The sequence below is a fragment of the Mauremys mutica genome, chromosome 8 (genome assembly GCF_020497125.1).
Source record: "Mauremys mutica isolate MM-2020 ecotype Southern chromosome 8, ASM2049712v1, whole genome shotgun sequence".
Taxonomy (NCBI): Eukaryota; Metazoa; Chordata; order Testudines; family Geoemydidae; genus Mauremys; species Mauremys mutica.
Window position 1 is genome coordinate 97,519,018 of NC_059079.1, and position 72,089 is coordinate 97,591,106.

At 43.0% G+C, this 72,089-nt stretch overlaps 1 long non-coding RNA gene across 1 annotated transcript; it reads left to right on the top strand.

Moving 5' to 3' along the window:
- The first annotated feature begins 16,605 nt into the window (after positions 1 to 16,605).
- Positions 16,606 to 40,259, top strand: LOC123375384. The gene is made up of 3 exons (XR_006581426.1): positions 16,606 to 16,826; positions 27,285 to 27,409; positions 40,152 to 40,259. It is a non-coding gene; the product is annotated as an uncharacterized LOC123375384 (long non-coding RNA).
- The last annotated feature ends 31,830 nt before the right edge of the window (positions 40,260 to 72,089 follow it).

Sequence of the window (72,089 nt, forward strand, 5' to 3'; positions counted from 1 at the left end):
GGACAAAATTCAGCTGTTGTCACATGCTAAAGCACTATAGAGATCGGTGTGTGTCTATTTTATCTAGTCTAATCTATGCATCCATGAAAATAATAATCACACGATGATGGCAGAGCCATGATAAATTCATTTATCATGCACCTTTGACCTATCTCACAAGCATTGTGGCCATTGTAGCTTGATGGAGTTCATTGAAGCTTCCCACTCAATTATTAAACTCTGTCTTCTCCTGGCAGACTCCTCAGCCCATCTGGAGCTAGGGGCTATCTCGGTGTATCTGCACTGCAGAGTTTCCTGGGTCTGGGCACCTGGGTAAGTCAAGCCTGCCTGCAAACATCTGCACTCAGGCCTAAGTGGCTGTGTCCACACTGGACATTGCAGTAGCAGTAGCCCGGGTTCAGCACTTGGATTTCTGGAGACAGATCCCAATGTTCTTAGCACCTGACTAAGACTGAGATGCTCTAGGAATTGTTTTGTGGTATATTGCGGGACAACTTCTTTGTCCTCCCCAAGCCCCTGCATGGAAGTGTCCTCAGCTCGCCTACACAGTAGCATAAACCGTTTCTGGCTCAGCATGTGCCTCGCCTCTGTCTACTCCAGCCTTTCTTAAGGCGTGAATCCAGCCCGGGTGAATGAACTGTTCCGGCTTTTGGCTGCGGCGTTGTTGCAACAGGATGCAGACGGAGAGAATGGGACACGGTGGAAGGTATTTCAGCAGTGGCTTGTGACCCTCAGAAGGTGACGGCGGGTCTTGGCAAGGAGATCATGCAACCTGGATGCTGCCGTGGCGGAGTGGAGACGACTGTTGCATGCTACCATTGCTGCAGATTCCCCATGTGCAGACTGGCACTTCTGATGCAGGAAAACTAGCCCAGAGTGGTGGGATTACCTCCTCATGCAGACCTGGGAGGGCTACAGAACTTCCTCATGAGGAAGGCCACCTTCATGGAGCTCGGTGAGGAACTTGGCCCAACCCTTCAGCACCAGGCCATGCAAATGAGGGACGCCATACCAGTGCAGAAACGGGATAGCTATTGCCATCTGGAAGTTGACTACCCCAGACTGCTACAGGTCAGTGGATGACCAGTTTGGTATAGGGCAAACAGGCCAGAGTCCTGTTACCCATATTGGTTTTAGTGCTGTTTCAGGTCAAAGAAGTCTTCAAAGATGTTAATCTGCTGGATATCCCTGATTAAAAGAGGGATCAATTTTTCCATGCCTGTGGTAGAAGACCATTTATATGCAAAGAAAATATTTTATCTCCTGTTGACTGATCAATCAATGGAGACGGCTAGTAAGCTTGGCCATTGGAAGTTTGCCCAGGCTAGGAAATCACTCACCGTGTTGTGTTTCACTTGCATGAAAAATTTTCAAGCATCCCCTGAAAAATTCAGATGGACATTAACAGGAGGTTGAACTAGGATGAAGAAGCTTGATAAGAACAGAATTGCCTTCTCCCCTGACCCTCACCCACCTGGACAGAGCACCAGGAGGTCAAGTACCACTGTCACCAAGGGACTTTTTCACTTAGTACAGCCACTGGGACTTATAATGCAGGCTGTCTGGGACAATGCTGTAATGCTACTATTGTATGACACAATAGTGGTACACAGGTATGATGGACTGACTGCTCTTTTTATAACTCTGTGTGGAAATATGCACTCGTGAGGGCAATCCCAGCTTTGATTCTTTTTTTCTCCAGTATCATAGAATCATAGAATCTCAGGGTTGGAAGGGACCTCAGGAGGTCATCTAGTCCAACCCCCTGCTCAAAGCAGGACCAAACCCAACTAAATCATCCCAGCCAGGGCTTTGTCAAGCCTGACCTTAAAAACCTCTAAGGGAGGAGATTCCACTACATCCCTAGGTAACCCATTCCAGTTCTTCACCACCCTACTAGTGAAAAAGTTTTTCCTAATATCCAACCTAAACCTCCCCCTCTGCAACTTGAGACCATTACTCCTTGTTCTGTCATCTTCTACCACTGAGAACAGTCTAGATCCAGTAATCAGTTCAAATGTAGCTAGAATAAATCAATGGCTGCATGTTTAAATCCCTCCCCACCCACACTTGGAATCATGTTGGGATAAAGGATGGGGCAGGGAAATGGCCAACTGGAAGTAGGAGATTGTTCCACCCTCTCTATCGATCGGCTGAGCTCTGCCAGCCAGTGCATTCAGAGGGGATGGAGCTGCACACCCACTTCTTTATGTTTGCTTTCCCTTTCCCTGCTGCGTTACATAAGGGAATAAGGGCACCTATAGCACTTTACTCCTCTGGGTAGGCATTCAGGGCCTTAAATATGTTTTTACACAACACCTTGGAGTTTACCATAGGAGCACAATGTGTGGCTAGAATACACCTATTGTTAATTGGGCTAAATACAAGAGTAACTGGATGAAATTCAATGGACTGTGTTATGCCAGAGTTCAGACTAGATGATCTCATGGTCCCTTCCCTTAAATGTCTGAATGCTATTGAAACACCCCCTTCCCCACAGCTACTTTTTAGTTCATGACTGTAAAAAATATTAACCTTGTTTTTTTAGGCCTAGATTTTCAAAATAGTTCAGCTCCCAGTAGCTCCCATTGTTTTCATTAAAGGGGCTGTGGTTGTGTGAGAGAGAGATAGAGGGAGGGCGGGAATGGTGGTGGGGGAAGAGATTCTCCACTGTCCTCAGTGAAAGCTGTTTGATGCTGAGATCTTTTGAAAATCTGGCTCTCATTGTGGCTTTTGAAAATCTTACCTTTAATTCTCCGAGCACCAGTAACTAAGTACCTAGGCACTATTCAATAATGATTGCAAAATGTTCTTGCTAAGTTCTTCCTTGAATCTTGGTTGCAGTGCAGCATGTACTCTCGCTGATAGAACCCCACTGACACAAACACGTAACGACAAGGACGTCTCAAAAGCACAAACTGCTCGCTGACAGTATAGGCTCACTTGGTAACCTTTTGCTTGCGGCAATTACCACTAATTATTTCACTGAATTAGAAAAGTAAAAAAAACCTACAGGATAATGGGATTTTACAACATACTTGGACAGAAAATACATGACTTTAGACATATTTTATGTGTGCATATATGTAAAAAAGAAATATCCTCTTTTGATATTTGGGATATTTCATACGAAACCTAAATAATAAACTAAATCTTGTAAAACATAAAGCCATGCCATGGCTGTTATTTATGTATGGAATAAGCATTTCTCAGTAATTTAGAAATAGTATAGAATAGTACAAGTGCCTCTTAACTTTATTTTCCTAGGTACATACATGAGTGTCTGTCTAAGTGAAAATTATGTGCTTCTTTTGTCTATATCATCTGTGGCTGCAGTTCTGTACCACAGAATAAAGGCAGATTGCACTTGGAAAAATCACACCCAATCATAGCACATAATGTCTTGAAAGTCTTTTCTCTCTTAGAAGGGAAGGAAGGAGAAATGCTCTAATCTCCTAGTAGTAGATCATATTTTTTTCTGCTGCACTGTCAGAGCTGGGGATGGTCGTTAAGATTTCTGGATTCTATTCCCAGCTCTACTGTTGCCAAGTAGAATGACCAGACAGCAAACGTGAAAAATCAGAACAGGGGATGGGGGGTAATAGGAGCCTATATAAGAAAAAGACCCCAAAATCGGGACTGTCTCTATAAAATCGGGACATCTGGTCACCCTACTGCCAGGTGACCTTAATCTTGTTTCAGGCCTCTGGCGAATCACTTCACCATTTTGTGCCTCCACTTTTCAGTTTTAGAATGAAACCTACCTGCATCACATAGGTGTTGTGAGGTTTAGTTAATTAAGGGCACTTTGGAATCTGCAACTGAATGATACAATGTTATGGGAATGATACAATGTTCACGGGTTATGGGTTTAAATCAAGTACTTTCATTAAGATGATGGAACTATACTGAAAATATTAGTTGATCATATGAAGCTATAAACTAGTAACAGATAAAAAGTGAGCGAGTTAACTATACACCTCTGCCCCGTTATAAAGCCACCCGTCACTTCTCTTTGTGTATTTTGTCTTATTTGCGCCCTCAAAGATTGATATTTGAATGGAAGTTGCTGAGGAACAGCCTGGCCTCTATACTGCAACTGGGGGAGGTGTGATTCCCAGCATGGGTAGACAGATTGGAGCTCATGCTAAATATAATAGCGTGGATCATGTGACACTGGTGGCAGCTCAGGCTAGAGGCCTGAGCTCTGACCCAGGGGATCGGGGGGGCGGGTGCCTTGGACTTGGGTAGCTCTCCTAACTGCTGCTAATGCAGCAAAATCCACACTGTTATTTTTAGCACACCAGCTTGAGTCTGTCTACCCTAGCTGGGAATCACACCTCCCAGCTGCAGTGCAGACATATCGGAAAGTGTTATGTCACTTTAAGCTTGCTAAGGATCTGGCCCATTGTGTCTTTGTATGTGTGATAGGGCATGAGAATCTAGAAAAGATGTCTCTTGGGCAGGAATCACTAATTAATAGATAATGTATCCCATTGAAAATGAGGATAATGGCTCCCACACGTATGTTACTAAGCATTATAGAGCCTCATACTGATTGGAACCCATGGAAACAAAAACACAGTTCTCCTCAAATCTGTCCTGCTGACATGGGCTCAGATGAAGCCAGTGGATTATAATGTCTGAAATTACATTTTTAATGGGAAGATCATTTTACCAAAATATAGGGGTTATGGCAATCCCTTTGCAGGATGCAGGCCTAATTTTGTTCACTTGAGTGTTGATTTTTATGCCGTTATCTATCACCACCACTGTACAGTCAGTGCTAGAGAGGTTGGTATAATAATGATAATAAACTTACATTTGCTGTATATACAGCCCCTTATTCAAATAGATCCCCCAGTGCGTTGCCTGTTGCACTGGCTCATTGTATGAGCTATTCCGTGATATTCAATATAATTAATTTGATAACAGAACCTCCTTTAACTGCTCTTAAGTCTTAATAACCCCTCTTTAATTATATTTCTGCCTAATGCTTTGAATACCAAAATGCAGAGAGTATCTAAAGCTACACTACATCTTACAATATAGGACAAGATTGGCTAAAACCCCTGTACTGGCCAGAGTGGTATGATCTCACCACTATTGCAATCCCTGAAAGAAGCAGTGAACAAACACCATAGTAGCTTTGTACAAGATAATGGCAAGAAAGACTCGCTTTCTTACTGTGTTGTCCCTACAAACAAACCAACCAACAACTGGAAAGCAGTTGTCTTGAGCAGTGATGACTAGTGACCTGCTGAAAACACCCATCACAGCTGACCTCCACCTCTTTAGAACTCTCTGAACTGACACACCAAATGCATAGCGCTGTGTGTGTGTGCATGTGTGTGTGTTGACCTTGAAAGGTAAACTAGGGGCAGGATTTGTGTAAAACGATTAGTGATTTTGGATGACTAAATTTTTGGATGTCAAACCATGAAGGGGTTTTCATAGGATGGGTGCTCAGAAATTGTCCCCTGAAATACCAGAATCACAAATCACTTTTGGAAATAATTTGTCTTGCCGGACACAAATAAGAATTCAATAGGAAACAATCCTGTATTGGCAGTAGGAGGGATTTGATTGATTTAATAGGTCTTTTCTAGGTCTTCTCTCTATGATTTTGGGTCTGCAACCAATCGCTGCACCAAAGTCCCTGTGAGCTGGAAACATAGTGCGCCATAAAAGCACTTTGAGATTGCATGAAGAGTCGTAACAAATAAGCCAAGAGCCACTCTGCAAAGTAATGATTTAGGCACGAGGTGTGTCGCATTTTCTATGGCCATTAGCTCAGCAATAGTATTGAACTGACCAGGAAGTGCTAGAATGGAGGGAAAAAGTTGATCCTGTCTGATGACAGATTTGATTTCTCAAGTAAAACTCATACTATTAAAGATTTGGCACCTTCAGTTGATCAGATTGGATATACATTTGGTAGCATGGGCAGGGCTGGCTCCAAGTTTTTTGCCGCCTCAAGCAAAAAAATTTTCTCGCTCCCCCCCAGGTCCTGCCCCAACTCTGCCTCTTCCCCGCCCCATTCCAACTCCTTCCCCAAATCCCCGGCCCCGCCTCCTCCCCTGGGCGTGCAGCATTGCCCCTCCTACCCCTCCCAGGATTGCCTGGGAGGGAGGGGGGAGACGCGGAGTGGCGGCGCTCGGGAGAGGAGGTGGAGGTGAGCTGGGGTACTGCCGCAGCTCACCTCCACTCCGCCTGCTTCCCTGAGCGCACTGCTGCCGCTCCGCTCCTCCCCTCTCTCTCCCAGGCTTGCCACGCGAATCAGCTGTTTTGCGGCAAGCCTGGGAGGGAGGGGGGAGAAGCGGAGTAGTGGCTGGCTCGGGGGACCAGGCGGCAGTGGAGCGGAGGTGAGCTGGGGAGGGAACAGTTCCTCTGTCCCCCCACCCCCCGAATTACTTCCTGCGCCCCCCACCACCACAGCTCACCTCCGCTCAGGGCTGGCTCCCGGCTTTTTGCTCCCCAAGCAAAAAAAAAAAAAAAAGCTGGAGTGCCGCCCCTTTGAAAGTGCCTAGAGCCGGCCCTGAGCACAGGCAAATACACTGGACTGCTATTTATCCCATTGACACAGTGCTACTAATTTGCTTCCGGAGTTATGCAAAATAATTACACTATCAAAAAGAAAAACGAAAGGGGGGAAATGAGGTGAGGTTTGAGGAGACTCAAACTCTCTGGGCTTTTGCTGTACTTGGACATTTTATAACATCCTGCGCTACTATCTCTATATTGATTCACATCATTATGCAAATACCATAAATTGCAATAAAATCAATTAATGTGCCATTAACTCTCATAAAAAAGTGTAATCACCAGTTTGCCGCTGAGACGGTATTTCTGGTTTGATTGCTGGCAGTCTAATGGCCCTGCTAGAGGACTGTGAACAGCACAGTTGCTGAATTATCATTGAGAACACTAGTTTCTTTGTTTCTGTACTGCAAAAACGTGGGACAAAAAATTCACCTTCAGTGTCTAAAGCCAGGCACCTAGCTGCGTATTTAAGCGCTACTAAAGAAAGGCTGGGATGAGACTGTGTGTTGAGCTGCTAAGAGCTCCGAGGGAGGGAGGACAATGCTGGCTCCTAGCTGTCTTTGCACTCCCATGATTCTCAATTAAGACAGTCTCCCCAGGTTGCCACAGCACAGCCCCAAATTTCTGCAGAATGACATGCTGTTGCCTCACCCCAACGGGGTCCGCCTGCCCCGGATCTGCCTCAGTCTGCCCCCTATGCTAAAGGCTTGTGAGCAGCCCTCAGAAGTTAGAGGCATGACTGTCTCCACCAGTTCTGACACCGGAAGAAATCCACCTCTGGCTAAATAATGAGACTTTTCGGGTCCCTGTACTGCTTTGTTACCCAATATAACGTGACTGGAGCAGGTGCGAGGCTCTGACCCCACTTTTCAGAAGTGCTGAGTGGCAGATAGCCTGGCTTTTTACAATTATACCATTTTTGTTTAGGCATCTAACTTTAGGTGCCAAATTGGAATATTTTGGCTTGGGTTTTTAAATGTCTGAAGTTTCTGTGTGCTTTCCTGGTTTGTTCTCTTTAGCTGTAGCTATTCACAGGGACAGCTCTTTAATTTGTCTTGCAAAAGAACCTGAAACAGGCCTGTCAGCAAATGACATGTGAAACAAGTGTGACCAGGTCTTCTGAGATCATTAGTGCTGATGTGGAACTTTACATCTTCAAAGCGCCTTATAAATAATATTACATAGTACTTTGTCTAGGATCAGTCATCGAGAGGTAACAACTCTTAGCAAACCCTACTATGTCCAAATATGGGTGCCAGTGGGCTCTGACTGCTGTGAATCCATTGTGAATCCCTGTGCGTGGCAGAATGGGGCAGGATTTAGGCAGTTTGTGTAGCATGGGATTTGCACCCTTTGTGAGCTGCAGAGGAGAGCTGCCTTCTTGCCTCACAGAAGGAGATTTTTGTTTGGAGGGGAAGGTGGGGATTAGTGCTGCTTTGACTGATTAGCTGCTCTACTGGTTTTTCCTACTTGCTTCCATGCACCAAAGCAGTAGGCATCTTCTGCTACTCAGCCTTGCCCTGCTAACAGCAGGAGCCAGAACCTTGCTTGAAGAGGCTGAGTGAAATCTGCTGACTCGCCATGGAACGTCTAGTTTGTTAGAAGGGTAGGTGTGACTTCTGGCCAGAAGTGCAGTGGCAGATAGGTTTCAAAGGGTGACTGGCCCGTTTAAGGGGAGATGCCCCCTCACAGTGATTAATCTGAAGAGCTCCTGATCCTTATAAAGACCAGGAAGAGCTTAAAGGAGCTATAGGACTGCAGGGAGCAGGAAGGCTCCCACCGTAGTAGCCACTGGCTTGGGAGAGGGGAGGAACAAACCTGCTGAGTGATTTCTGGGAAGATCGCTCAGGAAGTGAGACCTACACAGAGTATGAAGGCTCCTGCGGGAGTCCCCGGGTCAGGACATTGGCTGGGAGAGATGAGGGAAAAGCCTTTGGGAACTGTAGCCTGTACGGGGCCAAGGAAGTTCTTAATTTTAGTATTTTGCCTAAGTTTCTGTTTAACCATTAATTTGTTCTCTGGCTCTGAAGTAGGGTTGCCAACTTTCTAATCACACAAAACCAAACACACTCGCTCTGCCCCTTCCCCGAGGCCCTATCCCGCCCCTTCCCCGAGGTCCCGCCCCCCACTCACTACATTCTCCCTCCCTCGTTGGCTCGCTCTCCCCCACCCTCACTCATTATCACTGGGCTGGGGATGAGGGGTTTGGGGTGCAGGATGGGGCTCTGGGTTTGGGGTGGCTTGGGGGTTGAGGTAGAGGAGGGTGGTATGGGCTCTGGGCTGGGGGAGTGGGCTCTGGGCTGGGGATGAGGGGTTTGGGGTGCAGGAGGGGGCTCTGGGTTTGGGGGGGGCTCAGGGCTGGGGCAGCGGGTTGGGGTTTGGGGTTAGGGCATGGCGCGTGGACTTACCTCGGGCAGCTCCTGGTCAGTGGTGATAAGGCAGGCTCCCTGCCTGTCCTGACTCCGTGCTGTGCCCCGGAAGCAGTCAGCTGGTCTGGCTTCTAGGCAGAGAGCAGGATGCGCCGCAGCACACGTTGCTTTCACCTGCAGGCACCGCCGCCCCCCCCCCAGCTCCCATTGGCCGGGTGCAGAGCTGGTGCTTGGGTAGCGCGCGGAGCCCTGTGGCCCACCTGCCTAGGAGCCGGACCAGCTGGCTGCTTCCAGGGAGCGGCACGGTGCCCCAGGACAGGTGGGGACTAGCCTGCCTTAGCCCTGCAGCACTGCTGACTGGGCTTTTAATGGCCCGGTTGGCGGTGCTGACCAGAGCCGCCAAGGCCCTTTTCAACTGGGTGTTCCGGTCAAAAACCGGACACCTGGTCACCCTACTCTGAAGCAGACTTTGGCATAGCCTGGATCCTTGCTGGGCCAGTGAGCTAGCTGAGTGGCTTGCAAAGGTCCTGCAGGAAATCCTAGCACAAGTCATGGTTGAGTAGAAAGTGTAAGCTGAAGATTCCTTTTTTATTATTGAAGTTACCATTAAAGTTGAACCCTAAGAATTGACTTTGCCTATCAGCTTGTTCTGATTAATTCTCTGTAGTGTGATGTAGCATATGATTCTCCTTAGTATCTGAGTGGTTCCCAGTATACTTAATCTTCATGGTAAGATTCCTAATGGACTCCATAGAGTTTTCTGCTCTTCATTCTTGACTAATTAAAGGAGGCTCTTCTTGGGGAATGATTTCTCAAAGAGGAGGCCCTAAAGGTAGTCAGTTTCTGCACTGGCTAACGGAATCCCTTGTTAAGAGAACGTTATCTTCTACTCTCACAGGCTTTGTGAAGCACAGGAGGGTGGTGAAGCACTGGAATGGGTTATTTAGGGAGGTGGTGGAATCTCCTTCCTTAGAGGTTTTTAAGGTCAGGCTTGACAAAGCCCTGGCTGGGATGATTTAGTTGGGAACTGGTCCTGCTTTGAGCAGGGAGTTGGATTAGATGACCTCCTGAGGTCCCTTCCAACCCTGATATTCTATGATTTTGTTCTGGGCTTTGAGAGCTGCTTTATCCCAGAAAAGCACAGGATTTACTCTACAATAAATCCAAAAAAAAATCCAGCATGTAATTATAGCTTTCAGCACTGTGAAGCTGGTTCCACGTTCCCTGGGAATGAAGCCTATGGACAAGCTATGCCTGGCAGGTGCTATTGCTAAGAGAATGGTTCTTGATTCACTGTGATTCTTGTTTGTGGTACTGCTGGTGAACAAATTGGGTGCTATGTCCTTCTCCGGCCTGTCTTCAAAACTACTGACCCTTAGACCTTTGCACTTAAAGGGAGGAAATTCAGCATCCTGCCCTAAAAGGGGGAAGAAAAGGAACTTACATAGTTTTTATGGGAACTTATTTTATGTCTCTAAACTGGGGAACCTAGTCACGTCAGTTTGAAAATGTTACTGTGAAGGATTTTTTACCCGAGTGCAGTTTCATGTAATACCGAAATATCTTCATTATCTTATCGAGCCTCAACTCTCTGTTTTGCCTTAACAAGATCTTAATGTGTGTGTCAAGGCCTGACCTGTCTGAAGGGTAGTTTAGGAGAAAGTGCAATTGGCCTATAAATAATTCACTCCAGTGCCTTGGCTACCATTCACTGTAGCCCTTTAATACCCTATAAACTCAAATGTACCATGCTATTTCTCTGTTTCCAACAGCTCTCTGGGGGACAGAGATAGGAATAGCACCATCAGACCATATGCTGTGGAGAGCAGAGCAAATGAAATTGCAGTGGTACTGACTCTCACATAAGTGCTTGATTTTCTAGGTCATAAAGTTCATGCAGTAAAACATAGCTTATTTCCCTGTCACGGTATTATATATATTATATATATATATACGTTGAGAAAGTTTTAATGCCACGGGTCTTATTCAGAGTGTGATACCTTCTTTAGCGTCAGACTCTGACAGGGTGCTAAGAAAGTTGTGGGGTTAATTTAAGATTGCCAGGTGTTTGGGTGAGCAGGGAGCCCACTGGAGTGTGTCTGTCTGTCTCGGGGAGTTTTCTGATACAGCAGTAATGTCACATAAAAAGGGGTGAAAGAGGAGCAAGCCTTGCTCCAAAGCAAGTAGTTTAATTTGAAATGTTCATGCCTGGTGTCTCTGTAAGGCCCCTGCTTCTCCTGTTGAGAGAACTCTTCGGAACGCCTTTCTGTGCAGCCAGGGCTGCTCCAGGCACCAGCCAAGGAAGCAGATGCCTGGGACGGCCAATGGAAAGGGGCGGCATGTCTGGGTCTTCGACAGCAATTCAGCAGCGGGTCCCTTAGTCCCTCTCGGGGGGAAGGACCTGCTGCCGAATTGCTGCCGAAAAATGAAGCAGCGTGGTAGAGCTGCCGCTGAAGTGCCGCTGATGGCAGCTTTATCTTTGTTTTTTTTTTGTTTTTTTCCCCACTTTGCTGCTTGGGGCAGCAAAAAAGCTGGAGCCAGCCCTGTGTGCAGGCTGGATCTAGGCTAAGTAGCTGTTCAGAGTGTTTCCCCGGTTCCTCACATAGATCCATTCCTAGGTTGTTTGTTCATTTTAAACGCAAGTTGTGGATACGTCAATTAAATCCTGTTGCTTTCTCTGTCATTGGGCTGTCTTGGTTTCATCTTTCCTTTTAAAATGTCATTGACCAGTGAAGGTTGCAGCATTACAGTTTTTCCAAAGCAGCTTTCTGTGCAGCATGTGCAGCTTTGCATGTACACGTAAATGGGCAGTTAGATGAGCAGCTGCCTTTTCTGCTGTGAAGAACTTATCTGCATGCACAAATGCAATTTAGGTGACCACTTTGGAGAACTGGGCCTGGAATGTATTTGTCAAACATGTGAGAGTATAGGCAGGTCTACACTACCACTTAAGTTGATCTAACTTGCATCATTCAGGGGTGTGAAAAAGCCACCCCCCGAGTGACACAAGTTACAGTGATTTAAGTGTTGTCCACACTGGTGCTATGTCGGCAGGAGACAGCTTCCGCACTCTCCTGTTGGCATAGACAGTCTTCACCAGACGTGCTACAGCGGTGCAGCTGCAACAGTGCAGCACGTCTAGTGTAACCTGCCCCTATGTCAATGTCCTATGGGACTGGAAAGTAAAATCAAGAATTGTGTCTGCTCAGGGTCGCCAAAGAATGTCTGAGCAATCTTCTGAGATCCAAATATGGGACTCCATGGAGGGAGAGAGACCCGAAATGAAGCACACATCCAGAAGTAATAGTGATTTTCTCTTTTTAAATGACCTGAGCTATATCATTTCCCACAAGCACCATACTGCTTGCTTCCCTCCAGGACACCAATACCTGTCACTCAGGTAATGGTCTAACACACACGATGTATAATACAGTTCCCCTATTTAACACACACAGAGCTAATATTGGGCCAAGCAGCAAACTCTGCAATGTCCACATCCAGGGATTTTAGGTAGGGCCCACCTCTATATCTACACTCCTGGAAACAGACATGGAGAATCCAAAGCCAGTGCTTAGCCAAGTGTGACTCTTTCTTTTGACCATGCCGTATTTGTTACCCTGGTTACACTGGGCTTAAGAGATCGCACAGGGCATCAAGGTGCAAAGGAAATGCTTTGTCAGCTTGTATCACTGAAGCCTGACTCTCCACTCACTTATACCTGTATTACATCTGTGTAACTCCACAGACTTCTGTGGAGATACCCCCCAACGTACACCAAAGGTACGTCTTCACTACCCGCCGGATTGGCGGGTAGCAATCGATTTCTCGGAGTTCGATATATCGCGTCTCATCTAGACGCGATATATCGAACCCCGAACGTGCTCCTGTCGACTCCGGAACTCCACCAACGCGAATGGCGGTACGGAGTCGACATGGGGAGCCGCGGACGTCGATCCCGCGCCGTGAGGACGGTAAATAATTCGAGCTAAGGTACTTCGACTTCAGCTACATTATTTACGTAGCTGAAGTTGCGTACCTTAGATCGACCACCCCCCTAGTGTAGACCAGACCCAAGAAGAGAATCTCTCCCGAAGAGAATCTGGCCCTTGAGCACCTTGATTTTGTAGATGAGCCATCCCAAACTAGTCCATCTCTTTCCTCGGTTATAAAACATACATTACCTTTAAGACAGCTGTCCCAGCTGGCATGAGATCTGGAATCCCCAGGTCTGTCTTCTACAAGGTCTTCCATTAAGCAGTACAAAATTGGTCCATTTATAATTCATTTTAAAGTCTAAATCTCAGGATGATGTTGAAATGACTATAGCTCCCTGGAAGGCAGCCAGGATTTGTCCTACCCTTCTCTTGTTCTTCAGAAAGAAATTTATTTTCAGCACAAAAACTCAATTAGAACAACAAAAGTGAGATAGGCACCGCAGGGAACGAAAGCTCTCTCCGTGCCGTGACCTCCTTTCAAGAGCTTTTCAGACAAGGGGTGGGCTTGGGCTCAGGCATATTGGAGCTTGCTCATAAATGTATACTGCAAAAGCTCTCCAAAGTCTTGCATGATGGGCATGGCACTACCTAGGCCAATTATACAGTCTACTCCCCTTCTTTAGGCTACATCCATCTTACAAGCTAAGGGTATGATTCCTCTGCTCTCATACACATAAATGTAGCAGCAGTAGAACGGCTAGTGGCACTGGAGGCATGGCTTAGCCGGGTGGAAGGCATGCCCATGGGGTTTGCTGGGATTGTGCTTGGCATTAGGGTGACCAGACAGCAAGTGTGAAAAATCAGGATGGGGTGGGGGGTAATAGGAGCCCATATTAAAAAAAAACCCAAATATCGGGACTGTCCGTATAAAATCAGGCCATCTGGTCACCTACATGCCTCTGCTACTGTGGCTACACTGCTATTTATACTCACACTGGGGAATCATACCCCTAGTTCGTAGGGTAGACATAGCAAATGTTGAATTAGTTCTCCCTTCCCCACCTTGATGAGTCATTTATTATGACTAAAACGGGGGTAAAGCTTCCATGTATTGATTTACTAATTCCCAAGCTGAGCAGAGGAGCCATTTTCATTCCACAAATTTCCAATGTCCAATAAGTCAGTGAATTGATAACATGATTGGAAGTAACTTGAGAGGTTTGAATCCCCCCTACCAGAATATTTTCCTTAGCTAGCCTAACTAGCTTTTCTAACTAGCCTAAGACCTGCAGGTTCTGTTTTCATGGTTCTTAGTAATTTTCACCAAATAGAAATGTCTCCTCTATAACCACCTCCTTCTCCTGTTGCCTGATTCTTTCAATAGTGTCGCAACTTAGGGATTGTGATGTGAAATATGCTGCACTGTGGCATTACTAAATGAATCTGACAGGCAGAATAGGCCGATTAGCCAGGGGAAAGCTTATGTTTACATGCAAATAACCAGCTCATTAGAATGATGGTAATGGAAACAATGTGCACTGGAAGTTAATAGGGTTTGGGGAGAAATTTGGAAAAAATCATTCTCTGTTCTGCCCTAAAGATCTCTACTGAATATTCAGCACTGGTTCCATATGTGGAATTTCAGTTGGTATCAGTAGGATTTCCATGCATGGATTAATATGGACTATAGACACTTACACTCGACAAGGGAATTTTATCCTTAGGTTTTATTTCCTTTGTGTCACTAAATGAGCAGTGAGAGAATACAGCCCCATTTCTACCAATAGAAAATGAGCTAATCCTCCTCTGAATCTCTGCAAAGTGAAGTGCTAAGGTGTCTCTATCAACATCTTCCAGTCTGTCTGTGACACCAAAACAATCTGCACTATACCATTTCAGAAACCCATGTACCAGCAAAGTGAATACCTGCATACTCATTTTGAAGCGGTGGCATCACAGACATAATTCCAGTCCTGATTGCCCTGGATTGGAATCGAGAGAAAACAGACATTTGAGAAGAACTGACCTTTTTAAAAGCAAACCATGTCCTGGGGTGGCCTGCATCAAGGTCCCTCTTTATCAAAATCAACCTAGTTCAGTTGGGTGTGTAGACAGAAGGCTTTGGTTGCAATATACAAACAAAGGTGGTTTTTAATTTTGTAAAACTGACAAAACAATCTTGTCAAGCTTCTCAATAACTGTTTTTCCTTTACTTTTTTCTAGTTTCCTTTGAATGTAGGGTTTGAATGAACCCAATATCTCAAGAGTAAATCTCAGTTGACCCAGCCAAGGTTCACCTATTTTTGCACTTGAAAAAAACCAGGATTGTTGCATCATTTCAATGGAAAACAATCAATCATCTCCAGATTCTGGCTACTGGGATGTTAGGAAGACAAGATTAACTTCCTGTCATTGTTTTCACCGATTATTTTTTTTGTAATTTGAAGGAAGGCAGTGTTTTGATGGTTCGGCCCCAATTCAGCAGTGAGCCTCCCAGGACATGGTCTGATTTTAAAAAGGTCAGTTCTCCCCCAATTAATGAACATTAAGCAGAGAACACACTCCTTTGTTTGAGACAGACCTGTTTGCCAACTTCAGTTTAGAACATGTTAATAACATCACAGCATGGAATCTTATAACTTTACATACAGTGTTGAGACATATTTTATCAGGATGCTAATGACCAGTGAATTATATGTTTTCAAATGATACATTGCAAGGCATACTTTGTATAAAGATGATTACGATAGTGTGTTAGGGTGCAGACACGGGTATATACTGTCTCAGCAACCCCTACATGCCTTTAAAATCCAGGCCTAATTCAGGTTTCCTGGGTCCTGTTCTACTACTGCTTCACTCTGTGACTTCAGGGAAATTTAACCGCTTTTGTGTGCTAGTTTATCCAACTATAAAATTGGGTCTAATGACAGGACATATAGTCACAGTTTGGTGGAGGGTCCTTTAGTTTGTAAAAAGTATCTTGCCCCAAATGGAATACAGAAGTTCAGTATTGCTAAGCAGAGCGAGATAACTACCTTGCTTGTAGAACAGGAGTGGGCAAACTTTTTGGCCCGAAGGCCACATTGGGGTTGCAAAACTGGATGGAGGGCCGGGTAGGGAAGGCTGTGCCTCCCCCAAACAGCCTGGCCCCCGCCCCCTATCTGCCCCTCCCACTTCCCGCCCCTTGACTGCCCCCCTCAGAACCCCCGACCCATCCAACCCCCCCTGCTCCTTGTCCCCTAACTGCCCCCTCCTGGGACCCAACCCCCTATCCAACTCCCCATCTCCCAGTCCCCCGACTGCCTCAACCCCATCCACACCCCCATCCCCTGACAGGCCCCCTGGGACCCCATGCCTATCCAACCCCCCCGTTCCCTATCCCCTGACCGCTCCCCTGAACCTCCACCCCATTCAACCGCCCCCATCCCCTGACTGCCTCCTGGGGTCCCCTGCCCCTTATACAACCCCCCAGCCCACTTACCACTTACCGTGCTGAGCAGAGTATGCAGAGCAGCATGTCTGGCTTCCGCGCTGGCCAGAGCCAGACACGCTGCCACTCTGCTTGGCAGGAGCGCGCAGCTCCGCCACCCAGAGCGCTGCCTGCGTGGTGGCGTGGCTCTGCGGGGGAGGGGAGGCAGCGGGGGAGGGGCCGGGGGCTAGCCTCCCTGGCTGGGAGTTCAAGGGCCAGGCAGGACGGTCCTACGGGCTGGATGTGGCCTGCGGGCCGTAGTTTGCCCAGCTTTGTTGTAGAATGACATTCCAGCCAATGAGCAAAGATGTTAGCAGGAGAGGCCATGTAACAAAAGGACCATTATCTCCAAATGCCTGGAATAAACATTGTGATGTCTCTTTAAATGGCAGTTACTCTATTGGCCAGTCCATTGTGTGGAAACCAGGCGGTCTGTTGTTAGCCATGCACATCTATTCAAGCAAACTGGGCACGGACATCTTGCTGAGCAAAGCGGAACACAGGATATATGTGAGTGATGAAACTTTCTCTTTGTAGGGATACACAAACACCTTCCACCCTAAAAAGTATAGTGCCTCTTGAGACACTTGTTTTAGTTGAGCTGCCCCAGGGCTACTTTGTTTGGTTGAACTGCCAACTGAGTAAAAGCTGTGGGAGGGTTGCGGGTTTTATTTATTTATTTTTTAAAAGAGTGCCAACATTAATCACCTTCACAGGGTGATTTATAATATGAAGCAGTTTTAAAGAGCATGGGGTATTATTTATCTTACCCTAATTTTTTCTATTGTGTGTTTCGTTTGCTGCTTATAAATGCAGGTGGCTGTGCACAGCTGTGAATGGGAGGGAGAGGTTTGGTCAAAGGTTTTTCAGTTGTTATTAATTATTAAACACTTATGTTGCATTTGTGCCTCGAGGCTAATCAGGGTAGGCCCTGTTGTGCTGCGTGCTATACCAAAGAGTGTAGAATCTAAAGACACAACATGGAGAATGAGATGAAAAAGCAGGTTGGAGGAGGCAGGGTAACAACAACCCCCCGCCAAAACCACCAAAAAAACTCTCAGCCAATGAGTACCTGTGATCACAACTTGCCACCTGCTTAGTCATTCTCAGGCTGTAGCTTTCTGTCTGTGTTAGAGCAGAGATGAGTTTTGCGGAGGAACTAGAAGAAGGAAAAGGCAGTGTACGCTTTACGGTCTGGACTGTGAGGAGTGGTGTGATGGGGTGTTCACTCCACACCTAAGTTCCCTCTAAGCTGCGTGGCTGGGCAGCCACCCAGCAGTCTAACAAGTGTCGTGCGCTTCAGGTGTCCCTTCTTTCAGTGCCACGCTGCTCCTGCCCTCTGCCTTGGAGTCCCTGGCAGCTGCTCCCAAGAGCCTCCTGCGTGCTGTGCAGAATGGGGGCGGGGAAGTGGGGATGCTGAGGTTAGGGTGTCCCTGCCCCCGCTCATGTACCTCATCTCCGCAGGGCAGGGGGATGACACAAAAGGACTCAGATTGGGACGTGGAACGAAGCTTGCTGGCGGCTGCTGCTGTGTCTGAACAACTGCGCACACACACACACATATATACACACACACACAGAGTCTCTCTCTCTCACACACACAGTCTCTCTCTCTCTCTCTCTCTCACACACACACACACACACACACACACACACACACACACACACACACACACACACACACACACACACACACACACACACACAGTGTAGAGTGACCAGATGTCCCGATTTTATAGGGCTAGTCCAGTGGCGGCTCCAGACACCAGCGCTCCAAGTGCGTGCCTAGGGTGGCAAGCCGCGAGGGGCGCTCAGCCGGTCCCTCTGAGGGCGGTAGTCAGGCAGCCTTCGGTGGCTTGCCTGCGGGAGGTCCACCGGTCCCATGGAGTCGGTGGCAATTCGGCGGCGGGTACACTGAAGCCGCAGAACCGAAAGCAGCCTGCCTGCCGTGCTTAGGGTGGCAAAAAAGCTAGAGCCGCCCCTGCTTATTACTCCCAGCCCCCATCCCTCTTTTTCACACTTGCTATCTGGTCACCCTAATGGTGTGTGTGTCTCACATACACACACACCTCCCAACACATACTTGTACTGTATTGTTGTTGTTGTTGTTACTTCTTGATACTTCCTGCAATTCACTTATATTCTCTGTAATTTTATTCTTTCAAAGTTTTGCTTTTTGACTAGTCTATGCATTTCATAAATTTATTTCTCTCTTAATGCTTACATTCAATTCTTTGAGTAGTGAGTTCTAAAATGCCTAACCTGTCCTGGCTGGAGTAATTATCCCTGTGGTAACTTTTAAAAAAAAAAAATGTATATCTAGGTTTATGTTTCTACCGGTGGCACACATTACCTTGATATTGGTGCACATAACAAAATTCATTCTGCACATGGATGGAAAACATTAGAGGGAACATTGCCCCATACCACCCTTGAAGGGGTTAAAATGGCTCAAAAGGGGCTATTTGACAGGAGAGGCTGCACCTGTGTGAGTTGTAGGCTGGATATACAGCCCTCATTGAACCTGGAGGGAGTCCAGCTGGGTAGGAAGAGGCTGGGCTTGTACGAATCCAGGGAGAGGAGAGAATAAGGGGGCTGTTGGGGAGGTGGGGAGAGAGTTGGCAGCCACTCTCTGGGTTGAGGAAAAAGGAGTAAGAAGCAGCCTAGGGAAAACTGTAGCAAGGGTGAGGCTGCATGGACCTTAGCTGCTGATTGTAGGGTCCAGGCTGAAACGCAGCGTAGAGTGTGGGGCTGAATTCTGCGGCCAGCCACTGGGGCAGTGGACTTGGCAGAGTGCATGAGGTGATTTGCTTCGAGAGACTTTGATTCCCCCAAAGAGGGAAAACTATAGTGACCTGGCTGGAGGGCCACACCATGAAAAAAGGAACACTGCAGCTTGTGGGGCGTGAGAGAGGCCACAGAATGAGAGACTGGGATGAGGGGCTGAGAAACCATGCGAGCAAGCATCAAACCAGTGGTGAGTTGATCCCCAGATGAGCCACAAGGAGGTGCCACAGTGGTGAGTGGAGCGAACTCTGTGGCAGGTGGAGCAGGAGAAAATTAGACCTGAATCAGACCTGGAGCATGGCCCACAGGCCGTTCTGCAGGCTACAAGTCTGATTTTATCTAGGGAATGTTCACAATAATTATTCTTCAACCTCTGAGTGAATTTAATGCTCTGAAAAGTTAACTAGTGCTACTGGGCCAAATTCTACCTTTATTTACACCTGTGTAAGTCTAGAGTAACTCTGCTGATATAATAGGAGTAGTTCTGGATTTACAATGGTGTCTCTGAGGGCAGCCTATCGCCATATGAGATCAAATCTTTCTTTAGGCCACAAGTGAAAATGAGGTTTGTGGTTTCATCTTATTGTCTCTCCCACCTCTGATTAGCTCATGGGGGCCTGGGGCTCAGGCGGCCGGGTTTGAGGTGCTATATGCAGGAAGCTTACACTGTCTATGACTATTCGCCCTTCATTGTCATTCGTATTAAATTTTGTTAACTTTCAAGTGCGGAGAGAAAGACGACATTCACATTTAAACCCAACTTGCCTTTGTCACGGAGTATGGGGGAGTCAGGGCCCTGCACCCTCTTCCTGGGACTCACAGTGACTCTCAGCCAGCCAGTAAAACAGAAGGTTTATTGGACAATAGGAACTCAGTCTACAGCAGAGCTTGTAGGCACAACCAGGACCCCTCAATCAAGTCCTTCTGGGGGTTTAGGGAGCTTAGATCCCAGCTTGGGATTCCCTGCATTCCACCACCCAGCCCAAAACTGAAACTGACCCCACCCTCTCCAGCAGGCTCTCTTCCTTTGTCCAGCTTCCCGGGCAAAGGTGTTGGCCCCCTCTCCCCCCTGCCTGGCTCAGGTTACAGGCACAGGTACTGTCCATCACCTAAAGTCATCCCCTGCCCTCCCATTCACTGTGCAGACAGTCCCTACTGCATCACAGCCTTTACCAGCCCAAATATTTTTGAATTCTTTGCACATCACTTGGCATTTGGGTCACTTAGATGTGAGTGATAATAGTTTAAATAACGCTTTTTAGTCAGTGATAAGCAGGAGATAAAGCAGGCAGGCTGGAGAAGACTACCCTTTTGCTTTCACTTGTACTAGGAAGCTGCCTCATATTTCATTTCTTGTGTATTATATCCTCCCTGTTTCATACGTGCTGGAACTAGGGGTGCTGCCTTGAAGTGGTTTCCATCATACAGTTTTGTTCAATGGCTCTCAACACCCACACTATACAAATTGTTCCAGCTCCCCTGGCCTGTTTCTACAATTAAATTGCTGCTTCCCCTGTATAACCCTTATTTTCAGGGTTTATTTTTAAAGTAGCCAGAAAAACCCAGAGCGTGACAAGTGAAATACAAAGGAAAGAATTTAACAGTTAAATCAATTAAATCTGACTATGTGTTTAACTTGTAGAGGGCTTAAATCCTGTATCCTCATTCATTATTTACTTAGTCCTCACCCATGGAATCAATAGGAATTTGCCTATATAAGAAAAGGGCATCAACACTTTGGTTCTAAGAATTTAAAAAGAAACAGAGAAGATACTTTAAGATGCTTTCTTCAGATGCTAAGTGTGCACTTTGATGTGCGCCAGTTGCTAACTATCTGGAATTCAGAAAAAAACTTCCCCCTACAAGCATGTTTTCACATAGCTATCGATTTCAGAGACTTTACATCTTCTTTTGAAGGTCACTGGGGGAGTTGGTTTAAAGAGGAATAGCAATTCCTATGTTCCTCCAGATGTAAATGACCTTCATTCTAGCCTCATTATAGCGAGTTAGCCTGGTCGAAAGAAAAGATGGAAAACAGATAACAAAAAGCTGGACTAAGTTAGCAGGGCAAAATAAGGGATTTAAATTTAGCCAGGGCTCAGATTCTAATCTTGACTCAGAGCAGAATGAGTTTAATCAAATAAAGCGCACAGTAAAGAATCAGTCTTTCTTTTCTCAAGCATTCCACTCTGGACATAAAAATTAGTCGTCAAGCCCTCAGAACATGGCTTTGAGAGTTGAGCTAAGCAGCATCTTTAGGTTAAACTGAGCAAGGCTTTTATGTACCATGCCATTAAAAATAGTCTTAATTATTTTATTGTTTCATGAAATTCTCTCAGCATTGGGGTGACTTAAGCTTCTGTCTTCACTAAGCAATTTTGGCAGCTGAGATCGGCATGCAGGGAAATGTTTAAGAGATTAGCAAACAAGGAGTTACAATAATCCAAAACAGGACATGATAAAAGCTAAGAAAAGTTTCTCAGCATTTTGGCAAGACAACATAGGTTACAGTCTGGAAAGATTCTCCTGAAATGTTTCTATGACAATTTTAGTGCCTGATAAATATGATTCCCAAGAGAGAGCTTAGAATCAAGTGTAACTCCAAGGTTATGGTCCTTGGGTACAGGATAAATAAGATTACCATCAAGGGGAACAACTGGGGAAATCTGAAAAATGTTTTCTTATACCATTTCTCTCAATAAATTATACCTACCATTGCCATCAGTTTAGATGCCCTACTGTTTTCCATGGTTTCTTGTTCTTTATTTATTTGAAACACTGCTTATTATTTATCTTAATGTCTTGTGCCGGCTTCTTTACACTCTTCATTTTTTCCTTTTCTGATCTTTCATTATACTCCCAGAACTTCACTTGTCCTTTGTGACTGATGTTTCATAGCTTACACGTATCTCTTTATAACCTAGATTACATTTTCCCCTTCTCTGTTCATCCGTATTGGCCTAGAGCTGTGTGGAACCTTCAGCTCACACCACAAACTCACCTGAACTCTAGCTTGCTTTGCGGTTCACCTGAATTCACACATGAGCAGTAGCTTGCACAGATTTTGTCCATGTCCATGAACTGTTTGTCAAAGATGGAGAAAAAAACCTTTTTTTCATTCTCTGGATTTTAATAAACCTTGTAAGACAACTGTTTGCTGAAGTATTTCAGCTTCTAGCTGTGCACACTGTGGAATATAACCGGGGACAAATCACATGATATCATCGTATAGAACCATCAGTTCTGGTCCTAGTGAACCTGTGCAAATGCATAGAGTCCATTAAACCTAAACTTTGCCTTTTGAGTTCACACTGAGGTACAACCATGGTGAAAAGTGGGCTTGTTCAAACCCTGATATTCTCAAGGTCCATCAATCTATGCAAACCCAGTGGTGATGTCTGTTCTATAATTAAATCCAGACTGTCAATTAGGAATGTTAGGAGTCACTGTAATTATTTTTCAGTTACCATTTTCATGCCCTGGTGTAACACTGGCAGTGGCCTTATTTCCCTGTGGAACTTAAATGATTCTCTTACTCACTTATCCAGACCATCACCTAAAGATATTTTATCCCTCCATTCTTGTAGATTGTTTTGTACATTTAGGGTGCAGTTTTATTTGGCTAGAATTGGATTTTGGATAATGGCCATATATAGAAGCTTAGATATGCTTTTTCAGAAATTCATATAACCTTTTTATCCCTTGATTTACCAATAATTACACTCTTTCTTGACATAAAATCATCTGAAATAGAAGGCTTTTAATGCTGTAGCATAAAGAGAAGCTGAGCAGTACCATTGTGTTGTACTGAAGGGCCATTCTAGTGCCAATTTCAGAAAGTGATGCATTTATCTGTCAGCAAGGTAAAAAAAAGTGCTAGGCAGAATGAAAACTGGATGGCGAGAAGAGAATAAGAGGGACAAATTCCTTTCTTTTGAAGTCAATCGCTGAAAAATGTTAAGGCTGGTGAGTTCTCTTAAAAAGACCAGTAGGAGAGCCAACTATTAGCTGCAAAAATGCTGGAAACAGCCCCAGTTTGCTATTAAATTTATTCACCTTCTACCTGTGACTTAAAAATTTGCATAGCAAGCCTAAACACTGTCTGAAATCAGCAGCCTTAGGTGAGAATTCATTGCCTAATTTAAGATGATCGCCCTTATTTGGCATTGCACAATAAAAGGTAGGGTTATGATCCTACAAACTAATAATTTTGCATGATTCAATGTGGTACTTAAGACCATACCAAGCATTTTAGTTCTCACAGGAAAAAAAAGTTACAGCTTTACATAGTAAATTCTTCTGCACTGCAAAAGAGCTACAATTTTCTGTTTGTTCATTGTGATGAATTGCAGTTGTAGTCACTTTAATACTGAACATTGATATAAAGATAGCAAATACAGAAATTCTTTAGGTGTAGGTTTGGTTTTAGCAAAGTACAAAGTTGTGATTTTAAGTTTCTGCATTCAGGATTATTTCTGCCTCTCAGTGGGATAATGCAATTTACAAGATGCACTCTAGCTTTTGTTTTCAAGGAACAGTGGATAAACTCCCCAATATGTCTTGCAGCAAGTTGCCCTAAATGTGAATTTTTTTTAATTTTTTTTTGCTTCAGTAACAAACTGATGCTATTTAGGATCAAGACTATAGACTAACATTCGCAAAGTTGAGCATAATTTAAGGTTTAAAAGCATTGTAAATCAATGGACTGTAAATTAATGGACAGCCCTCAAATTGAAGGTGGATTCCTAATTTCCCATTTTGCACATGAAGTGCCTCTGAACTGTTTGTGCTGCTAAAAAGGACATCTAAATTATTAAGTTTATGGAATATACCTGCCCTAGGGATCAGAGAATTTGCTTGACCACACTTTAGATACAGTTGATGGCCATATGTTTGAAATGTGCTCATTAAACCAGGCAGCTGTCACTGATGCCACTTTCTCATATCTCTGGCTGTGCTGAATTTTTCCAAGAAAGCCTGGTGACAGAGCAGTGGTGTTGCCCCATATCTTCCAGATTGCGCCAAATGTATTGGAACCTCTTACTCCTGGGAGAGCCTCATTAAAATGAACGCGTATTGTGGGTAAGTGTTGGAATGAGGCAGAAGCTTGGCAAGTGAAAGGAAGAATATTTGAGACTCTAGGAGGAAATGTCTTAGGCTATGGCTACACTTGCACTTCAAAGCGCTGCCGCGGCAGCGCTTTGAAGTGCAAGTGTAGCCAAAGCGCCAGCGCTGGGAGAGAGCTCTCCCAGCGCTGTCCGTACTCCACCTCCCTGTGGGGAATAACGGACAGCGCTGGGGCTTTGACCACACTGGCGCTTTGCAGTGTCGCAATTTGCAGTGCTGGAGAGGGTGTGTTTTCACACCCTGCTGCAGCGCTGCAAATTTGCAAGTGTAGCCAAGGCCTTAGTATGTTAAGAGAGGTGAGACTCCTGCTTTTATTCCCAACCTTGTCACTGTATCACAGTATACTTTGAGCAAGCCATGTGATCTTTGTGCCTTAGAATCACAGAATATCAGGGTTGGAAGGGATCTCAGGAGGTCATCTAGTCCAACCCCCTGCTTAAAGCAGGACCAATTCCCAGACAGATTTTTGCCCCAGCTCCCTAAATGGCCCCCTCAAGGATTGAACTCACAACTCTGGGTTTAGCAGGCCAATGCTCAAACCACTGAGCTATCCCTCAGTTCACTCTTAAATATGATTATACCAAGAACCTTACAAGAATGACACATCTTAACCTGGACATCGAAAGAGAAGTAGGAGGGAGTCTTAGAAGTAGAAGAAACATTTTCATTTGGAAAAGGGGCTAATTTAACATTGCAGACATTCAAGAAAAGGGAGGTATTCTCTACTGTGCAGGGAGAAGCCTCTGCACCCCATACTAGTGCTTCCACACACTCATACCCACTGGGAAATGGTACATTTCTGCTACACCACGTCCTAACTGTGGCCCGAGTTCAGCAAACTACTTAATTACACCTCTCAATGTCAGCCTGTGAGTAATCCCATTGACTTCAGTGGAACTACTAAATTGCTTATAGCTAGGAATGTGCATAAGTACCTTGCTGAATCAGAGCTATAAATTTAACCATATGAGTTTGTTTGTTGTATGAAAGTTTCCTGGGTCTGCTCTTCTAAATACAACTATGAGAGAAGTAACCAGACAGGCTAGGAATTCTCTATCCTCAGTTACTGAAATTGCTGCAAACTCAGGTATTGTTTGGTGTAAATGAAGCCTAGTTCCAGCTCCCTAGGATAGCAAAAAATAAATAAATAAATAAAATTGCACTGCCCTGAATGTCTGTTCTAATGCTGTTACCGTATATGCAGGCTCAAGGCATTTTTGCATAGATACCAAAGCCTTGTCAGCTGCCACACAGAAAGTGGTCTCTGATTTATTTTTGTGCAGAAAATGTAATTAAGGGAAACTGAGTCCAATTATTACAGTGCAGTCTGCCAACGTGACCTGATTATTTCGGTTGCACCTTTAGTGACAAGCCATATTTTTTTTTGAAGAAAAACGTTATTGATTCTAATGTTTCTTGGGGTCCTCTTACAGGTAGAGTGCTCCAGCTTCATGCTGACTTCCGAACACAGCCTCACACACTGCTCCCAGGCCTCCGGATGGCCCCGCCCTTTTTGAAGGAGCAACTCCCATTCCTCTCATTATATCACTTGTATAGCTATGAACATAAACACCAAGTACAAACCATACAAACACAACAATAAAATACTCACATAAAATTGCTATTCAATATGTGCAACCTGAGCCCATGTCTAAAACAACCTATCCCAAGGTCCTCATACTCGCATAAGTTTTCAGAGGAAAGCAAGAGTATTATTAAAGGCTTAGTATATGTCAGTAAACCGTCTGGGCCTTGGCTGTCTAAGGGAGTGCCTGGCTTTCCAGGTGTTGTGATCATAGGTGAGATCAACTGAGGCACTCAAACAAACCAGCACCAGTTTGGCTGGATGTTCTCAGTGAGGGTCACCCTCAGCTTTGTAACTCGCTCCTCCGCTCTTGCTGACAGAGTCCTAGTTTGTAGAGCAGGGGTTCTTGGACTTCATTGCTCCGTGGCCCCCTTCTGACAGCCGAAATTACTACAGGACCCCAGGAGTGGGGACTGAAGCCTGAACCCGCCCAAACCCCGCCACGCCTGGGAGTGGGGGGCAAAGCCCCTCTGCCCCAGGCTGGGGGCCAAAGCTGAAACCCAAGGGCTTTAGTCCCAGGCAGGGGGCCTGTAACCTTAGTCCCGCAGGCCAAGGCTGAAGGTCTTGGTCTTGGTCTTTGGCTTTGGGCTTGGGCCTCAGCAAGTCTAAGCCAACCGTGGCTACGCCATTGTGACCCGCTTTGGGGTCCCAACCCACAGTTTGAGAACCACTGCTCTAGAGCTTTCTTTTTCCTTCTGGGCTTATTATTTGGAGACATAAAAGCATCTGGGTAGCTGGGTCTGACCTGTCCAGTGGTCTAGCTGATAAACTCAGAGGCAGAGTAATGGTTTTGATCTCTTCATTTGTAATGCTTGTTTACTTTATTGTAAATCTGTTGAGAGTTGGTTGTATTTTTAAAAAAATCAAAAGCCAAGATTTACGAAAGCATCTTGGGTGCTCAACTTGAGACGTCTTAAAGGGGCTGGAGTTTCAGAAAATTCTGAACCTCAAAACCCCTTTGGGAATGTCATATTGGGCACTAAAGTACCGACACCTCCAAATCACTGGTCACTTTCACAAATCTTGGCCTAAAGAGATACATAACAGGTGAATGAGTTCAAAAGCACTTCACAATAGCTCAAGGGGCTGATCCTGTGAGGTGCTGTATGCCTTCGACTCCCAAGTAGATCAACAAGAATGGAAGGCACTTAGTTTCTTAAAGGAGATGCCCAGTGATTCATGGGAACAGCCCTAAAGATTGCTGTGCTCGAGAGGCATCTGAAACAAATCTCGGTAGTGTTCAGGAAATATTTGACCCTGAAACCAAATAGTTATAATAAAACTTTGATCCAAGACAAACTGCTGATTTATTTGAGCTTTAATTGAATTGCCAAAGGAATCACTGAAAATATTGATCATTGATTAAACAGTCTATACTGAATAGAGGATGCACAATGCTTCAGATTGACAATGGCTTGTACCAACTCTGAAACTCCCTGATAACATATTACTCCATCTAATTTCCACAGATACATTTTCTTAGCAAAGAGACACTACAGCAATCCTGGAGTCAGCCAGCCTCACATAAATCACAGCTGGGTATTTAAAGAAATGAAATGGAGTGCAAGTCTCTTGTCTCCTCTTCAGTTTCCAGGTTAGTTGAATAGAGCAAATCCCATGCACACACCCCTTTTTTTTCTCCTCAGTGTAACTATTTTTCACATGGAGGGTTTGAAATTGTTTTTTTTCTATTCATTTTTCTCAAATTATTTCTTTTCCCAAGAACTCATCCTGGACATACATTAAAATTGGTTTTCAAGCCATGAAATTGAAAATTGATATGTTCACACTTAAAATGATAAAGCAATGTTTTGTTGCTTTCATCTTGTAACCTCTGTTCCTTGGTTCTTTAGATCATCTATGAATCTCAAAGTGTTTAATATTTTATCTGCAAAGAAACTAATCTGATTTTAAGGAGTACAAATTTAAGAATAACTCTAGAATTTAAATCTATACAACTTAAAAAATGGCTTAAAATGACTAAGAACATGAGAACATCCAAATGGCCCTACTGGGTCAGACCAAAGGTCCATCTAGCCCAGTATCCTGTCTTCCAACGGAGCCAATGCCAGGAGCTTCAGAGTGAATGATTAGCACTAGTTGCATGTCCTGAAATTAATAGCAAATGCCACGTAATAATCTGACCACTAAATACTCTTGGGAAAAGTAATTCTGTATAGCTGCTAGAGTCCTGCCATTTAATCCATAAGGACAGATCTGGGCCCAAATATGTGAATTGCTCACTTGAATCTCACGTACAGATTTGCACATGGTCTTCTCTCTCTCTCTTACACCAGTAACCTTGGTGCAGTAAGCTTTTCTTTTACTACAGTTTAGAAGTACAGTACTCAAAATCCTTTCTATTTGCTTGCAGGGCTTTTTTTGTAAATTGTCTCATGCTTCCAGCAACATGTCTGAAGATATCAGGGTAGACCTGTATTGCATATTAAGTAGGGCTGTTGATTAATCGCAGTTAACTCACATGATTAACTAAAAAACATTAATTGTGATTAATCGCAGTTTTAATCACACTGTTAAACAATAGAATACCAATTGGAAGTTATTACATATTTTGGATGTTTTTCTACATTTTCATATCTATTGTATTCTGTGTTGTAATTAAAATCAGTGTCTATTATTTTTATTACAAATATTTGCACTGTAAAAATGAAAACCAAAAGAAATAGTGTTTTTTAATTCACCTCATAGAAGTACTGTAGTGCAATCTTTGTCATGAATGTGCAACTTACAAATGTAGATTCTTTTGTGTTACATAACTGCACTCAAAAACAAAACAATGTAAAACTTTACAAGTCCACTCAGTCCTACTTCTTGTTCAGCCAATCGCTAAGACAAACAAGTTTGTTTACATTTACAGGAGATAATGCTTTCCTCTTCTTATTTACAATGTCACCAGAAAGTGAGAACAGGCGTTTGCAAGATATTTTTGTAGCCAGCATTGCAAGGTATTTACGGGCCAGATATGCTAAAGATTCGTATGCCCCTTCATGCTTCAGCTACCATTCCAGAGGACATACTTCCATGCTGATGACACTCGTTAAAAAAATAATGCATTAATTAAATTTGTGACTGAACTCCTTGGGGGAGAATTATATGTCCCCTGCTCTGTTTTATCCGCATTCTGCCATGTATTTCATGTTATAACAGTCTTGGATGATGACCCAACATATGTTGTTCATTTTAAGAACACTTTCACTGCAGATTTGACAAGACACACAGAAGGTACCAATGTGAGATTTCTAAAGATAGCTACAGCACTCAACCCAAGATTTAAGAATCTGAAGTGCCGTCCAAAAGCTGAGAGGGATGAGGTGTGGGGCATGCTTTCAGAAGTCTTAAAAGAGCAACACTCCAATGCAGAAAATACAGAACCCAAACCACCAAAAAAAAATCAACTTCTATTGGTGGCATCTGACTCAGATAATGAAAATAAATATGCGTCGGTCCACTCTGCTTTGGATGATTATTGAGCAGAACCCATTATCAGCATGGACTCATGTCCTCTGGAATGGTGGTTGAAGCATGAGGGACATATGAATCTTTACTGCATCTAGCACGTAAATATCTTGCCACACCGGCTATAACAGTGGCATGTGAATGCCTCTTCTCACTTTCAGGTGACATTGTAAACAAGAAGCGGGCAGCATTATCTCCTGCAAATGTAAACAAACTTGTTTGTCTGAGCGATTGGCTGAACAAGAAGTAGATCTGAGTGGACTTGCAGGCTCTAAAATTTTACATTGTTTTATTTTTGAATGTAGGTGTTTTTTGTACATAATGCTACATTTGTAAGTTCAACTTTAATGATAAAGAGGTTGCACTACCATACTAGTATTAGGTGAATTGAAAAACACTATAGTATTTCTTTTGTTTTTTTTACAGTGCAAATACTTATAATAAAAAATAAATATAAAGTGAGCATTGTACACTTTGTATTCTGTGTTGTAACTGAAATCAATATATTTAAAAGTGTAGAAAACACCCAAAAATATTTAAATAAATGGTATTCTATTATTGTTTAACAGTGCGATTAATCATGATTAATTTTTTTAATCGCTTGACAGCCCTAAGCACAAGGCTCTGTTTTCAAGCATTCTGAGAAGACTTTTACAAATTATATTGAAACAAAGGATAACAATCGGGAGACGCCCTTCAGGACAAACCAAAAAAAGCTTATAATGCAGGAGGGCAGCTCATCCAGTCAACACAGCTTGATCTTTCCTTACCTAGTACTAAAGGAGTGAGATTTCTCATTCAACAAGGCCTCCAGAAAAAAACATTGCCATTGATAATGAAATTATATTCTCATGTGACACATCATTACACATTCAGCAGGACCCAACCTTCCCTCTCATGCATTTGTAATTTTATATTTTCCCCGTTAGCACTAATTCACACCCCATCTTCAAAAACATGAATATGTTTTAGACATAGCTTCTAAATGAAGCTAGGGTATCAGGCTAGGGACCTTTCTTCAGGCTCTGTCCTTCCTATTGTGCAGGAGAGTGGCGGAGACCTCAAGCCCATGAATAATCAGAGGGAGAGAGCTGGTCACACTAAAATTCAAATTCACTGACAAAGCGTAACAGAAGTGCTATAATACTACAATTTAGTAGACAGGTAAAAAGAAAAAATAGTGTACACAGTGAGTGATATTTAAAGGTGGAGTTGAGTGAATCATTCAAAATGAATAACATCTATGTCTTCCCCTTTTTTCAGTTTAGGGACTATCCATGAGCCTATCATGATTTCACATTAGACAGAGAGGTTCTGTTCTCCCTGCCTCCTAACACAAGAACTATCCGGCATTGTAACTGTTAATGCTAACAAAAAGGATATTGGAAGAGAGATAAAACCTCATACTAGAGAGTTTAAACCAACCTCTAACTATTAGGGATTGACATGAGACTTTCCTGGGGGACAGATTATTCCACAACTGCCTATTGTGGGGCTTCTTGCACTTTCCTCTGAAGCATGTGGTACTGGCCATTGTCAGTGACAGGATACTGGACTAGATGGACCGTTTGGTCTGTTGCTTTGAAATGTATTATCCAAATCCCACAGAAATCAATGGGAATCTTTCCAGTGGCTTCAATGGCCTTCCAATCAGATTCTAGTTGAATTTATTCAACACATACCTTTTTCATCCCAGAATAGATTAATTGCAATCACTGAAAATTTAAGCTGTGTTGCTTTGCTGTGATTGGTCAGGTAAATTGGATTTCCCCAATTGGATGAGCACACTTAGACTTCTGGTGCTGATGCTCTCTTGTGAATTCAAAATTTGGTTTCCATGGATATTCACACATGCAACTTTGAAATTCCTTCTCTATGAACACTTTGATGGTAAGAGATGATTGAACATTCACAGCAAGTAAACATAAAAGGGGTATTAATAGAGCTGAAACAAATTCATTTAAAAATTAAAATGGCATTTTCTGCATGTACCTAGCTCTATTATATTTAAGGCCACCTAAAAATAGGATATGGAATGTATTAGGAGTGCAGGCAACATATCAAGCATAGCTCTGATTGTTTGATAAGTATAGCTAGAGGGATGGCATCCAACAGATTAATAGCTGTGATGAGGTTGCCAAGGGGAATGATTAACTAAGGGGTTAATATCATGATCCTTTAATGGTTTAGAATGTCCTCCTGTGTGGGTACATGCACCATGGGTCTCAGGGAAGCAGACGCTGTTTGCTATTGTTGTCTCTCTGTACAAATCAATCTTGGAGTAATTGTTGATAAATGATTTTAAGCTCACATCACCTACTTAGCATATTGGCTTGCCATGTCAAGGCTTCCAACACATTACGTATTTTGGGGTACTCAGAATTGAAGTCCATGTCAAAACAGTTTTTTCAGCTCTTAAGCATGTTCTGAATGCTTGCCAGCTGTTAGACGATGCATTTTAAGAAAGTAAAAAATGATTTATAAAGCTCTCAACCCGACCTGCTCCCCCAAAACCCCTCCAAACAAACATTTCAGTTATCAGATTGCTGTTTGCTATATTAATACCTGAACCATTGCAGGCTGTTCCTCATACTAACTTGTTCTATTCCAGTTTACACCCCATTCATCCAAAAGAGCAGAGGAATAACTGATCACTCCATTCATGAAAAACGAAAAGAAATTTACTGCTTAACTTGAATTATTTTTTCGTAGTCCCTTTGTTTATTTTCCTTAAAAGAAATAACTTAGCACGCTATTGGTCCAATTTGAAAATCCTTTAATGTATTTTGGGAGTAAATACTCTAAATTTAAATCATTTGGTCTCGCGTATATGTGTCAAATTCATCTTGTTTAATTCCACTGAAGTCAATGGAGTTGCACCAGAGATAGACTTTAGCCCCTGTTTAGATTTTATGCCACAATGCTCCAATCCAGAAATCCTTAGAACGGTAAAAAAACTTAATGGAAGTTTTGCCTGCAAAAATCTTTTAATAAAGATTAAAACCTAATCTTAACTGAAGTTCTAGGGGTTTTTTCTTGTAATTTTGTACAAGTTCTGACTAGAGACCATCAAGTTTAGAGAAGTATTTATTTTCAAGAGTCTTCAGTTTCCTTTGGCTAGTACTGGTGCCTCTCTCTTTATTAGGTGGCAGCAGGTAACTTGTATTTTTTTAAAAAGCAACAAAGAGTCCTGTGGCACCTTATAGACTAACTGATGTATTGGAGCATAAGTTTTCATGGGTGAATGCCCACTTCGTCAGACGCACTGCATGGGATGAAAGCTATATTGAATAGCTCCAATACATCAGTTAGTCTATAAGGTGCCACAGGACTCGTTGTTGCTTTTTACAGATCCAGACTAACACGGCTACTCCTCTGATACTTGTATTTTTTTGTTTTTATTGTCAATGGTGCCAAACTAGGGTGACCAGATATCCTGATTTTATAGGGACAGTCTTGAATGTTGGGGCTTTTTCTTATATAGGCACCTATTACTCCCCACCCCTGTCTGATGTTTCACACTTGCTGTCTGGGCACCCCAATCGTTAGAATGTCCTTGTTCATCTAAACATCCCTGAGTGACTTGGGTACAGTGCCCACTCCATGGTTTGGCCATTTTACTGACTGCCCTTAGTTTCAATGGGATAAGCACACACATGATGTATGTATGGCCGAAAAGGCAGTTTTTCTGGAAACCTATATAGTCACTGGGCTAGATCCCCAGCAGATGGAAGCCAATGTAATTTCACTGAAGTCAAGACAGCCACAGTCTATATCAGTCATTTCTTTGTATGAGAGCCAGTCTCCGGTCATCAGGACCGGCTCTAGGCACCAGCAAACCAAGCACGTGCTTGGGGCTGCACAATTTCAGAGGTGGCATTCCGGCCACCTTTGTGGTTTTTTGTTTGTTTGTTTTGTTTTTCTTTGGCAGTTGCACTCCCAGATTTATTTATTTTTTTTGCCTTGGGGTGGGGAAAAAACCTAGAGCCAGCGCTGCCAGTCATGAAGTTTGTATGTAAACTAAAAACTCCCTCAAAGTGAGAGGCAGTCTGGAGCTGGTGTTCCAGTTCAGGCCCTGCCATATTGCAAGAAGCAGAAATAATAACAGTACGATTCTTCAGCTGGCAGCACAACACGTCAGAATCTCATCTTTTCTGGCACAACAGCAAAGGAAATGAGCTCTCCAGTCCTCACAACGCTGTTCCTCCTTTCTGTATATTGCTAGGGGTTAAAGTGTCAAAGCTCTTTTTGCTCCCTGTCTGGAAGAAAGCAGCACTGCTCTATAACTCCTGCTTATTCTTGGTTGGTGTGATGAGAGAGCTGCTTTGTTGATTCAACCTACTGTAACCATTATAAGTGGTAAAGGGAGTCTTAAGCTCCACCTATTGTTCCAACATCAATCTTATTTATTCAACCCAAGCCTATATCTCATTTGCAATAAAAGGAGATGCCGTAGTCCTTGCTGCTGCCATAAATAGCATGCTGCACCTCCAATGATATGATCAGGACCCCTTTTGTAGAAACTCTGGAGTCATTCTTTGTGTGAACTGCTTCATTTTGCCCTGCAGGGTCAAGCAACATTGCAGATGAATATGTAATAGTTTCACTCTGGCAACATAACATGCAGTTTCTCATCTTGCTTGAAATTGATTCTCTGCTGTGATTATGATGGCTGCCTTCTTGGCAGACACTCCGGGGACAGAACTGGAGACCCCCAGAGCTAAAAGCATGAGCTGCTAAAGCAAAAGAGCCAAAACTCTGTGGCTGGGGGGTTATAACGGACTCATAGTTTCTGTGCACTAGGAGGAAGACCTATAACACCTGCTCACAAGATTCTGCACGTGCATAAAAGGGTCTAGCTCAAATCTGGCCTTTTTCCAGTTTCATATTGGCCCGGATTGCATGCAGTTCCCATGAATGTAATTCAAGGGAATTACTTGTATGAGGGTGACTTGCTGAAGATGCCCCTCCAGGGTCGCCTCACAACCAAACTAGCATCCAGACTGAATGGCTTCATGCATTTGATTTGATTTATTTTTTACCTAGTAACCTTTGCTGCTTGTATAAAGGAATTATTTGACCTCTGTAAGAATATCATTGAGTAGCTGGTGTATAGGGAGAATCCCTCTTCCTCTAGCTACTGAAAAGGAGCCTCTTTCTCTAAGTTCACCATTGAAAGCGAGAACACTCCTGCTTGAGCAGTGTCCAAAGGCACATATGAACACAGAGCTCCGCCACCAATCATATACTGGCATAAACAAGAGAATGACTGCAGCTGTCTACCATTAGTGAAACACGGTGGCGTCTGCACCTTTCCCATCTCCTTTCCCATGTTTTGCTCGATATTTATTTTCATACTCATCACATGAATTTGAATGTGCAACCATTTCTGTGTTCTGTCTATTCCCTGCTCTGATGCTAATTCATTGTTGGGGCCTTGAATAAATGGTTTACCTTTTCTCACTCAGTTTACCAAACTGTAAAATGTATTTAGTACCATATATCTCTGGCGGGAGTTTCAGAGGCTCAAGTTCCAGCACTGGTAGTAACTTTCGTAAAGCACTTTGATAGGCACCCTGCCAAGTATTTTATAAGTTTTTAATAATAAAATGTGTTTCACACCAAGGAGAAAATTCATGAATATCTCCTTGTAATTGAGAGGATGCTCATTTTGGTATTGTGATCATTCGTTCCGTGAACTTACTGGAGAAATGTTTAAATTAATACAATGCCTTCCAGAGAGATCAGTGTATTTTCTGAGGGCGTTGCTCAGAAACACGAGGGTTCTATTTCTACAGCATCTTTGACCATTTACAGTGATCTCTAATTCTATCATAATCTCTCATTAATTTTTACCAAACACTTCTCATTGCTATAGCAACTCCACTGAAATTTCTCTGCCTAAATAGCCATGCCAATTTCATCAGGTCAAAATCTGACCTCTACATCTAATTGTCTACCTTTGACTGTGGTTTTTCTTTTCTCTACATAGAGAATTTGCTGTAAGAGAGAGCCCAGAATTATTAATAAAGTATTTTTTCTTCCTCTTCAGCTTAAACTGTATTTTATCTTCAGTGTATTAAACTATGCATATAGAGGAAAAATAAAAACCCTCTTGAGATGTAATCATCTTGTTCCCAGGCATATTATTGGTGGCAGAGCTATATATTACAAAATGAAATAAGTGAAAATTCATCAGCATAATAAAAAAGATACATAGTGGAGATTTTAAAAATAAAGTATAAAGCTATGCAGAGAACATGGCGCGTCATTGACTATAAACTATACAGCTATGAATCACTGTGTTTAAGATATGGAAGCAGTGAACTCCCTGATCAAAATGATGCATTCAATATTGAAAATCATGAACTGAATATGAAAGTAAATATTTAGGGGTATTTTTTTTCTTTGTATCCCCAGAACATGTACTGCAGCAGTAGTGTCAGTGCAGGCTTCCCAACACTACCCCCAAAGATGTATCTTAGCTTGATCCTGAAGAGGTGGTAGTTTATCCGCCAAGTGAATTTTTTTGTTGTTTTTCCAGAAGCTGGGAATGGGTGACAGGAGATGGGATCACTTGATGATTACCTCTTCTGTTCATTCTCTCTGGGGCACCTGGCATTGGTTACTGTTGGAAGACAGGATACTGGGCTAGATAGACCTTTGGAGTGACCCTGTATGGCTGTTCTTATGAATTCACTCCTTCTGCTAAGACTAGCCAACACAGGCTGCCAGCTGTAATGGTGGGTGATATTTTTGTTTTGTTTAAATTATTAGTATTAAGAACTGGACTGAGATCACCATTTCATTTCACAAAGCTGATGATGGTTTCAGAAACCATCATCCTTTTCAGATCTGGGCTGGGTGTGAGCCACTGACCTATACAAGTGAATCCATGTCATGTTACCAGTGCCCCGAGGCATTCAATCTCCCCTTCATTTTTACTCTGGAAATCTAATCGTGCGTATGACAGATGTTTATCTCTGTGTGCATAGCTGGATGGTGGATGGCCTCTGCTTTGCCACTTAGCTTCTGGAATAATATCTTTTGTGTTAACAGCAAATTTTCTCCCAGCTGCAGCTTGTGAAAGAATTTTACAGGCTGGGTATTTTTAAAACGTGTTTAATTTTCTGGGACAAGAGGCATATGACAAAAATAAGAGATCAGCAGTACAGTATAATCCTGAATTTTGATTGGCTGGCTGAATAAAAGTGTTATACAATCCAGAACTATATACAGTTGAACTGCTCTGGAAATTATCCTCTTCTGCCTGACAAAGGTTTTCTTGCCAAATGAATGGCCTAAGTTGGGCCTGTGAATGACAGTGCTCTAATCATAAAACCATCATATTTCACAGGTTATAACCAATAGTGAAAGGAAGTTGGAATTAATTCAGAAGCAGAAATGGTCTAGTTAATGTGTATTAAGATGCTTTGCAAAAGGTATTGTGAAACTTCCATTATATCCTTCTGAACTCAGGTCTTCCAGCTGAAGAGCTTGTGTTCTGTTCATCCTGTGGAGAAATATACATTTCCCCCTAAGCTAAAGAGTCAAGATGGGTAAAAAAGAATGCAATAGCTTATAGTTCCCTAAATCAGAGAGGTGCTTAATGAGCACAATACTGAGGAGTTTGGGTTAATTTAATGGTTCTATCCTTGTTTTCACTTGTGATGGCAGAACCTCAAAAGTTCTGGAGTCTGATTTTCATTGGGATTGGGATTTTCAAAGGAATGTAAATAAACTAGATGCTCAAATTTCATTGAAATCCAGTGGTAGTTGGGTGTGTCTATTTTATCCTATACAGTTTCATGAACCATGCTCATCTCCATAGTATCTTAATACCCTCCAATAATGCATTAAACGATGTGACTAACATCCATCACACGTTTAGTTCTTCTTGGAGAGACGGGAATGTAGTGGGGTGTTTTGTGTTTGAATGTTTGTCATTACACACATTGCTGTTTGTAAAGTAGAAGGCAAGGTTAAAGAAATGTGCTCTCCACTTAGCCTGGAAGATGGTGAGGTGCTTAGTGCCTGGGAGAGTTCATTCCATAGTCTTGGGCCAGCTCCTGAGAACGCTCTATTTCCTGCATAAATGAGCTTTACCCTTGCTGTAGAAAGTCCCATTGTGCCAGAGGAGTATAGCTGTCGACCATGGTTTTCATCCTGGAGCTATAGATGGTTTAGTTGCCTTGGGTCCAGGCCATGGAGCTCCTTGAAGATAAGGACTTGGATATTCTATGGGAGACGAGGATGATTTAATGTGTTTTGAAGATCCCAACCTAGATGGATGTTCCAACCTGATGAGTGTGCAAAATGGGATTTGAAAAATCTTCAGAATCCTCTCTCATAGAATTTTCCAAGATGGTTGTTTCTGGTGGCAGTCAGAAAAGCCTCTCTCACACGACTGCTAGTTCAGGTCTGCGGCGGGATGGGGAGGGGGCAGTAATAGCACTTCTCTGAACATTTCATAATCCTCCAAAAAAAAAAATAGTACATTACAGTAGCACCTACAGGAATCAGGGCCTCATTGTACTAGCCACTATACAGGCACACGAGAGGCTGTCACTGCCCCAAAGACCATGCAATCAAAGTAGACAAGACAAAGGGTTGGAGTGGAAATGGCATCACAGAGAGAAGAAGTGATTTGCCCAAGGTTACACTGAGAGTCAGTAGCAGAACATAGAAGAGGATCCAACTTTTCTGTGCTCTATCCATTGGACAATGCAGTTGGACAATATGTGATTTCACTTCAGAAAATGAACCAAGATTTCAGAGATTCCAAGCTGTTTTCCAGCCCTTAGTTTGCCCTGTTATGTATGAATTTATTTCTTTAGATATTTAAGAATATAATCAGATATCAAAACATAGTTAGCATCTTTTCTATTTAAAGACTAAATGCCTGGCCTTGCATTCTAAGAACCACCACATCAAAGCGCATTTTGGGTACACAAGGAATGTATTATCGGGCCACTAAAAGGTACCAGCCTCCATAAGTAACTGCAAACCAGAATAAAAGCTTCTGTACAGACCTGAACAGCATGAGTACATTCACATTTGATGAGGTGAGATTCTGTGAAATAAGTTGGCAGAACTGTTGGGGGTGTCTAGAATGGATACATAAAAAAACAAACTGATAAAATGATAAAGCTGTTCTTTACAACATTAGCATTCATCCAACAGCTGTTTCCTATCATTTAGACTTTCAGATTAGATTTAAATAGCCAGTCCGTCTGTTTCCCATTTATACAGTACACTGAAAATATTGTCATTGTCAGGAGTGCTCAAATGTACCACACTCACATTGAGTGAATCTTTCTTTGTTTGCAAACATGTTTAAAAAAGTAAATGAAAACTGAGTTTCTAGAACTATTGCTGCTTTTTCTTTTTTTTCCTATCCTTGCACATTTCCCCCTCCCTTACACCAGTACTGTACACTGGTTTTACAGTACTGTCACAGGTTCTTGGCTAACTGCACCTCTTAGTCCTCCTTTGTTTCTTTGAGTGCACCCCTTTGCAGGCGGGAGAGAGAGCTGTGAATAAAGCCGTCTTGGTTGCAGGGCTTCAGCTATGGAACAAACTTACAGAGGAGATCAGACAAATTGCAGTCTTGTTTTAAAAATTCATTACTTGTTGTATAACTCCTAACACTGTGAGACCCTGATCCTTAATCAGAGCCTCTAAAAACTACTACAATACAAATAATTAATATCTCATTTCAATCAAACATCCCTGGAACTTTTTCTTGTGAAACACACTCTCCAATTCTTTTTTTTTGTTACCCGTAGTTACAAATTAAGGAATGATAATTTTTTAAGGAATGATAATTTTTATTCAGTTACATGTCCGCTTGCTAAATTCATTATAACAACCATATATCTACTCTGTTTTATCTGTACTCTGTACACTTTTGCTTCCATGTATCACAGAATTTTGTTTCCTTTTAAAGTTGCCTGAACTCATTGTGCATTTAGTAGATGTTACTGTGACTAACCAAACTCCTTTAATTCTTTCCACCTATCAAATATGATGTGGCTTTTCTTCATCATGACAACCAAACCTTCTCAGATTACCTAGTTCAGTAATCTCATGAAATAACTCAGTAATACTTTCCAAAGCCGATAAAGAAAAAGTAATTGCTCATTTATAATTCAATGCCATTCATATATAATCATTCCATTTGAAGTGTTAGTCAGGGGAAAGGAAAAAGCCAAACACACTACATTCTTGTTATTTTAAAATTCATTTTTAGCTACCAAGACGTCCCAAAATACTGTCTAATTCAGTGAACAAGTCATTTATACATTTCTAGTTCAATAACTCTGGGGTTCCTTAAATTAGTTCAAATTCTCCCCCACTCCAACTTCTGTTTTGAAACAAGTTTCTAGTCAGGAACATTGTTGTTCAAAAGTTTGAAACCCTGAACTACAGAATAGTAACTTCCCCTTCATATATTTTCAATGAAAGATAATATGGGGAATTCAAGCATCTGTATCACTCAGGATTACGTTAAAAGAAATGACTCTACAGCTAAGAAATTCCCCAAATAGCTTCCATTTGTCTAATGGGACTCTCATTTCCATCTCTAACTACTTATTTTCCTTGAAGCTTCTCTTTCAGATTTGGGGAAAGTGGAAATGGGTGGGAGGGAAGTGTCCTTCTAAAAATAGTCATTCCGGGAGACATGCTCCACTCTCCCCAAAAGAAATGTATCAACTTGTTTGATAAATTTGCCTGCCTGGCTCTCTCTTTCTGATTGGCTGATCTGGAACATAGGAGCTGGGACTGAGTAACCTCAGGACAAGTTCTTCATCATCAACATTTCAGAAAACCAGGGTTTATCTTTTCCTTTTTCTAAGGTGCTGAGCTCGGATGTCTGGATTGGCAGCAATTAACCCAGCTAATGAATGCCTGGCCCTCTATGAAGTGATGGATTATTTTGTGCAGATTCTGTATAGCCACTCAACCCTATCAAATACCCTGATGGCACTGATCAGATGAGTTGAGGTAGGAAACACCAAGCAATTAGTTAATTAAGTTTCTGTAAGAAGCCTGCATAAGAAAAGAGCTAATCTGTCTAATCTACTCTGTCCATCATCCCCTGTTTGTCACTGTGTTATCTGAGCACCTAGGATAATCTCACCCCGGTACCTTGACAATGATTTTGCCTGTGAATGAAAAATAAAGCATTCTCGTGGGTTAGAAACTGGAAAAGAGCGATGTTCAGTGTGACAAAAGCTTAACAGTGGGTGCCTCAAAGTTCCATATTGGGGCTTGGGTTGGTTTGTGTATCTGGAGAAATGGGGTTCTTTCAAAGCAGAGCCAGTTAGGCCACAGCTCAGTCTCCAGCTGGCTCTTCAGCTCCTCCACTATGTGCTTATCTCAGTGGCTGTGTCTATTCCGCCAGAAGCCGGGCAACTGGAGCTACAGCTGAGAAACTTGCATCCTGCAGGCTGTTCAGCACGCAACTTCTAAACTAACTCCATCCTCATTGCCCTTCTGAAGAGCTTAACCAAAGCCTCTCTAATCCCTGGAGGGGTTGTAACATTCTCTGGCAAGTTAATGGGTACATGGGGTGAGGAAGTGTGCATGGATTTGTTGCAGGCATTGAGAGAGAGGGTGAGAAGGCATGCATGTGTGTTGCCAATTCACTCTTGATGGTTGGTGGTTAAAGCTCCAGCTTCTGGAATCAGGTGACTATCTGAGAATCTCAGCTTTCATTTTAAAAGTAAAACAAGTTTCTAGCTCTCATATTTGTAGAGAAAAGCTTGCAAATGGAAACCCTAAATGCGCCAGACCTAGAAGGCAAATATAAAGAATCCTCAGTTTATTATTTTTTAAATCTCCTGACTATTTGGGGCCTGATTCATGATTTTTGAACAACGGGGAGGTTGGTGAGACTGAGGTTGTCCTAACTGTAGATGGAAGTTCAGACAAGTAAAGTGGAATGTCCTGAAGGGAGGAAAGCAGGCACAGGGGAGGATGCTGCTGGGAGCAGGAGGGAGGAGGAAGCAGATGCAAGCAGAGGCCCTGAGTTGTAGGTTTTGCAGCCATGCAGGCATGGGATGATGTGTGATTCTTCTATGTATTGTACCTGTATTCCCTGGGGGAATTCTGCACCACTGCGAAAGTGCAGAATTAATGTCCCCTGAAGATCTTACTCTTTCCCTTCAGAATAATTGATTCATGCACATCTCCTGGGCAGCAGTCCCAAGGGGGTGCATATGGTTTGGGCATTGGAGCAGCCTTGGAGGGTGTGGCTGGGTGTGCGTGTGAGACTTTGTCCCTCTCGTTCGCTCTTGCAGTGTGCCTGGAGCCAGGGCTGAGGATTGAGGACGCCCTGGCTGTTGGCTTTTACCATGTTCTGGGCTCCAGCTGTTAGTCCTGGCTGGGCAGCGGGAATGGGACTTCCTTTTCCCTGCAAAGGTTGCTTCCAGGTCGGGGCTGGGTCAGACCCACCCCGGGATCCTCCCCTGGCTGCAGGAAGCTCTCCTCCGCTTCCTGCTGCCTCTGCTCCCCAGCTGTGCGGGTAGGGGTCACTGTGCGGGAACTGTCCCACCCCCCTGGTCTGCCCAATCCCCGTGCATCTGACCCCTACTGCTGTACCCGGACCATTCCCCACTGAGCCCCCAACGCTCGAACTCCCACTCTGCCAAGCCACCTCCCTGTGTATCAGGACCACTCTGCCGAGCCTTCTGCACCTGGACCCCCACCCCCAATGAGCCCCAATATGAACTTAAAACAATTTTTTGAAGTGTGTGTTCACCACAAAACTGGGCAATATGCTGGAGCTCTATATGTCTGCCTCTCTGTCTTGATGTTGCCAACTTGCATTAGTTTATCTCTAGTCTCATGATGTTTAGTGTTTTTCTTAAAGCTCCTGCGCCTGCATTTTCAGCTTTCTTTCTTTCTTTCTTTCTTTCTTTCTTTTTTTTTTAAGTGTCTCAACCTTGTGGTTGTGGAAAGAAGCTAGAAAATGTGACAGATAAAGGCTCAAAAACAGAAGGCAGAAAAATTATCATTATTTTTAGAATCTCATGATTTTTGCAACCGAGGCTCTGACTTTCTGGGGGAGGCAGGACTGATCTTTGTTGGGATTGGCAACGTGGCTTTCTAGAAACTAAAGATGAAATCCTGGCCCTATTGAAGTGTATGGCAAAACTCCCATTCTCTTCAATGATTCCAGGAATTCACTATAACAATCTGTTCCAGGTGAGTCCAGCTGTAGGAAGCAGGAGGTGCTTTGGTGCAGGAGGATTGAGCCTCCTGTAATGCATCCATAGTGAGTTGTGTCTCTGAATATTCAGGGGTTATAATCCTTTTGTTAAGATCTCATAGTTATACTATCTGTGGGTTTTGTTAATTATGCAGCTTTAATATTAATCACAGAAGCAGAACTTGCAACCTATGAATGCTTTCTATACTCAGGAAAAATGCTGCAGCATGTAATTATAAAGTAAAGCACACAAATGTAAAGTGGGAAACATTTTGATTGTTTCTGTTATGGTGTTTTGGTGACCCTCTTTCCCATTGTTGAATTATCTGTTTCATAAAGGTTAATAATAGTTAGTTTTTATATTAGCACTTTTCATCAGTAGATCACAAAGTGCATTACAAAGGAGGTAGGCATTATTGTCCTCATAGGGAAACTGAGGCACAGAGTGGCCAAGCCACAACTAGAACCCAGGTCTTCTAAGTCCCAGTCCCAGTCCAGTGTGCTAGCCATTAGACTACCTTGCCTTCCATGAGGTCATCCATTTATCTGTGAGGCAGGGAAGTGTCATTGTCCTGATTTTACAGATGGCTATTCTGAACATTAGTGGTTCCCTGGTAAATAGTACACAACTCACCGTCCTGGAAGTTTAGAGATAGTTGTACAGAAAGAAATTGTGAAGCTGTTTCACTGAAAACTTTAAGGATAGCAGGATATAAAGCAATAGATAATATACTGTACTGTTACCCACTCACAGTAAATTGAATTTAATCTTTTCCTCTGTGACTGCACCACTAAATAAATTTAAAATAAGAGATTTATTTCCCCTTGATATTCTCCTTTGCCCACTTGCTCTCCCTGCTGCTTTTAGGTTTCTGATTTTATCACAGAAAGGAAGTATTCTAGCTCAAAACTTTTAAATTCTTTTGTCAGCTCTGATGACTTGCCAGAGTAATGTTTGCTCATTTCAAGGCTCTCTCTCTTCCCCACTGGTATTCAGATTCAAGACTTCAGAGTTTCATTTTGAAGACATGCCTTAAAGGTTACTCCCTTCAGTACCTTAATACCTATTATTTTAAGGTTAATCTGCCATTTTTTTCCTTAGAAGCCTTCAATTTTTGTTTTAAAGGACCAATGTCTTTTCCTCCTATTTTGATGGGAGCTCCTCATTTTGTACCAAGCCTCCAGCTCTTTGCCTTTGTGTTTCTCATTTTGATTCCAAGCAACTGTAATAATTCTGAAAACCTTTAGACCTCTCTCATAGCATACAACTAGCAAATGGGTAGATACCTATTAACACTGAGACAATGGAAGCAAATACCCCCCCACGCATAGTCCTTTGAATTCGTAAACAAGTGTTGATTTGACCCTGTTCATGACATTTTTTTTAAGTTGGCTTTTTATGATCAACTAAGAAATTGAGTTTTACTGAGACAAATTCACATGAAATTTGAATTTTAAGCCAGAATGTTAAAAAAAATAAAAAATAAAAAAATCATATTGAGTTGATGTACCACAGTGATTCTCAACCTTTTCATATTGGGGACCCCTCCTGCTGTACCAGGATCCATCTCCCATATAACTGAGACCCCCACATCATTTATCATTATAGGAATGGTGAAATGGATTTATTATAATATTCAAATTTTATACTCTGCTCTTTGTTAGGTAAGTCATCAAGGAACAGAAATAATATGACATCATTTATATTACTGGCCCACACAGTGCAGATTTCAAGGTTTGAATAATGAATATTCACAACCAACTGTTCGTGAGCTATTTATGTAGAGGGGGAAAATGTCGAGAATAAATTCGAGATCTCCTCCTGAACACTTTATAAGACAAAGAGCTGAAGCTTGATGAATAAATTATTAGTTATCAATTATTCACTCAGTTTGAGAACCTAGCTTGTTATTAAAATTATTTCTAGAATCAGCATAGTTGAGACCAACGTTAAAATAAAATAAAAATAAATAAAATAAAAATAAAAACGTTACTCTTTGCTTATTGTGTAATTTATTTATTAGCACATCGAGGACCAATTCTGTATTCCTCTTGAAGCGTATACATGTATACGTGCATGTATGCACAGAAAAGAATTTCCAGTGTAGAGAGGAATCGGTTATTAAAGGATAATATCATCAGGTTCTTCTTGAGGCATAGAAATGCAACTCCACTCTCCTACACCTCTAAACAAAAAATCCTTAAGGGAATGGCAAAAACAAACCTTTCTTTGCCCTGATAGTTTTGACAGCTCATCTTCCCTTTAGAGACTTCAAATACCTATGATTAGAGATAGCTTAGTAATAATAAATACATAACAGCTTCTTATAAAGGTAGACCACCGTGGCACAGGGAGCTTTGCCAAGTAAAGACTGCAGGCCTTTCTAGTTTTCATCATTAGAATGCCCCTGATGAGAAGCAACAGAGATTTAGTTTCCAATTCAACTACGCTTTACTATAGATTTTTTTTCTTTGAAACATGTCTCACTATAATAAGCAAAATTCTCAGCTCATCTCTTAAATAGATGGCATACAATTTTTATATATACTTCATAATGTAAGTATTCTTGCACCAAACTAAGACCTTAAACCAAAACCTGTTGAAGTTGGTGGGAATCTTTCTATGGACTTTGTATCAGGTCCTTAAAGTCAAATTTAATGATAGTGTGTATACCTTCCCAATCCTTTATTAATTTTAAGTTCATTCTATAGTACATATTAGGAATGAGAGTTACAGTAATCGGACAAATATTGATGGATCTGGTTTAAATTGCCAGCTGCTGATGTAGTTTCTGGCAGGAAGACTAGTCACATCACCCCTTGCATATGTGAAGTTTGATCCTGGAAATTAAGCAAAAGCCTAACTTTTCTATTGTTTTCTCCAAGCATACAAAGAAATCCATCATACTATGTATGTGCATGGATATAAGGGACAAAAAAAATAAAAGAAAGGGGGATGGACTTCAATCCAAGTGTCTCTTAGAGAAGCTGGTAAAGTCAAGATACATGTGTTCTTACTGAGTTTTGTCTTTCTTGGAGCCAATGCATCAATTGGAAGACATATTTCCTGAGAAACGTCATAAAAAAGAAAAGAAGTAAGCACTTCCAGGGACAAGAAAGTCAGCATGTGGGAAGATAATCAGAGAATGATATGCAGAGAATGTTACAGAGCCATGAACAAACACAACCTTTTACCCCTATGGGAAGGGATTCCATGCACACATTTGAAGTTCACGTGAAGGCGTTTAATGAAATAGCAGCGTAGCAGCAGCCTCTTTTAGGGATCAATAGGTGATTCTCTCTTTCTCTCTAAAAAGCCATTTGACTGAAGTGATTGAACCTCACAGTGACCTTATGATGAAAAAAGCCATGTAATGTGGATGTAATCAAGCTGGTAGTTGATTTGGATGCATTCACTGTTCTATAGCAGTAGCAAAGGAGAGTTTAAAACTTAACTTCTAGAAACATAACTCAGCACATTTTATGAGCTAAAAGTTCAAAATAACTTCATCACAGTAGTTGGCAAAATTGTTCCCTAATTTAGCCTTTACTATATTTGCTCATGCCTTTTGACATATGTAACCTTCTGCCCGTCTGAGTTGGCAGTAACAAGGGCCGGGTTCAGTATCTAGGGATTCCTTTTCAATAACACAATGCAAAACCAACTTGAGCCCCACCCAGTGACCTGGGACAATTACCGGTACATACGACCCCCCTGGGTGCCTCTAAGAGTCAATACTTCCCCTCTTGCAAGCTCAGAGTCTGAGTGTAGAAAAATCCTTTTAATAAAGGAGGGAAACAATGTGGTGTTAAGTTGGGGAAACACCACAAACAGGATTCATAACACAAACCATGAGCAAAAGACCCTCTGCCTCCCCCCCCACCCCCCAGTAAGTTTGGCAGTATCCTTTTCCCCTCAGGGTCTTATGCCCAGCAACCCAAAAAAATCACCCAAAGTCCCAAAAGTCCAACACCCCAAAACTCTCTGTCCCTGGTCAGTGCAGTCCCAGAGTTCAAAAGTTTATCTGCAGAGTTTTACCTCCCAGCCTGGGGTGGGGGGGGGAGAAGAGGGGGGCACTCAGCGGTGTTAAGGGGCACCTTATGTGGTCTTAGGCCGACTGCTCCGCCTCTCCATGGGGTTCTGCTGCAGTCTTCACTGTGAGCCACTCCAGCCATTCCGCAAACTGCTCCGCTCCAGTCATCCTGCAAACTGCTCTGCTCTGCAAGCTGTCCTGCCAGCTCTGCTCTGCTGCTCAGCAACATATTTTCAACCCCCCACACAGCACTCAGTAATTTCAGCTCTTTAGTGATTTCAGCTTGTAGTAGGGGAGCCTCAGATGCTAGTGCACCATTGGCACAAAATGAATTCAGCTCAGTAGCAAACTAGACTTCTAATGGAATTAAAATTAGCTCTGACAGTGTAGCGAGAGAGAAGGTACAATAGGTATTTCAGGCCCTCAAAGGCAGCCCATGCCATCAGATACAAATACCTATCCCCAGCCTCTCTCAGTTTACTGGGTTTTGTAACCCATGTCCCTTGTCTAGTGAGTGCCACTTAGTTGATGGTGAGGCCTTCTGTCATAAAACAGTTTCATTGTCCTTGATTCACATAATCAGGGTAACAACACTTTATTCTTCCTGCCCCAATATCAGCAAAACTGGGGAATCCCACAGCATCCAAAGTGACCATTTGTGATCATGCTAGGCGGGGTGGGTGTGCTTATGCAAACAAGATCAGCCCCTGAAGTTCTTTTCCACAACTCACCACAATTCACCACCAGATGTCAGGGTAGAGCTCATCCTGACTCTGCTTACACATACGTGTTTTAACAAAGACACTCTGTCCCAGAATCTGAACTCCTTTCTCTTGGCTATTGATCTAACACATAATTTAACATCTAGTTCCTACTGCATTATGTACTGCAAACCATCCTGTGTTTTGTTTTGTCTTTTAGTTTAACAGATTTCAATTGGGTAAGGCATCTTTAATATTAATCACTCCTATTTTCCACCATATTCATGTTTGCTTTGATTAATATGATCTGAAAAACATAAGGAAGTGTTAGGCACATTTTGGATTCTATTATAGCACTGAATATGCGGTGATAAGAAAGGCTATGACAGAGATTTTCCATTCATAGTTCAGAACTGCTCTGTATCATATGATTTAAAGATAGACTAAGCTGCAAAGTTCTTTTTTGGAGCTAGATGCTGGTTTGTTGATGTTTAGGGGTTATTGGGATATAGGGGCTTGGCTTAGGACCAGCTCTCTTCTGAGTGCTGCCTATAAATACTGCTGAGGGATTGCATTCTTCTGGAATACTGGAGTTAGTAGGCAGGAAGAAATGTCTTCCACGACAATAAAACTTTTCCACCTTATTCTGACATTGGACATCTTGCTCAGTAATTAGCCTGGTTTCATTGTTTCCCTGTGTTATTTGATCAATCTCTCACAATGCTTACTGTGGGAAACAAAGTCAAAACATACAGAATATAAGAACTGTGCTTGTCACCACCGCCCCGCCCCCCGGTCGGCTTGTCGGTATCCACCTGGTGTATTTTGTCTTATACTTGGATTGTAGACTCCTTGGCGCAAGGACTGTCTATTGGTTATATTTTGGGTTACTTTGGGGCCCTGATTTCTGATTGGGACCCCCTAAGTGCTACCACAATACAAATAATAATAATGCAATAATGTGAAAGAATGTATGGGGGGTCAGGGGAAATGCATAGTATCCCTTTAAGGTACAGGCTGGAGCCTGCACCCTGGGGATAATCATGGAGGCCTTTTTCTTCCCCGAGGCTGAGCCATATAAACAGGAAGTGAGGCAAGAGAGAGGGGAGTAGAAGCCAGGCAGGCAGCGGTAGATGATAGTTGTTCTCTCAGGCACCACTAGACACCTTAACTTGATTCAGAGACTTGAGTGTGGACTGTAAGTGTGGGAGCCCTGAACCACTATCCTGATGAACTGGGTTTTTTTTTGCAATTATTCCTGTCCTGAAACCTGATTAAAAAGGGGCTATGGCATTGCTAATGTGTCAGTCGCTCCTTGCCCTGGCCAGTTAAAGTCAATCTGCTGCTCCATTGGGGAAATGAAGCGGGGACACATCTACACCACCACATAGTGACACAAGGAAGTACTCGGGGGCTGCTTCTGCCTTTACACGCAGCGCCTGAATAGGGACTGAAAATCCCCCTTCCATTGAGAAGGCAGAGAGGTGCCTGTGCTATCTAGGGCTGTGCGATGTCTGACCTCCCAGACTGGTGGAAAAACTGCAATGACCCCACAAGTTCTCATCCCAGGGCTTGGCAGGGGGCCTAGTGGCTGCAGTAGGGATGGGACAGGCCACCTCTGCATGAACACCAAAAAGGTAGGGACCTGGGGACATATGGTCCTGCCAATCAGGTGTGCAGACTGTTGCCAAGAGGGAAAAACAGGTTGGGTCTGCTCCTGGGCAACCAGAGATTATCTGAATTGCTGGCTGACATGGGGCTCTGAGATTCATGGGGAGGTCTGGACTATTAAGGATACTGGGACACAGACAGCTGCAGAAGCTGAACAAAGGACTGAGGGGACACATTTTTGGGCCATGCAGAGTGGTATTATGTGGGTAATTTGCATTAAATATGGGAAAGAAAGGCATGTTATAAAAAAGAACTTTGGACTGAGGGACTGTCATTATGGGAATATACGAGATTGCACTTCTGGGCTAGCCCCAGATGCTTGGGCCAGGGGGAAAGCTTCAGGGGTAGGGTTGGCCATGGGTTTTAGACTTTTCCCCACTTGAGGAGCTCAAGTAGCTTAATATAGGAGCCTGAAGAGCTCTGATAGGAAGCACGGTACCCAGGTTGGGGGAACTGCGGCAAAGACTGAGAGGAAGTCAAAGGTTCATGGGGTGACAATGGCTCTGAGAGTCTTATTGAACGGTTGGGTAATTTGCAGACCCAGAGGCAGGTTTTTCCACTGAAACTGGCTGAGCAACAGGAACAAATCCAGTGCCTAGAGGGCGGGCAGAAAGTACTAGTCCTGAAGAAGACAAGCCACTTGATCGTGGCTAAGATGAGCGCACTAGTCCATACACTGGCAAACAAGCACAGCATTCATCAGAGGAAACTCCAGGTTAGCCTCCAAGAAGCCCAGCAGTTGAAGAGGGGCACCCAGCATTTGCAAGAGCGCATGCAGGCTCAGCTGGAGGGGGAACCAAGCAACAATGATATTGTGAACAACCAGCTTAAGAAAACAAATCTTCGTGTCAGCCACATAGAGAGAGATTTGAAAGCCAAGATACGGGACTTGGAAAGAACGACGACGTTCAAATACCAGTCTTCCCTTATAGCCTTGATTACAAGGATAGCATGACTGGAGAAAAGCCAATAGACTCTGAATCCAAGGAATGCCAGGCTGCCTGTCACTAGGAAGCTAAGGTGGAAAAGGAGTTATACAAAGGGACAGGGCTGGCTTTAGAAAGTACGGGGCCCAATTCAAACAGTTTCAGCGGGACCCCGGCAAGGATGATTTAAAAAAAAAATTAAAAAAACAGGTGGGGCTTGTACTCACCGGGTGGTGCTCCGAGTTTTCAGCGGCACTTCGGCGGCGGGTCCTTCACTCGCTCCAGGTCCTCGGTGGCACTGAAGGACCCGCCACCGAAGTGCCGTCGAAGACCCAGAGCAAGCGAAAGACCCGCCGCTGAAGACCCGGAGCGCCACCAGGTGAGTAAAAATTAAAAAGGCGCCTCTAGCCAGGGAAGGGATTCTCACTGGGCGCGAGGCCCTCTAAGGTGCAGGGCCCGATTCAGGGGAATTGGTGGAATAGGCCTAAAGCCGGCCCTGCAAAGGGAAACCTACCCAGGAATTGGAACTGGAGGGGCTTGAGGAAGCCCTACAGCTTGAGAAGGAGCAACTCCAAAAGGAGCAGTTAGATATGATTATTGTGGTCAATGGACAGCATCAACCAGCTGAAACAGGAGGCGAGAGACACTGTGGACAGGCAGCACATTCCAGAGGAGAAAGACAGCACTGCGTTGAAGAGTATAAAGCTGCTGGCGCATCCAGAACTGAAGCGAGCAGACAAGGAGCGACCAGGAGATCCTGACCAACAGCAAAACCCAGACATCAGCACCTCCCAGGCCCAGCAGCGGCTGTCAGAAGTGGAATTAAAATGGGAGGTAGAGAAAGAGGAGACGAGTCTGCTAAAGGAACAGTTGTGAAGAGGTCAAGACCTCTTGTCTCCAGGAAGAGCTGAACAATAGCTGAGACACTGAGGAGGCAGCAAGAGTTTCCTGTGGCTACAGATGGAGAAAGAAGCTCTTTACATTGACAGCAGGACCAGAATTGAGGAGATTCAGCACAGGATGGATGAGGAGCTGAAATCTCTGCAGATCTGCAACCAGAATTGCAACAGGACATGCAGTCAGCTATGCAAAGTTTCTCCAAGATGCAGGACCAGCTGCAGAGATGGCAGAAGGAGCATAGGATGGCTCTGCAAGCCCTCCAGGATCGGAACATAGTGCTCAGTCTGGAGCTGCAGCAGCGGCAGAGCAAGAAGGAGATGCTTGGGGGGGCCACAGGATGACCAAAATGTTCAGCTGCAAGAGTCCTTCTGAGACAAGAGCCACCTCTGGGAACAACTTAACAACTTATGTCTCAAGCCCTCTCAAGGTGGCTTGATTTCTCCGTAATGATGCCTCAAGAAAATAACTTCTGTATTATTGAATATTCATTTTCAAAACTACAGGTTTAAAGAGGCTGAGTTGTCTGATGGATGAGCACAGGACTGTGAGCTGGGATTTCCGAATGGTAAATGAGTTACTGTAGCTTGTATAATGCTTTTAATTAGTGCATGTCATTTCTCTTATACACTCTTGCACTTCATCCACAGGCTTTTAGTTTTAGAAAGGAAGCGTAGAGATGGTCTGTGTTAGAAGCCACAGGAGCCATTTGCCTGTGATCTCGCTGCATGGCTTCTATTGGCTTAGAAGTTTTGCTTAATTATTGTCTTCTACTGCAATTGCGATGACCCAGTCAAGGATTGAAGCCCCATTGTGGTAGGCACTGTGCCTATACATAACAAAAGGTGGTCACACACCGTTTACAAATGAAGTCTGAAACATTTTGCGTGTGTGATGTGACATTTCTTTGGCCTGTCCAGGATGGGGATCATTCCTTTTTCCCATCATTCTCCTCTTCTGTTTCCAGCATGAGGGCTTCCCTCCTGCATCCTGATTGCCTGGTTACTAGGTGACTAATCTATCCTCTTGAATAATGATGAAATGGTGCAAAGGCATAAGAGAAAGTATATCCTTTGAAATATTCCCCTGAGTACATGCATTCCGGGGATTGTGTTTAATGTATGTACTATTAAAAAATCTTTATTTTTACCAGAGATGCAAAAGTTTGAGAAACTCTGCTTTTGAGCACAAAATGCCTTGTAACTGAATGACCAGCTAGAAAGCTACCATTTAATTAGTCATGAACCTGCTATATGTATTCATTTAACAATTGCTGCTTAGGGGTTTGAGAACACAAATCGCCTTAATAAATCCAGGGAACACTTCATTTATGTTTCACCTTTGGCTGGTGGTCTAGTAAATTATATCCTCAAATTATACCCCAGGATGTCTCCAAATTATTAATGACTTTTACTTTCTAAAAGTGTGTGGTTCTAGTCAAAACATCTCTTCACTTCGAGTATTAGGGGGAAAAAATGAGAGAGCCAATAATGCTGACAATAGAAGCAGTCACATAAAGGTTAGAGGGGCAGTGAGAGGCTGTCAGATATAATGTATGATGTTATTAATATGAAAACTTTGAGATCAAAATAGGGCTCACCCTTCCTGATCATTGGGTTAGAAGGAGGAAGTGAGGGAGCAGTGATTCTGACTTCTAGAAGAACATCATTTGCTAAGACATAGCCAAGTAATTCATCTTCCAGAGAGCAGATTGGAGAAGAGAATGGAAGACAGCAATACCAATGTCTCAATAAAACTTAGCATTTATATAGTGTATCGTATGCATAGATCTCCAACAGCTTTACAAAGGTCTGTGGTGGTATATCCCCATTTTACAGACTGGAAAATTGGGGCACAGAACTGGTAAATGGCCGTCAAAGACTATGTGGTAAGACAATGACAAAACTGGGAATAGAATCTAGATTTTGACTCCGAGTCAGGTGTCCTATTCACTGAGCCACTCTGCCTCTGAATGCTCCAAAGAATTCAGACAGCCACACAGATTGGATTTAATTAATTATGAATTCATAATGTTTTCACTTTCACAATATTCTACTTATATATTTATTTAAATATTTGACTTGTCTGTTTCAGCTCTATGATCCCAGCCAAGTAGCTGAACCACACAGGAGCTGCGAAGTGTAATTTCCAGCTCAAATGTGTAAATCTGTTTGGAAAACAGGAAGCTCATAGAAATTATCGTACAACAAACATTCAATGCCTTTGGAATGGGTTGCTTTTAAATCAAGGGAAAGCTGTTTGACAGTTGTAGCTATTCTTATAGTTTGTGAATTATCCACACAGGAAAGCTGTAGTTTCTATGTCTTTGTTCTAAATAATTCACCAGGTTGGTATAGGGGTTGCTCAAAAAGTTTGACCAATAGATATTCCTTTAAGTATCAAATGGACATATTGGCTACATGCCGTGCTTCTGTTCCCTAATTGGATGTGCATAGCTCTTAGAAACAGATTTCTGCTGCAAATATTGTCCATTATAAATGTTTCTGAATTAATATTTTGCAATTATTTCTTAAACTTTGCTGTTTCCATGCCCATTCCTGCCAGGAAACTTGTTTGCTAGAATATTCCCAGAAAATAAAGACTTAAAGGGGTGTGAATACAATGAAAGTAAAATAGTTTTAAACTTGTGGTGGATTCTCAGTCTTTTCTTTGATTGTTCCAAAGGCCTGGTCAGAAATCTGGAAGATTTATTCCCAGGGCATTACTCTCGGTATTATTCCCATTCAAAAGAAAGTGAGTCAGTGGCAATTTCTGGCTTGTGGGCCTGTGCTCACTTCACTAAAATGAACACGACAGCCATCTGAGGTTTTAAAAGCCTGAACCGTCGAGTGATTGAGGGTCTCCTGAAAAGTGTCAAGCATCCTCCTCAGATCACTGATTTCACTGGGAGTTGAGGCTACTCAGCGCTTCGCAGGATTAGGTCTCTAGTCTGGTATTGGGTAGTGTGTGGGGAACTGCTGCTTTAAAAAGCAACATTTGTTCTCTTTTGTAACACTGTATCGCCCAGGCTGGCCTCGTATATTTGAGACTACCGCAGTCAGTGTGTTTCCCTGAGTTCAAGGACTGTTTCTGGATAGCATCACTAGGGCTGCTTGCCACCTTGCTGAGGGTGGGAAAGGGCTAACGGGGTGGAGCTGTGATCCTGCCCATCCTGTGTACTGGCCAGGAGAGGGGAGAACATGCTGCAGCCCATGTTAGGGTACAGGCATAGCTAAGCTCTCTTGCATTCCTGGGAGGCTTAGAAGGCATGTTGCACAGTGCCTCCTGGCTGCCTGCTCTGGTGGTGCACGTCTGTCCTCTCCCAAATTGTGGACTAAACGCCATCTAGTCCTAGGACTTCAGAGTGAATAAAGGGAGTGAATCACAAGCCATTGTGCTAATCCTGTAATTTTTAGGCTGTTCCATTTTGGATCTGTAATTAATCAGTTTCAAGGAAAGTTAAGAAAGGTTCCTGGGTTTTTGTGTGTTACTGTGGGAGTGAATAAAAAACACTTACGTAAACATTTATTTGGAGTAACGTATGTACTGGCTTGTTCAGACTTTTTTAAAGCAAGGTGTAACTGTACCGCTGTAAAGGAAAATAAGGCAGAGCAAATGTAAATCTTTCTCCTTGATTTTTGTCTTAAGTGTAATCATAGGTTCCTTTGACTGGCCAGATTTTATTCCTGTAATCTTACTCTCACTGCCATGGCAACATTTGTGGTGAGCACTGAGTTTATTCATTTCCATTACTGATAGGTGGGAAGGTTTTTGACAACGCTTCTGACAGGAAAAACACTTAATACTACAATACAGACTCATCACATGGTCATTGTAGCTCTTCTGTATTCTCTGCTCTGCTCATCTGTTTGAATAGTTCCCTCCTCTCTCTGTAGGATTCCCATTCCCTTTCTTTTCAGCTACATCTAAATTATTAGTTACATGCTGTTTTTATGATTATGGAGCTACAAAATCTGCTAGGAATTATGCTTCCAGAAATGAGATGGAGTTTCTTATCCTGCGGAGTCTAGGGAATAATTATTTTAATATTTGGTGTTTTATGCAGATAATATATCAACATCAAATGTGTACATGCATGTACCACTTCCTTCCCCACCCTCTTCATTATCAGGGATCAATCATAATATAAACTGGAGAATTCCCTTTCTCTCTTGGGTATTTTCCAAGCTTAGTAACTGATTAACTTTCTTTCTCGGCACCATGCAATAGTTCTTCGTCAGCTCAACTCATGTCTGAAATGCACAAAATGAGCTGAAGGATTTTCTGTGACGTGTGGTTAGGATGTCCTCTTAATCAATGGAAATCTATTAGTATTTAGTTCCAAGAATCCCCCACTCCCCCATAACTGTGAACCTTTTTTTGGATAAGGAGGAAAAATAATGGTCCGACCATAGGTTCATATGGTATATGCTGCGCAAGTAAACATTATTCATTGTTTTATGGCTCTTGTTCAAAATGTCATTGCTTCTTTTCTTTAGAGACATCCAAACCTCCTAACATATGAATTGAACTTCCAAGTACCTTTGCTTTGAGCACTTTGTGCCAATAAAGTATGTTTGACAGACATGTACTTAAAAAGTAAAGATGAAATGTCAATGTAGTGAGGCAGAGTGGCCTCCCTCCCCACTGGACAGTCAAATTCAGAAATAACCATATCCCTCACCAAAGGCTCTTAAGCCAAGGAAGCTGTCGTGGGATAAGAGGGAAGGTTCTCTCATGGACTGGTGAATGGCTAAAAAATAGGAAACAAAAGGTCGGAATACATGGTCAGATTTCAGAATGGAGAGAGGTAAACAGTGGTGTCCCCCAGGGGTCTGTACTGGGACCAGTTCAAGTCAACATATTCATAAATGATCTGGAAAAAGGGGTAAACAGTGAGGTGGCAAAATTTGCAGATGATACAAAACTACTCAAGATAGTTAAGTCACAAGCAGACTGCGAAGAGTTACAAAGGGATCTTGCAAAACTGGGTGACTGGGCAACAAAATGGCAGATGAAATTCAATGTTGATAAATGCAAAGCAATTCACATTGGAAAACATAATCCCAACTATACATATAAAATGATGGGGTCTAAATTAGCTGTCACCACTCAAGAAAGAGATCTTGGAGTCATTGTGGGTAGTTCTCTGAAAACATCCACTCAATGTGCAGCGGCACTCAAAAAATGGAATAGAATGTTAGGAATCATTAAGAAAGGGATAGATAATAAGACAGAAAATATCATATTGCCTATATAAATTCATGGTACGCCCACATCTTGAATACTGCGTGCAGATGTGGTCGCCCCATCTCAAAAAAGATATATTGGAATTGTAAAAGGTTCAGAAAAGGGCAAAAAATGATTAGGGGTAGGAACGGCTGTCATATGAGGAGAGATTAATAAGACTGGGACTTTTCAGCTTGGAAAAGAGATGACTAAGGGGAGTTATGATTGAAGTCTATAAAATCATGACTGGTGTGGAGAAAGTAAATAAGGAAGTGTTATTTACTTCTTCTCATAACACAAGAACTAGGGGTCACCAAATGAAATTAATAGGCAGCAGGTTTAAAACAAACAAAAGGATTTTTTTTCACAGAATGCACAGTCAACCTGTGGAACTCCCTGCCAGAGGATGTTGTGAAGGCCAAGACTATAACAGGGTTAAAAAAAGAACTAGATAAATTCATGGAGGATAGGTCTATCAATGGCTATTAGCCAGGATGGGCACAAATGGTGTCCCTAGCCTCTGGTGCCAGAAGCTGGGAATGGGTAACAGGGGACAGATCACTTGATGGTTATCTGTTCTGTTCATTCCCTCTGGGGCATCTGGCACCGGCCACCATTGGAAGACAGGATACTGGGCTAGATGGACCTTTGGTCTGACCCAGCTTTGGTCTGTCCATGGCTTATACAGAGTACAAAAGAGAATTCTGCCATGTAACCAAAATACCTAGCATCCTCTACAATGTGAGAATGTTATGACTAAAATGTGAGGAGAAACGGAAGATTACATTAAATTTTCTTAAGGGAAATCTACTTGGTGCATTTTTGAAGTGTTGTTTGTTTACTGTGACATTATAACATCAAAATGCTACCACCTACTGATACGCTAATGGAAAATAGACAAGCTGCCTTGTGTGGTGCAAATATTCATTGTGTGGTAATTTAAAAAACAAACAAACCCAGAAACAACGGAAACTCTTCTAATAGCAGAAACGCCAGTGTACTTCCAGCTTACCTTATAATTTAAGATTAAAGGAAGACTCCTAAGGAAATTCATTTATTAATGTCTGCATCCTTGAGGATCACCGTTTGAGGTCCTTGGGTTTGACTTGAAATTGAGAACTAACCTAGTTTGGTGATTGGTTTCATACTGAAATAAACTATTGTTGTTTTTGTATTGTGGGAGCTTTTTAGGGGTGGAGCCTCAGTCAGAGATCAAATTCCACCGGGCTCGGCTTTGTACACACACATGGAAAAGGGGTGTCCTGCCCCCAAAAGCTTATCATCTAAGTAACTGCATCCTTTCATTTTGCCTCATTTCACTCCCATACTGTAGATACGTGTGTCTTAGTGTTTTTTACCTTACACTCAATCCTTTAGTCAATCAGCCTTTACCGAAATGAGACACAATAAGCTATAAAAGTCTCTGTTCCTTTGGTATATTCTAACAATACTTTCATCTGGTGCTTCTGTTCTATAGTGCTTTGATGGACTCTGGTGTACCAGTATCTTTATTAACTGAGTGTTTAGCACTTTGGTTAATCTTCACTATTGTATTGCTAATGGCCTCTGGATTGATGATAATTATATTGCAATTCATTTAGGCTTCTAACCACAAAACTACTTAGGTGCCCAATGCCCTGGTTTAGGCTCCACTGTGATCCACAAAACACCTGTGAGTGCTGTTGGTGCCTAAATTTACTTGATGCCTGTGTTTTCAGGGTAAAAGTTCCCTTGGCCCTTAAGTTTCTGCCTCTGTGCATGTGCACTGCTGCTTCATGCTACGTGTCTGGATGCCTATATCCTGCTTAAGCCCTAGAGCGATCCACAAACTTAAGTGCTTTGTGGATCTGGGCTTAAAGCCAGGAAGTTATCATGGGCAAGATGATAACTTCACTGATTTGGGTGAAGTCCAGAATAACTCCATTGTCGACAATGCAGTTACTACAAATTTACTCCAGATGTTATATTTCAATTCAGTTGGGGCCTCATCCAACCACAGCTTTGTTGAATAGGTTGCCAACCATCTACCTTAAGCTAACTAAGGCTTTGATCCTGCAAAGATTTATGAAACTGACTTCAGTGGGACTGTTCACAGTGCATAAATTTAGTCACCAACATAAATCTTTGCAGGATCGAGGCCAATGACTTTCCAAGTGTGATCTGCTGCATTACTTGTATTATTTCAGGGGCATACACTGCAAATGTGGGCCTATATTTCAGATATTCTGGTTGCTAATAAGTGAATTAAAATTTTTCAGAGCTTAATTATTGGTAAAATGATAAAAAGAGACGCAATTCTTCACATTGCACAATGCAAACAAGTTCTTTTTTTTTTTTGAGTTTTTGTCGAAGGCCTGGTTAATTTCACTGCAGTTAGAAATCATTTTTTAGGCCCTATCCTTCCTGTAAGGTGTGTGTTTCTGTGTACTCTGGCCATTCATAACTGTGCATTCTTCCATAAGATTCCGTACTCAGCTATGTTCTCTCACTGAACAGCCGTGAGCGGGAGTCTGGTTCATTGTAAAATTCATTGGGAGCATGTATTATCAGGTTGGATCGATTCACTGCTGTTAGCACATTACCGCCTTAAGAAAAGGAATAAGACTGCATTTGAAAAGAGCGGAGAAGAGACGGGAGCCCAATTTTATAATAGTACAGAGTGAGCAAACAATGGTGCAATCATTCTGACTAAATCAATGAAGCAGGATGTTGTACCAGGAGGTGGGAGCACAGTACATAGAGCTGGAGGATCTGCTGCTAAAGGGAACTTTTCTCACATGTAAGGGGTGTATTAAAGCCCTGGAGTCTGGTACAGCCTCAGGGTTGCAGTGGTGACTACGGAGTGACTCTGCAACAGCTCCACGTTTGGGGACCAGGCACAGGGGAGATAATTCCTTGCCCTAGTGCTCAACCCAGCTATTCAGAGTGGGCCCCGGGGAGTCAACTTTGCCTGAGGGCACAACAGTTTAATTAGAATTAGTTTAGGAAATGCAACTAAGACATGTACAGTCACGTCTCTGAGCATAATTCTCGTTTTGCATGTATACTTTTGAAAGTCTCAGTCCCTATAGAATGCTTTAGGTCTTGGAATGCTGTTGCATATGCTAAGTGCACCAGACCTGAAGAAAAAATAACGAGGAGTCCTTGTGGCACGTTAGAGACTAACATTTTTAGAGATTCCTCGTTATTTTTGCTGATACAGACTAACACGGCTACCACTCTGAAACCTGAGACCTGAAGAGCTCTGCGTAAGCTTGAAAGCATGTCTCTCTCACCAACAGAAGTTGGTTCAATGAAAGATATTGCCTCACCCACCTTGTAACTTAGTTTACAGTTAGTTTCACAATAAGTAGTCTTCTTTCTTATGGCAAGAGAGATGATTAGCAACATTCAAATAACCAAAGGGTTGGCTACACTGGAGAGTTGCCGCGCTGGTGGAGGCTTTACAGCGCTGCAACTCACTCACCGTCCACACTTGCAAGGCACATACAGCACTGCATCTCCCTGGCTGCAGCGCTGGCTGTACTCCTGCTCTGCCTCGGGTATAACTATTGCAGCGCTGGTGATGCAGCGCTGGACTGCAAGTGTAAACAGTGATTAATCTTACTACGCTGTAACTGACCTCCGGAATTTTCCCATAATGCTTTTAACTAAATTACTCTCTTTGTTTTGTTATGATGCCTCTCTTTGTTTTGTTGTGAACTCGGGGCTCCGGGAGCTGCTTATCTAAAAAACAAACACAGCTCCTGTTTGCTGTGAATGAGGCAGGCAGGGGGATGAATGTCTACAGCTAGTGTTTGCTTGAGGAGAGAAACAGCACGGCGGGGGGTGGGGGGAGAAAGGGAGTCCGTCGGAGCAGCTACTTATCTGGTCTGCAGGCTGTTTGCATTTAAGAGTGAATGAGGCGTCGGGGAACTGGTCAGATTTTGCAAGGCAGGGAGCTGACACAGAATTTGCAAGGCAGGCTTTGCAAGGCCGGGAGCTGACACACAGTGTCAGCTCCAAAAATCCACTCACTCTCTCTCCCCCGCTCCCTGTCACACTCCACCCCACCCCCCTCTTTTGAAAAGCACGTTGCAGCCACTTGAACACTGGGATAGCTGCCCATAATGCACCACTCCCAACAGCGCCGCAAATGCTGCAAATGTGGCCACACTGCAGCGCTGGTAGCTGTCAGTGTGGCCACACACCAGCGCTTTCCCTACACAGCTGTACGAACACAGCTGTAACTCCCAGCGCGGCACATCTGCAAGTGTAGCCATGGCCCAAGTCTAGGTTAGTGAGCCAGTGAAGCGTGTCAGATGTGTCATAGCGGAAAGCTGAAATGCCACTGGCAAATGATTAAAGCAGGCACCGATTTACAATGTGGTCCATAGTTTGTGACTGTAGCTCACAGTCACATTGTGCATTGTCTGCCATCTTCTGGAGGTGTAAAAGATGCCAGCATCTGCCATGCAATGTTCTCAAATGGTCCAGTGTGGACCATTGTTTCATGAGTAATTTGAAGCCTGGAAGTTCTTCTGTGGGGTTGGCAATCAAGTATTTGTGTGGGACATTTGCCTTATCCCAGTATTATTTCCATTGTGCCTCAGGATTGAATGAGGATGCTTTGAGAGCGTGAGCCTGATTCCAGAAAGGCTTGTGAGATTTCAGGCATGTCTTTGGAAAGTTCTGGAGGTGCTCATGAATTGTTAAAGTTTAAGTTGGCCCTGGTTCAGGTCTGCTGATGAGCTGTATGAATGTATCTCTGGATTCGGGGTGGTTGTACATAAGCCACGGTGGGAAACCACTGAATGGGTGTTGATATTAATGTTCCAGTTATGATTCTCCTTGCAGCAGCAAATTGCATAGCTAAAGATTCACTGAGGCAAGGTGGCAATTTTCATGTGGTGCTCCTGTTACATGTTATTGATTAACACAATAAATAATCAAAAGGCTACTGGACATTGATTTGTCAATGTGAAATTTGTTAAGAGTCCTTGTCTGAGACAGTGCGGACAAACCATAGGACCAACGCTATGTGTATATCAACTTAATGAGGAAGGTTTGTCACATGCTAAGTGTGACTGTCTTTCCAGAGTTTTCAAGGTGAACAACCTTGATGTTGCTGCTCTGGTTTTGTACAAAATTTATGGCTATAAATTTGTTGTCACTATGCATGACACAGCGCACACCAGGCACAGTCTTACAGATATCTCAGTCCTGGAAGAATCCAGGACCATGGGAATCTCTTCACAATAACTGAGACCAGGCACAACTGGTGCCTAATGGAGCAGCCCTCTATAGATGAACTGCACTGAATACACAGGTGCTCATATAATTTGCCATGCCTTCAAAGTGTCCATAAATTGCAGTGTGCAGCTGTAGTAGGTACACAATGACTTAGTAAGAGCTCTGAAACCACATTGGGTTATGCTATGTTTGTACCTAGGGCCAAATCTTGGTCCTCTTCAGTCAATGACAAAAACTCCCATATGAAGTACAATTGGACCAGGATTTAGCCGTGTGTGTGTGTGTGTGTGTGTGTGTGTGTGTGTGTAAGAGAGAGAAAGAGAGAGAGAGCTGTGTGCAAAGAGATTCTCATGAACCTAAGGATCTGCCCACATAGGTCTCTTTGCAGGATCAGGCCACAGTTTTGATACATCTATGAGAAGCTTAAGGATCATCTGCTCATTGTTACCTACTTATTTTGTCTAAACTGAATTCTATCACCAATTGGCCAAATGTAAAAATGTTGCAGGTTCACAGAGGAGATAAGTGTTATTTCTGACATTCATACAAGTTCAGACTAAGCTCCAGGAAGTGAGAGGAGGAGAGAAAAAAGCAAAACCTTAGCAGGAATGGTACAGCTTACCAATGAAGCAATCAATTTATCAGGAGCGAATGCAAACCCATTGTGACTCAGGTTTATAGTGGTGAGAAGAACAAAGTCCCAAAGCTGCTCCTTCCAAAACCATGTCTGCTTAATTCAGTTACTTTATAACTTCAAATTATATAGATTTTTTTCTGCCATTGGTGTTTGTTTAGGAGAGTGCAGAGAAACTGAGCAGTGCCGTGTGTGAAGAGACTGACGCTCCTAACTGATGGAATAAATTTAGAAAGGAGGAAGACAAATAGACAAAAACAGTCTAGGCTAAAGAGAGGGCAGGAAATAGAGAAAAATCAGTGTGATTAGAATAAGTAATAAAGAGGTGCCTCTGAGAACAACATTTCAAGATGCTGGGTAAGCACAGGCACAAAGAAATAGTAAAGTTTGAGGAGAATAGAATACAACTATCTCTGGAGGAGCATTATAGCTGCTTTCCAAACACCTTTCCCAGCATAGTCTGTGAACTGCGCCCAGTACCTCCAGGTCCTCCCACTGTGGCAGTGCAGCTCTGCACTATCCCTTTATCAGGGGAGAGGGCTATAGTAGATATCTGGTATATAAGTCCCATATCCCAGAATCATATAGAAAAGATCTGTTCGCTTATTTTATCCATTGCTTTGCCAACCACTGTGTTGTGGACCAGGATGTAGGTGGTCAGACCTAGAGATCAGGGCAGTGGTAGTCATGCCTAGTGGTTGGAGCTGGGGGGGGTCAGCATTGGAGACAGAGTCAGGTGTCAAGTCAAGGGTCAGAGTCAGTCAGTCAGCCAGGGGTAGGGAGCAGGAACCGGGAACAAGGCAGGGCTCAGGAGCCAAGCGAGAAGTCAGGGTCTGATGTAGCATTCAGACAAGGATTCACCTAGCTGCTCAGATAACTTTCTGTGCCTCTTTCTGGTTTAAATAGAGCGTCTGAGCCAATCAGAGAGGCTGGACTGCTCTTCCAGTCAGGAACTTTGTGAGCAGTGCCTGGGGTGAGCTTGGGTCCACCAGGCCACCCTCCGTGATGGTACCAGTGGTTGTGGTCTGAGGACTGCCTAAGGACCAGGGTTTGAGACCTGTGATCCCTCACATGCTGTGGGATTCTCTCTTAGTGGTTAAGTGTGGTTTTTCCACAGTCTAACAGGGAGAACTTCCTGACAGTCGAATCTGGCATTCAGCCTGAATTTTTGCTTTTAAAAATTTCATCCCTTTAAAGCTAATACCATCTCATACCACCTTACATTATTTTCCTCTGTGGTGTTTAAACCCTTCAGATGCTAGAAGGGGTTATCGTGTCTCCTACTCCCCTGTGTCCTATAATTGTCATTCAGCCAAGCTCTACATATTTAAACCTATTAAAAATGTTCTCCCTGTGTTCTAATTTTGGAACTATATTGGTCAAATGAGTCAGACACATACAGAAGAAGTTTTTAAAAGACAGGTTGATCTTCAGGGTCCTTCCAAGACTGGAGAATATGAACAAAGCATCTAAGATTTCAGTGAGCAAACTGTGTGTTAGGACAGCCACCTGCACTTTACCCTTGGAGCACCACTAACAGCTTTTCTTTTCTTTTCTTTTCTTTTCTTTTCTTTTCTTTCAACACTAGAACTTTATATGATATTGCAACACATCTAGTCTCTGAGATGTGATGCAGTAGGGACTGTCTGTGTGGGGGATGGGAGAGCAGGGGATGACTTTAGGTGATGGACAGTACCTGAGCCTGTAACCTGAGCCAGGCAGGAGGGAGGGAAAGTCAACACCTTTGCCCGGGAAGCTGGACAAAGGAAGAGAGCCTGCTGGAGAGGGTTTGGTGAGTTTCGGTTTTGGGCTGGGTGGTGGAATGCAGGGAATCCCAAGCTGGGATCTAAGCTCCCTGAACCCCCAGAAGGACTAGATTGAGGGGTCCTGGTTGTGCCTACAAGCTCTGCTGTAGACCGCGTTCCTATTGTCCAATAAACCTTCCATCTTACTGGCTGGCTGAGAGTCACTGTGAGTCACAGGAAGAGGGATGCAGGACCCTAACTCCCCCACACTCCATGACACCAGGGTACACCTACACTGCGATAAAAGACCACAGCTGGCCCAGGTCAGCTGACTCGAGCTCCTTGGGTTCAGGCTGCAGGGCTATAAAATTGCAGAGTACACACTGGGTCTCAGGTACAGAGGTTTTATAGAGCCCGGCTACAGCCCAAGTCTATTTCCACTGTACGTTTTAGCCCCGCAGCCTGAGCCCTGTGAGCCTAAGTCAGCTGATACGGGCTCTGAGATGTGGGGCTGCTGTTTTTTGAATCACAGTGTAGACATACCCCAAATGACCAGTACCACAACTCTGTGCTTCACACTTCTGCTGACAGTAGCTAACAGTGAGATAATAGCTGAGTGGCTTTCAACTTCCATTATTCTGCATAACTTTTTGGGCCACAGAAAACAACAGAGGTGTCTCCTACAGACATACCCAGCCTTCTTAGCTAGCCACAACAATAGCCAAATAAATCCGGAACAAAGTTTGGATACAATGGCATGCAATCTTTTTGGTTTATGTGGCTTGATGTATGTGATGTGTGGTGTACCAGCTCTGCGTTAGGTCACCGTATTTTTTTTCCTGGAGAAACGGATGCCAATGTGCTGCACTCTTTCCACAAGTAAATAAATGTAATTCAGCAACATCCACCTGAGGCTTTGCAGATAAGCATTACTGCTTGCTTTATAACAGACAAGCAAGCATGGTGCAATGTGTTTTTAATTCTCTCTGGTGTTAAGATTGCATTTTTCTGTAGCAAGTGGATCAGGTTGAAATACATGTAATGTTATGTCTAAACATAAACTCTGAAGGTACCATCTGCTCTCCCTATCCCTCTTCAGATACTGCTGTCATAGTCTACAAAAAAGTCTTCTGTTTCCCCACTTTTAAAAAACTAAAAATAAAATATCACTTTATTTACGACTCAAGTCCAATATGGATATGGACTCCATTCATGGGTGGGTCACTGGGTTAAATAAATCTTAAATTAGAAGCAGTGTTACCTGGTGGATCGATCACAGGAATGGGAGTCAGGAGAGCAGAGTTGGTTCTTGGCTTTGCCACTGACTGTCTTTGTGACCTTGAGCAAGTCACTTCACCTCTCTGTGCCTCTGTTTTCCCTCCCGCCCTTTGTCTGTCTTGTCTATTTAGGTTAGAAGCTTCTTGGGGCAGGGATTATCTGTCTGTCAAATTCATGTTAGTACAGAACCTAACACAGTGGGGTCATGATCTTGATTGGGGATGATTGGTGCTCCTATAATAACAAACTTTGCAGCTCCCGATGGCAATTTGGTGATGGGAAATGATTTGATGGGTCAGTCCAACACTTAGTGAAGAGGTGTCCAGATCCTAAAAACACCCATCACACACACACACTTGCCAGTAATTTTCGTTGAAAGCAAAGACCCCAAAGTCTGAATGGTCACAAAGACTGACCTATCCTCTAGTCCTTGGTGGGGGTGTGGTCCCTCTGGGTCAGGCTTATGGCACGTTGATGGAGGGGTGTGGGGAAGCTTGCATGCTTCATTGAATAAATAGCAGGCCTGTACATCCAGCAGTTTTCCCAGGCATTAAAAAAATCACTTTAGAAATGAATGGCCCAAGTCTCCCGTGGCCAAGAAGGCTTGCGGCTCATTCTGAGAAGGTTCGAACAAAGGGCTAAAATAAGTGAACTGTGTTCTTTCTCTAATACCTTGCAGTTAAAAACTACATATCCCCCTCGTCTCCCTGTCTATGGGGTAAACAGGCTGATTAAAGGTTTTCTGCCACCCAAAACTACTTTTTAGGTTTGTTTGTTTTTTAATGGAGCATTAAGTACCCTTTGGAATCAATCAACGGGTCGTAAAATTTAGCAGATGTTGCACCCAAGTCACTTGAGGGAGATTCACATGAGTACTGGAAGGATGCGCTTTCCGGAGTAATGCCACATTGTGAGTTCATACACTTGATATCTTGCACTGGGGCTTGTGAGAGAGGCACTCTTATTTATTTATTTATTATTTTAATCACTTTTGCTGCATGCTGCATCTGCAGTGTTCTCGTCCCAAATGTAATGTATCTTCTTATAGGAGCAGAAGCAAATATTTATCTTTTGCAAAAATGTATATGAAGCTTTCTGTCTGATCCAAACGCTGATCTTTTAAAAGCCCTCTGTTCTATATATAAATGTTGAGAATATTGTATGATGTCTGAATTCTCTTTGATGTAAAGCTTTTGTGTTAGCAAGTGAATCAGTTTGATAGACATTTTAATATTGTATTTCAAACATAAACTATGAAAGGCAGGAAATTGTTATGTTTTCTCAAATGTTCATCTTGCCAGCAGACAACCCCCCTTTCCCCCGGGCAGCTAGGTGGTGGTTTTGTGTATGAGACAGAATACCGGTATATACTGAATGCAAAAAAAATAACATATTCCGTGCTCTAAACCTAACATATAGGGGCAAATTAATCCCTCATGCAACTTCATCGATTTAGATGGAGGAATAGAAAGGATGCATTTGGGCCATAATTCCACATATGGTTAACATACGAAGTCTGGAGCATATTGACTGAGATTACGTTTTTCTAGCTAATTGTGATCAGAGTTGATTGGAGCCTTCAGTCTGAGAACAGTGTTGCAAGCATTTAGAAGACTGTGTGAAAACATAGGTACGTGTTGTTCTTACGCACATAAAAATAATGGTTGTGGTGTATTGAAAATTGTGTTAAAATTACAAATGATCACTTTAAGGGGCTTCCTGGTCCTGCTTGCAGGTTAGGGGGCCCTGCAGGGAAGCACGCAATATGGGCCTTGAACAGTCAGCTTGTAAAGAGCCATCCTATAGCAAGATGGGATGAGTTGTGCCTCTCTGCCTTCAGGGAGCAGCCTGCTTTGGCTCTCTTTGTTTTTGGTTCTTGTGGATCAAGGGTTTGGAGTTTAAGAAATAAAGCAGTGTCATGTTGCAACCTTCCAGACACATTAACAATATAAAATACTCTACCTTCTCTGTGTGTATGCTGGGAGCATAACAATATTTAAGGCGAGAGTAATGGTTTTCTGCCTTTTTTAATTATTCTTCAAAGCATCCTGGAAGTGGGGAACAAGAAAACAAATATAAGTCAATTACTGCCTTTGTAGCTGACTGTGTTCCATGGTAATAGATGGGAGAGAGGAGGTGTTTTCAGTCCAGAGTCAAAGGATCCCATCAGGGAAAACATAACCTTTGAGCATGGTGAGCGAACCTTTACAATTTTTTATCCACTGCATAATAGTCAAAGCATGTACTGTAAAGAGAGCGTTCACTGATGGCAATTCTTCCAGGGCAGGAATATCCTTTGTTTGAGAATAAAAAAGACAAATTACTGGATTTTTTTTTCTGATCCTTTCAATAGGTTTGTAAGAATGGACGACCTTACCTTTGTCTCTTTTGGTGTTTATGGTGTTAACGCCCTTTGTATTTTGTGAAGGGTATTATATAAAGGAACTGAATTGTGTGTATCCAAGCAGAGGAGTTCTGGTACTCCAGTGTGGACAAGGGGACAGGTCTGCAGCAAGGAGTGGGGTGAATCCTCTATATATTTTGGGCCATGTCACTACACAGGGCAGCAGCTGCACCCCCATAGTGGGCAAAGAAGCCATCTGAATAGGGATTTGTGCTAGATTCTAAATCGCTATATAGTGTTGAGGATGTAGAACATCTTATGACAGGGGTGAGCAACCTTTCAGAAGTGCTGTGCCGAGTCTTCATTTATTCACTCTACTTTAAGGTTTTGCGTGCCGGTCATACATTTTAACCTTTTTAGAAGGTCTCTTTCTAGAAGTCTATAATGTATAACTAAACTATTGTTGTATGGAAAGTTAATAGGGTTTCAAAATGTTTAAGAAGCTTCATTTAAAATTAAATTAAAATGCAGAGCCCCCTGGACTGGTGGCCAGGACCTGGGCAGTGTGAGTGCCACTGAAAATCAGCTCGTGTGCCGCCTTCGGCACCTGTGCCATAGGTTGCCTACCCCTGTCTTATGATATGAGTAGAGAGGAGGAGGAGTAATCAGAACCCTCCTATCCTTTATGCTTGGGAGGGGAAAGGGATTGGATTCAAATCTCTGCATCTAAACCCAGTTTGGTTTTGGTTCCAGCTCAGAGCTGTTTTTTTGGCTCCCATTAGGATGTGGAAAGTGGAAATCTCCTGAGTTCAGAAGAACAGAATCTGGTATTTTTAATCCTGACCCTTCCCCTGGTTCTGCCTCAAACCTTTATTCCAAACAGAAATCTGACCTAGATCCAGAGCCAAACTTCACTGGCTCTGCCCATCTGTAAATATAGCAGTGTCCTCTTGTGAGAAGTGTGCAGTGAAGCTATGAGGGGGGAAAACTTGAGGAAAACCTGCTTGGCAAGCAAACCTACTTACCTAAATAAAATAAAATGACTACAAATTGATGAAGCATATGCATCTGGGTGATTAATGGTGCCAGTGGGGAAAGTGCTGGTTTCCGTGTGTTTTGTACTCCCTTCTCCTCTCCTCTTCATCTCTAGTTATACTGCTAATATATCACATCTGGCTCTCACTGCCCCCTGCCCCAAAGCGATAGTCAGCACAAAATCAAGACTCACTAATTCATTTTCACTGAGTTGAGAAGTTTCAGTCAGAAGTTGCAGAGAAACTCCGTCCCCATCCCTCTGAACTAAAATAAACTGTTAAATCTGACTTGTGCAAGCCAAGAAGTGGCCGTGTGCTTGGTGGGGTCAGGGTAAGAAAGATCATGAGGAGGGGGCTGCCAGGGCATGGAATACCATCCAAAGAGCTTGTTGGAAGCTCTGCTGAAGTGGCTGTAAAGGCAGGGTGGCTGCAGAACTTACAACATTCACAGGGGAGAAGAAAGACAGATGATCCTTGTCAGGGATGCTGTGCAAAGAATAATGGAGGGAACGTTCTCCTAGGGACAGGCAGAAAATTAGATGGAGTTGTCTTCCTGGAAGACAAGACACAAGATATGACTGAGATTGGATCTGAGGTCAGCGGGCAAGGCTCCATTGATGATGGTGCATTATTGGCACTAGTGACATTGCTTCACATGATATCGCACAGATTACAGACAACTCCAGGGAACTTGGAAGAGTGCTGAAGGAGAGGAATGTCTAAGTCATCTTCTTGGAGATCCATCCTGTTCCATGAGTGAAGAGATGCAGAAGGTGGAAGATTCTGGAAGTGAACCACTGGCTAGGTAAGTGGTGTAAGGTAAAGGGTTTGGTTCTGTGCAAAATTTAGTCCACCTTCTTTGGGGTGTGGAGCTGTACAGTTTGGATGGGATCCATCTCAGTAGAATAGGAACTGATCTTCTCGGGCTATACTAGCAGGGCCAGCTTTAGGAACTGTGGGGCCTGATTCGAATACCCAGCGGCAGTCCAGGTCTTCAGCGGCACTTCGACGGTGGGGGGGGGATCCTTCCCTCGCTCCGGGTCTTCCACAGACCCGCCGCTGCCAAAATGCCGCCAAAGACCCAGAGCGAGGGAAGGACCCCTCCGCCGCCGAAGTGCCGCCAAAAACCTGGACCACCGCCGGGTGAGTAAAAAAAATTAAAAAATTAAAAAGGTGCCTAAGGTGCGGGGCCCTCTTAGGCACGGGGCCCAGTTCCGGGGAATTGGCCTAAAGCTGGCCCTGTATACTAGTCAGGACGTCGTTAAACTAACAACAAAATGGGAGGGTGAAAGGGGGGAACAAATGAACACTCATTTAACACAGAATCAAGATGCTGAGAACAAAATTTAATCAAGGCACCAAGGGAGATGAAGAAGAAATTCTTTAATTGCCTATGTACCAATGATAAGAGATTGAATTTATGCTAATAAATTAGCCATTTCAGTTCCTCTTGTTTACTTATTCAAACTGGTTGATATAACTGAAAGGAAGATTAGCACAATTGGACTGTTAAAATCACTGGTTATAACCTATCTAGAAAGGCGAGGTGGCACTCTCAAAAATGGCATTACCTATATTTAGGTTACTGACAGTTCAGAAGTAAATGTTCTTGAGTGCTTGTGGATCAACTGTTCTAACAGATAAAGCACAATATGAGATACCAGTTGGTGTCTGCTATAAAATGCCAAATCACACTAGAGAACAGGTTGATCGACTCCTTAACTACCTATAATGTATCGGGGGATAAAAGCTCCATTATCATGGGGGACATCAATCTGTGTGACATACTGGAAGTTTCATGCTGTCAGTACTAAAATATCGTAGGAATTTCTAAAAAAAAAAAAAAAAAAAAAGTCTAGATGACAATTTCCTAACTCAAAAAGTGTTGCATCCAGCATGGGAAATTTCTGCATTAGATTTTGTCTTAATAGAACAGAATCACAGGATTAAAAATTAGCTTATGTGATCATGACTTAATCATATTTGTTATGTGCAAACATCATAAAGTCCAAACCAGTTAAATAAATATAATATAAATATAATATAATAATAATTAATATACTTGGTGCTTTAAAAGGGCCAGTTTCACAAAGATGAAAACAACTGTCAGACAAATCAGCAGGGCAAAAGCATTTAAACAAAAAAATCTGAATGAGAATTGGGAACTGTCTAAGAACATTTTACTAGATGATCAAAAAGCCACAATTGAGACAGAAGGCTACACTGATTAAAAAACAGCCTGGCTTAAAGGGGAAGAGAAGGCACTTATAATATATTATCAAACATTCCGGGGAGTCACGGCAGGGCTGGGGCCAGCCCCCATGCTGGGGAGAGAGAGCCACCCAGCACCACTCTGCCCCCCAGCCCCAGCTGCAGCTCCGTCCATAGCCTTGGTCCCTGGCTCCCAGCCCTGACCACAGTCCAGCTCTGCTCTCAGCTCCAGCTGAGGCTCCGCTACTGGTCGCAGCACCAGCCACAGCTCTGGCTCCTGGTCCCCGACTCCAGCCATGGCCCAGGCCCGCTAGTGGCTCCTGCCCCACTCCTGGCCCCAGCTCCCAACCACGGCTCCCGGGGAGGCGCAGACAGATTCTGTTACAGGTAAAGGATGTGGGGCACGTTTGGGGACTACTGATATAATGTATAGAAATGGGGTGGGTGAGGGAAGTTGATAGGAATAAATATAAATAAGAAGCTAGGGATTATAAGGGAAGCAGGACACAAGGAGAAATCTGTGGCCAGTAGCATTTATGGCAATAAGGAGTTTAAGTAAATGGGAACAAAAGGAACCTAAACAATGATATTGGTTCACTACTAGATGGAAATTATAGAATTGTCAGTAATAATGCAGAAAAAGGAGGAGCGATCAATAAATGCTTCTGTTCTGTATTTGGGGAAAAAGTTAAATGTATTAATCTCATATGATAATGATCAACTATTTTCTATTTCAACAGTAATTGCGGAATTTAAAAGGAGCTACTAAAGTTAGACCAAGAGGTCAGATAACTTGCATCCAAGACATTTAAAAGAGCTGGTTGAGGAGCCCTCTGAACCGTTAATGTTGATTTTCAGTAAGTCTGGGGAAATTCCAGAGGACTAAAAAAAAATATTGTTGTGCCAATATTTACAAAGGGTAGAAGAGGATGATCTGGCATTAATCAGCCTGACATCAGTCCCAGGAATAATAATTGAACAGCTAATATGGGACTTGATTAATAAAGAATTAAAGGAGAGTAATATAATTAATATTGGTCAATATGAATTTATGGAGAGTAGATCCTGTCAGACTAATTTGACTTTTTGTTGTTGTTGTTGAGATTACAAGTTTGGTTGATAAAGGAAATAGTGTTGGTGTAAAAGATTTCTGTGAGGCATTTGACTTGGTGACAGGGAATTTTGCTTAAGAATCTAGAACAATACAAAATCAACACCGCACCCATTAAATGCTTTAAAAACTGGCTAACTGAGATGTCTCAATATCATTGTAAATGTGAAATCATCACTGAGCGGGTCCTGCAGAGATCAGTTATTGGCCCTATTCTCTGTAGCATTTTTAATGGTGACTTGCAAGAAAACGAAATTATTGATAAAATGTGCAGATGACCTAGATTGGGGGAGTGGTAAATAATGGAGAGCACATGTCACTGATCCAGAGCAATCTGGCTTACTTGATAAATTGGGTACTAGTAAACAACATTGTTTTAATATGGCAAAATGTGAAGTCATATGTCTAGGAACAAAGAATGTAGACCATAGTTACAGGCTGGGGGATTCTATCCAGGGAAGCAGTGACCTGAAAATAACTTGGGTGTCCTAGTGAATAATCAGCTGAAGATGAGCTCCCAGTATGGTGCTGTGG